The sequence below is a fragment of the Vombatus ursinus genome, unplaced genomic scaffold (assembly GCF_900497805.2).
Source record: "Vombatus ursinus unplaced genomic scaffold, bare-nosed wombat genome assembly UNPS02009062.1, whole genome shotgun sequence".
NCBI lineage: Eukaryota > Metazoa > Chordata > Mammalia > Diprotodontia > Vombatidae > Vombatus > Vombatus ursinus.
Genome location: NW_020948840.1, coordinates 187,781 through 259,869, shown reverse-complemented (window position 1 = coordinate 259,869; position 72,089 = coordinate 187,781). Strand labels below are relative to the sequence as shown.

General features: G+C 38.8%; 1 protein-coding gene across 2 annotated transcripts; it reads left to right on the top strand.

Moving 5' to 3' along the window:
* Positions 1 to 34,039: 34,039 nt before the first annotated feature.
* YWHAQ (tyrosine 3-monooxygenase/tryptophan 5-monooxygenase activation protein theta) lies at positions 34,040 to 68,699 on the top strand. Of its 2 annotated transcripts, none has more exons than XM_027850441.1 (6): positions 34,040 to 34,146; positions 35,165 to 35,590; positions 62,725 to 62,848; positions 63,496 to 63,659; positions 64,205 to 64,300; positions 67,623 to 68,699. In XM_027850441.1, exons 2-6 carry the CDS (start codon positions 35,297 to 35,299, stop codon positions 67,680 to 67,682), a joined length of 738 nt encoding a protein of 245 aa, XP_027706242.1. In that variant the 5' UTR covers positions 34,040 to 34,146; positions 35,165 to 35,296; the 3' UTR covers positions 67,683 to 68,699. The 2 variants fall into 2 exon arrangements, with proteins under 2 accessions (XP_027706242.1, XP_027706243.1); XM_027850442.1 differs by lacking the exon at positions 34,040 to 34,146 and adding an exon at positions 34,650 to 34,738.
* Positions 68,700 to 72,089: the final 3,390 nt, after the last annotated feature.

The following is a 72,089-nucleotide window of genomic DNA, read 5'->3' as shown; positions in this document are numbered from 1 at the left end:
ATGTCAGGTCTTGGATATAGAGCTTAGGGCCCTCTTTTTACCACCAAGAAACAGCGACCAGGAGTTTAGTTAAAACCTAATAATTACATCCTTTAGACTATAATATTTAAGGGAGCGGATAGATACAATTTTAGCATGGTACTCCTTCTCTCTAAGGAAAGTAGAGGAGCCAGCTTCTGGCTCCAACCTCTTCCTTGCCCTACTGGCAGGAATTAAAGTCTCCTTTGGAGAATAGTGGAAGGAGGAGATGCTAGAGATTTATCTATTCTGGCCTTCCTCTATAAGCCACATATGATACCCCCCCTGCTATACATGGGGGGCATATGTTGCATAAATATGTGTATATGCATATAACACATTACATATAATGAGGTGCCATATATGTAGAAATATTTACATAGTATCATCATACATATAAATGCCACCTTATTGCGGATGTGCAAATGAAATATATTTGCAGTTTCATTCCAGTTTGCATTCTATTTATGGATATATCTTACCAGAGATTCAGCTCCTCATTGGCAGGGATTACATCTTAACATTTTCGTATCTCCAATAGCATTTAGTCTTCCGAATTGCTCCTTGGTCCCACCACCCCCACCCTAGCTTCCTGTTACTATCATCAAGACTGAGTTTTTCTGCCAAGCAGGGGCAGGCCCTGAGAAACAACAAGCTAAAAAACAGAAAGGCCACAGAAGAGCAACTCCAAACAGACCTTCAGATCAGGAGGTTTCTGAGAGGCTGCATCTGAAAGAACACAGACTCCCAGATTTATTGGGATGTGCTGGGCAGCAATCTTCTCTAGCATGTGACCACAGGAGGCAAGCAAAGAAGACAAGGGGAGATAGAGAGGCCTCTGCTGTCATGCCCACAATTGCTCAAGAGACTCTCCACCCTCACTTCTTGTCATCATTTCTTAATCTTTCTTCCCTACTACTGACTCACCTACATTCTCTCAGTATCACAGGGTTTAGAGCTGGAAGGGACCTGAGAGAGCATCTAATCTAATTCCTTCATTTTATACTCAGGGAAACTGAAGTCTAGAGAGGAGAAATGATTTGTTCAGTGTCACACAGACATTAAGTAACTCTTCTTTAGAAACAACAACAACAACCATGAAAAACCTCACAGGAGAAGGCACAATCGAGCATTAAGTGAGTACACTAAGTGAAGACCCAGATGTTTGACTCCACAGTGCTTTGAACTCCGCAGGGATTACTCATTTTTTAAAAAATGTTTCACAAAACATGTTTTCAAGGCATGCTACTGTGTGCATGCAAAGTTGAAACACATTATGTTATTCTTTTCTAAATATAAATCAGAAATGCACTAGAAGCCTTTCTAGGTTAATGTCTCATAGTCATTTTCAATGTCCCTATTCTATAGCTAGGTGATGTGATGTAAAGATGGGGCAGGAAAGCCACACTAGCCCCAAGATAGCTATGAAATTCCACCATTATAAATTCATTTCTTTGGCTCTTGGAGACTTTTGGTTTTCAGGAATCCTCTTTTGAAAATACAGGTGTTCCATGTTTAAAAAAAAATGGTTTCACATGCAACTGGGAAATAAATACAGGAAATGGAGTACAGAAATCTATCCTGCTCTACAGGAAAATAGAAGGGGAAGGGGATAAGAGAAGGTGGGGAGAGATAGAAGGGAAGGCAGACTAGGGGAAGAGGTATTCAGAATGCATGCCATCTTAGGGTGGGGGGAGGGGCAAGATGGGATGGAAATTTGGAACTCAAAGTCTTGTGGAAGTAAATGTTGAAAACTAAAAATAAATAAATTTATTAATAAAAAAATAAAAATACAGGTGTTCCTGGGAAGAGGATTGTTCAATCATGTCTAACTTTTAGTGACCCCATTTAGGGTTTTCTTGGCATAGATGCTGGAGTGGTTTGCCATTTCCTTCTCCGGCTCAGTATACAGATGAGGAAACAGGCAAACAGGGTCAAGCAACTTGCCCAGGGTTACATAGCTAGTAAGTGTCAGGTCAGATCTGAACTCAGGAAGATGAATCTTCATGACTCCAGGCCTGGCACTCTATCCGCTGCACCACCTAGCTGCCCTGGGAGGGAAGATTACCTTAAGTATTTACCATCTTATTCTGGCTGATAAGAGAGACATTTGAAAGTTCCTCAGGGATGGGGCCCTGATGGAAGGAGTCTGAAGAGCTCTATAGGAAACAGGGAGGGAGAGAGGGATACTGTAAGGAACCAAATCAAAGTCCCACTTGCTTCTTGCTTAGGGTAGCCCCTAACCAGTTCTAAGCTTATATTCAATAACAAACATCTCTAATAATAATTACTAAAGTAAGTGCCTTGCATAACAGTTTGTTGTTGTTGAGTCATTTTAGTTGGGTCCAACTCTTCATGACCCCATTTGGGGTTTTCTTGGCAAAGATGCTGGAGTAATTTGCCATTTCCTTCTCCAGCTCATTTTATAGCCGAGGAAACTGAGGCAAATAGGGTTAAGTGACTTGCCCAATGTCACATAGTAAGTGTCTGAGGCCCAATTTGAACTTTATCTTCTATGAGATTTGAATTTATCTTCCTGACTCCAGGCCTAGCACTCTATCCACTTTGCTACCTGGCTGCCCCAGCACACAGTAGGCACTTAATAAAGATTGATTGATTGATTGATTGATCCTAGGGTGTTCCTTAGCAAACTTAAGGGTTAAATACTATAGGATAGTAGAATTAAGTGAACTACAAGCTCAATATGAGTCAACAATGTAATATTCAATAAATTCAATCAGAAAAACATTTATTAAGTGCCTATTACATGCCAGCCACTGTGCTAAGTGCTGGGGATACAAAAAGATGCAAAAGATAGTCCCTGGACTCATGGAGCTTACAATCTAATGGAGGAGACAACATGCAAATAAGTACATACAAAGCAAGCTATATACAGAATAAATAGGAAATAATTAACAGAAAGAAGGCATTGGAATTAAGTAGGTTTAGGGAAGGCTTCCTGTAGGAAGTGGGATTTTGTTTGGGACTTAAAGGGAGCCAGGAGGTCAGTAGCTACAGTAGAGAAAGGAGAGCATTCCACACATGAGGGATAGCCAAAGAGAATACCCAGAGCTGAGAAACGGAGTGTTCATATGAAAGACAAAAGAAGCGAATGCAATTTTGAGTTACATTAAGAGAAGTGTAATCACCAGAAAAAAGAAAATGATGGTGCCATTGTCCTCCGCTATGGTCAGAATATATCTAGAATATTATGTTCAGTTCTTTGCTTCATCTCCCAGTTCTGGATTCTATGAGAAATGAGGAGAGAGAGAGAGAGAGAGAGAGAGAATAATGTCTAACTCTAGAGAAGCTAAGTGACTAGTTCAAGGTGGCACAGATAGTTAGTAAATGGGATCTGAACAAAGACCTTCTGGTTCCAAACCCAGTGCCCTTTTCACCACCCCATATATTTCTGGCATTTTGCAAGAAAAGTTTGAGGCAGAAAGAGTAGGATCAAGAAATATTAAGATAACCTGAAGAAAAGGATTCAAGGAGAAGGACCCGAGAAGAAGGAAAAGGAGAAGAGAGTTGGCAAGGCAAGGTAAAAAGAAATGGTAAATGAAACAAATTGGTGGGCAAAACAAATTAGCAGATGGGATTAGTGGGTGGGGCAAGTGTGTGAAACCTCTGAGGTTGATGTGAGTAGTAGAGGGGGTGGGGATTGTGGAACTGTGGAATTACTGTGACTAAAAAATGAAAGTTGGGTGTGGCTGTCATGTTAATAAGAGGTAGTAGGTTGTAAAGACCTTAAGGAGCTACTTAGGAGAAAGATATAAAAACCTACAAATTGTTTTTTAAAAGACTAAAAAGCATGTTGAACAGGGGGAATTTTGTGGCAACTTGAATTGAGTGTTCAGTGTTTGTATTTTTGCTGCAACCAATTGGATGCCATCTATATTCCAAGTGCAAGCTGATCTCTCTTCCAGAAAAGATAGGTGAAAGGACTCGAGGAAAGCTTCTTCATATTCCAGGTAACCATGTGTAATTAAATATTCTTTTTAAAACTATAAATGGGATTCAATGGGGGAGGGAAAGAAGAACATGAAGTAGAGGAGGGAGAATAACTCCTGTTAGGAAGTTCAAGAGTGGAAAAGATCACATAGGATGAAAAAGTGGGGGGGGTGCAAGGAAGGTAAGCACAATTATATAACAGAAACTGAAAAACAAATGACAGGCTCTTCCTAGAGGAGAGAGTTGTATGCTATGAAGAGGAAGCAGTTGTTCATAATATTTGTAAAGCACTTAGTGAAGCCTGGCCCATCCAAGAATGATACCATAGGTCCTTGAAAGACATTCCCAGAAGGTGAGAGATCATGCAAGAGCTGTGGCAGTTGATGATTCCCTGTTCAGGAATACCAAGTCAGTTTTTTGTCAACCTGATAACAACAGAGATATCTATCTTCTTCCCCTGCAAGAATCAAAACAAAACGGATAACATCTGACGACTCATCAAAACAGATGACTATACCCCAATTCTAGTGATTCATGTGGATATAAATGATACTGCAAGAAGCAATCCAGCATATGTTGTCAAAGATTAAAGTCTTGAGGAGGAAGTTGAAGCCCATAGGAGCAAAGGTTAAGTCTTCCTTGCTGATGCCATTTGAAGAAAGCATAGAATGCAGAAGAAGAAGAAAATAATTTGGGATATGAACAGGTAACTAAGAGGGTAGGTAATGGATTAAAATGGGGTTTGGATTTCTAGATCATAGCTTAAAATAGGGATGATAGATTCTTGGTCAAAGATAGAGGGTACCTAACAAAACCAGATAAGAATGGGTTTTTTTTTTTGTTTTTGTTTTTGTTTTATTTTTGGTTTTTTGCCAAATTAAAACAACTTTGAAGTTTCACGTCACACCTGAAAAATTGGCAAAGGATAGTTAATGTTGTAGAAGTTACAGAAAAACAGAAACATTGATGTGCTATTAGCAGAACTATGAGTTGGTCTAAAAACTCTGGAAAGCAATTTGGAATTATTCAAAGGAAAATGACTTAAAATGTTAATGCCCTTTGACTCAGAGATCCCAGAGATTTACCCCCAAGGAGGTCAATGACAGAAAGACCTCCAATCAATCGATCAATCAACAAATATTTATTAAGTACTTATGTCCTAGGTACTATGCTGGGGATACGAAGAAAGTCCTTCAAGGAACTTACATTCTAATGGGGTGAGACCAACTATAAATAGGTAAATAACAACATACTACAGAGTAGCAACAAAGAACTAGAAACAAAGTAGATACTCATTGACTGGATGTTCAAATAGCAGAAATTCAGACATTTAGAAGGAGTTGAACTGACTACTTCCTGAGGAAACTTCCAGCTCTAAAATTATACAATTCTTCCTCTGAAGTCACTTCTTTCTCTGGGTCTTAGTTTCCTCACCTAGAAGACAAGGGATTAGCCTAAGTGATTTCCCACTCTGACATTGTATGTTCAAGAGTCACACCCAATTCTGATATTCTATGAGAAATGCCAATCCTGCTCCCCCTATCCTCACTACTCCCCTAATCTCCCTACTAGGATTCAACATTCAGAGATCATCCTTAGGGAGGGCTCTTCCCAGAATGAAAACTGTTTCCAGTTTAGTTTTGACTAGACCATATATTCAAAGCTGTGCCTAGGGCCCTGAAAATCTAGGCCCATTTTTTAAATGGGGAATGGGGAGAAAGGTATGATTTTTGTCTATGAGTGCTGAAAAACACCTGAGACTCAAACACACACATACTAATGACTCATGAATACCACTTCCACCCAGGGAGAAGGGATTGCCCTTCCCTTAAAGGCTGAGCTTTGGGAACAGCAAAGCAGCAATTATTCTGGTAGTGCTAGTGAAGACACCTCAAGTTTACTCTGAGGCTGCCAGCAGGCAGCAGATTAAAATAGGGAGTCAGAAGAGGTCTAGGGTCCTTTATATTGTAGCTACAGAGTTGATTGTACTGACAGGAAGGAATACAAGAGAACTAAATGACACCTGATTTACCAGAATCACAAAATATAAGAGCTAGAATGGACCTTGCAGATCTTCCAAGATGAGGAAGTTGAGGCCTGGAAAGATGAAGTCACCCATCCAATGTCAATGGCTAGTAAGTATCAGAAACAAAATTTGGACTAAGGTGTTCTGACTCCAAATCTATTCCACTATGGGAAGTGAAGAGGAGAAGAGGAAAGGGACATTTATTAGATGCCTACAATGTGATGGGCCAGGCTCCACTAAGTGCTTTACGAGTATTATCTCAGCTTAGATTCTTATAATCTAGCCACTGCTTATCGATGTTCTTACTCCTTAAGAGTCTGCCCAATATGATGGATGTTCTAATAAACCTTGTCTTTGGCTGAAAGAAGGCTTGGGTCGAATTCTTTTGGGCAGGACCCACGTGTTGTGATTTTGGGGTCCCAGCACCCCTGAACCCCTAAACCGCATCATTTTGGTGGCCCGTACGGGGAAACTGCCTAACCCCAAGTTCTTCTCCAGCAAAGACTGGAAGGTATGTAAGCCTCCCCCCCCTTCTTGCTCTGCAGTTGGGGTTGCTCTCCAAGCACCAAGGCTTGGAGGTGCATTTCGGGCAGTTATGAGGTTGTCTTGCACTCAGCCTGACGCTCTCAGGCTCTCGATCCACTGGGTTGGTTCAAGGCCATGGCCCTGGGTACACCTTCCACAGAATAGAGGACAAGGATGGACACCCTATCCGGAAATATATCTGTGAATTCCCTTGGCACTAGGGAATTGGGAAAAACTGCACTTGCTTTTTGGTTCCCTGAGGCTTACTTACTCCCTTCCCTCTGCACCTCTGAATCCTCCCTCATGGAGGTTACAGGGAAAGTTAGAACAGCTAAAAATATCTTGGCAGATTCTGGAGGTTTTGTGATTGATCATTATTACTCTTTTTTCCCACTTCCTTCACTTGAGTCAAGAGGGTATCTGTTAACCCCCCTCATAGAAGAAAGTTTCACTCTTTACCCCTCACCTTTGATTTCACCCTCCCCCACCTGGGAAAGGAAGGAGGTGGGAGAGGCAGCAGCTACAGCACGGGCCACACTGGCAATGGCCTTGGGCTCTGGGGCAACCTTTGCCTGGAAGCATCACCCAGGTTCAGCACATCCTGCTCAAGGTAATGAAGCTAGCCTCCGACCTTGGGTAAGCATGCTCTTTTAAATTTGTAGTTTTAACTGTTAATGATGAGATGTTGATTCTCTGTGTAAAGTAATTTGGAAATGCATTTAACAAGACTGAAGTCACCTGATTGGTAGTGGGTTTGTTTCACGTTTCAAATTGGTGAGCATTCTGTATCAGTTATGTCAAGCAACTTTTCATAATTTGATTACTGCTAAAATAATTTAGCTACTGTTGGTTATTTTAATGCATAAATTAGCCAAAAAGTTTGTTTGGGTTACGTATGGCTTGCTGAGAATTTGCAAGTGTATAGAAATCTCTAATGATTGGCTTTTTACACCAGGACAAATTTAAGTTTGAGATGTAAATCCTGGAAAAGTTTTTCCTAAGCTGTGATAGTAAAACTTGCTGTTTGAGGTAAAAGCTCATAGGATTTTATTTTGAGTTGTCTGGTGGGTCATAATCCATTGATAATCAATAATCCATCATCTGAGAGAAATGCCACAAGCTACTCAGAGAAGGTGATACTGGTGGGAAGTCAGCATTGGGAAAAACTGAGAGGACAATTTTAGCCTCAGCCTAAGATGGGATCCTCCTGGCTCAGTTTCCCCATTATGTTCCTTTGAAAGGGAATGTTACCCACCTGGCTATTCCTGACTCTGGCTATGAGGTGGATTTGTTACTGCATTGTTGGAAAACTGAATTATCTGAATCCAAACACAGCTAAGGATGTTTTATCCTCTCAGAGTTGGGCCCTAAATCTAGTATCTGGGCCCTGCAGTTTTTTCTGTCAGATTTGTGTCTTCCAGACCATGGGCCATTCACCTACAGTTGGTAGCAAACAGCAAGTACCAGCCAATGTCCCCACATCGTTCCCTGGATGCAGCCTGTGCTTGGTTCCAGTCAACATCCTCTTTGGGACCCTCTTGAGACAGGGACAGCTCTACTCCCCTTGCCAGCAGGAAGCAGTTTCAGAAGCCGAGATCTTCACCCCTTACCCCAAAAGGATTTGGGTTCCTATTTGTTTGAAGGGGGAATGATGGGGTTGGGATCTGGGCCCCAGAAAGGAAAAACCCTAGACTTTCCCATGTGGCCAAATTTCTGGCATTTGCCTGAGGCTATAATCCCATCAAATGGCCTTTCATTGTGGCTATACCCAATCTCCCCTCCATTGTTTCACCTCCCTATAGCCCCTGGCCATTTCCCACCCTTGGTCCCACCTATGCTCCATTTCCCACCTTTGGTAATTCTATTACCTCATGGACTACTTGGCCACTCCTAGATCCCTCCCACAGTCTTTCTGTATATGGGGTCCTGTCTCCATTAAGATGCTCTGATTCTTAGAATCTAGCCAATAGCCCATAGATGCTCAGATTCCTTAAGAGTCTAGCTAATATGGTGAATCTTCAATAAACCTTGATTTTGGCTGCAAAAAAAAAAAACAAAACAAAAACAAAAAAACCCAAGTATTATCTCATTTGATCCTGCACTGACAGAGCAGTGTAATTCCAGTTTTCTGGTATTCCTGAGTGGCTTCCTTGTATGTTTATATATGTGTTCCCACATAGTATGTGTGTGTTTATGTGCATTCTTAAATGAAATGTGTTTACCTTGGGGAAGCCTTTCAGATCTGGCTATGCTACAAGCTGCCTGAGATCTTAGACACAGATAACACTGAAGGACTTGGGGGTGATGACTGTCACAATAGTAGGATCCTTAACAGTTATCTTCTGAACTTTTCTTTTGAGAGGTGACTCTCAACTATGCAGTTGTATCTCTAAAGGAAGTACCATAGCTATTACAAGGGGTCCTTGAGTCCAAATGTGTGACAGCTATTATCAATCTGATTCTTTGCTTCAACAAAATATTTGTGTGAATAAATTCAGTCACAGAGAACAGCTGAAGAAATACATTCCTCTCATTCTTCTCTAAAGAGAGATGGTAGACTATGGGTCCAGAATATCACATTCAATACTATATATGGTTATTCTGTTGGTTAGTTTTATTTAAGTATTTTTCTTTGTTATAAAGGAGAGTTATTTGGAGAAAGAGAATATTGGGAGATGGCATTTATATTAAAAAAAAAATCTAAAGGTATCAATAAAAGTTAAATATTCTGTGTGGCTCAGTACAATAAGCAAATATGTCTTCTGTAGGTTGAATAAGCAGTGCTTCACACATGCTCATTGCCATTTTTGAGGTGTATGTAAATGCTGTTGTGATTAATAAAATACAAATTTATTTTAAAGCCTTACAGAATTCATAGTAACTTCATGTTCTCATGTATTGTTTCATTCAACAGATACTAATAATACAATTACTATCACTTCGGAATTCAAGAAATTTTCTGACATTAAAAAAGGGTCCTTGTACTCCAATAGACTGGTAACCATTGTCCTTGGGTGTGTCTTTGAAACAGGTCTCAGGACCCTGATAGCCCTTTTGAGACATGTTTTCCCCTTCAAGGCTGCCCTTGAAGTTTATTTTGGCCTGATTGGACTTGGATACAAATATGTAGAAGATGGAGAGTCAGGGAGGGAAGGGACACATTGTGATTTGCTCCCTGGGAGACACCTCCCCTAAGGATGGTCCTGTGTACAATACATCTGAGAAACTTGGATCAAGCTCCATTCTATCTTTTAGCTAGTCAAGGATATTTCCAGAACTGACTTCCAGGGCCCCTCCCCCCCCCTTAATGGAAGTATGATAAGTCAGGAAGCTGGTTTCAGAGTCTGCCATCTGTCATCACTGAAGCAATTTACCAGTCAGTGTAACATCATAGGATTTCAAAGCTGGAAGGGGTCCTAGAACTCATTAATCAATATAGTCAAATTCCCTCATCTTAGAGATAATGGAACCAAGGTTCAGAAAGGGTGAGTGACTTGCTCCACAGTGGCAAGTGACAGATCTTCAACTTGAACCAGACCTCCTAACTCCAAACCCTGTGTTCTTTTCAATACATTCTGCTCAAACAGAAAAAGAGAATTAAATATCTTGGAGTCTCCCATCACTCATCCTAGGGAAAGTCAGTGAGCAAAGAAGTTGTGCAGAATTCTAATCTCAAGTCTGAAGTTTTTCAAAGTCTGAGCAAATATTTCCTAAAAAGAAAAAAAAAAGAAAAAAAATCCAGATCCAGCCCTATGTCCCTAATTCTTTTTAAATTTTATTATTGTTATTATTATTATTATTATTATTTACCCAATGCATTGGAAGTCTTCCCTGGAGCAGCAGTGAGAGGCAAGCAGCAGTAACTAAAGAGCATCACAGACTTTTCCAGTCACAAATGGCCAGGGCAGGAAAGTCTGTGAAAGTAGGAGAACCTTCTCTACTGGAGATTTGATTGGCATAGGGAAAGGTACTCTTAATATATTTTGTTTATTTTTTAGTAAATAGTATTTTATCTTTTATACTTACATGTAAAAATAGTTTTCAACATTCATTTTTTATAAGATTTTGAGTTCCAAATTTTTATTCTTCCCTTTCATCCCCTCCCCAACACAGCAAGCAATCTGATATAGGTTATATATGTATAATCATGTTAAACATATTTCTACATTAGTCATGTTGTGAAAAAAGAAACAGAAGAAAAGGGAAAAGCACAAAAAAAATAGTATGAAAATGATATGCTTCGATCTGCCTTCAGACTCCATAGTTCTTTCTCTGGATGTGGTTAGCATTTTCCATCGTGAGTCTTTTGGAATTGTCTTGGATCATTGTATTGCTGAGAAGAGCTAAGTCTATCAAAGTTGATCATTGCACAATGTTGCTGTTACTGTGTACAATATTTTCCTGGTTCTGCTCACTTCACTCAGTATCAGTTCATGTAAGTCTTTCCAGATTTTTCTGAAATGTGCCTGCTCATCATTTCTTATAGCACAATAATATTCTATGACATTCATATACCACAGTTTGTTCAGTCATTCCCCAATTGATGGACATTCTTTCAATTTCCAATTCTTTACCACCACAAAAAGAGCTGCTATAAATATTTTTGTATAAGTGGGTCCTTTTCCCTTTTTTATGATCTCTTTGGGATACAGGCCTAGTAGTGGTATTTCTGGAGCAAAGGGTATGCACAGTTTTATAGCCCTTTGGGCATAGTTCTAAATTGCTCTCCAAAATGGTTGGATCATTTCACAACTCCACCAACAATGCATTAGTGTTCCAATTTTCCCACATCTTCTCCAACATTTATCATTCTCCTTTTCTGTCATATTAGCCAATCTGATAGGTGTGAAATAGTACCTCAGAGTTGTTTTAATTTGCCTTTCTCTAATCAATAGTGATTTAGAGCATTGAAAGGTATTTTTAAAAGGCAAGAGGGCTCTTCTGGACACTTTTGCTCAGGGAATCAAGATTTAAACCTATATCATACATCTAGAGCTAGAAAGTACCCTCGAAGCTAACTGTTCCAACCCTATCATTTTGCAAATGAAGAAACCAAGACTTGAGGAAGTTCAATGACTTTCCATATATTAGTGAGTAGAAGAAGCAGGATCTGGACCCTCTTTCCTCTATATTACACTAGCAACCATTTTCTAGAAGATAAGAAATGTCTCCAACAAGTGATATTGCTTCATTGGGAGGGTGTTTGTTTGGCATTTCTCCTTGGGCATTGATTGGCAGCTTGATCATCTCTGAAGAAAGCTGGAAACTGCACCTTAATCTGGTTTACCACCAGGTTGCTGGGGGTTTGGAGTTTCTATTTTACAATTTATTTTTTTCCAAAACAATGATTCACAGTTCTCCACAGGTGGTTTCTTCCCAAAGAACTGTAGTTACCTAGCTCAGGGTGCCCCAGCCTTTTAGAGAAAAGTTGACTTTTACTTTCTCAAAGCCTTAACGTTAAGTGACAAACCCCAGGATGTGGAGTCAGAGGAACTGGGTTTGAATTCCAGCCCTGACATTTACCCTCTGTGTAACCCTGGACAATGAATGTCTCCTTTCTGGGCCTCAGTTTCCTAATTTGTAAAATTGAGCTAATACCTGCTTCACATAGCTGCTATGTGGAACAAATAAAATAATGTATATAAAGTGTTTTGCAAGCATTCAAGCCTACATAAGTATTGGCTATTACTGTAATAATTTCCCAACTAGTCTTTCTGCATTCACTCTCCCTTTCTAATATATCTTTCATACTACTACCAAATTATCTTCCTGAAACACAAATCTGACTACAAAACTTCTCTGCTCCAAAGTTCTAAGTGGCTCCTCATTTGCTATAAGGTAAGCAATTATCTCTAACCTGACATTTAAGGGCCTCCACAATCTGGTACTAGCCTATCTTTCCAAATTTTCTTCTTCTTCTTTTTTTTTTTTTGAGGCAATTGGGGTCAAGTGACTTGCCCAGGGTCACAAAGCTAGTAAGTGTCCACCTAGCTGCCCCAATTTTCTTCTTTTTAATACCCTTCAAACATTCCATATGCTAGCCAAATTGGACTAGTGTTGTTTTACCCATTTTCTACACCAAACATTCTCAACTCAAAGGACATCCCACATTCCCTAACATTTCCCTCTTCTTTCAGAATTCTTTCTTTCTTTAGGATCATAGGAACATAGATTTATGACCTAGAAGGGCTCTTTTTATACTTATGGAAATTTAGGCTCAAGTAACTTACCCAAGGTCATAATCTATTAAAGGGGTAAGACATGTATACAAATAAACAACCTAAGATGTGTATGTGTTATGTGTGTGGGAAGGACATGTACACAGTGGAGCAAATACAAAACATTTTTGTTGTTCAGTCATGTCCAACTCTTTGTGACTCCATTTAGGGTTTTCTTTGCAAATATACTGGAGTGATTTGCCATTTCTTTCTCCAGCTCATTTTACATACGAGGAAACTGAGGCAAACAGGGTGAAGTGGCTTGCCTAGGATCACACAGCTAGTGGCTGAGGTCAGATTTTAACTCAGGAAGACTCATCTTCCTGACTCCAGGCACTATCCACTGCACCACATAACTGCCCAGTACAAACACAGACAAAGTAAATATCAAGCAGTATGTAAGAGGGATTGTGGGGGGTGAAGGATGGGGGTGGGGAGTGGGCAGGGCCCCAGCAAAAGCAGATAGCCCAGAGGGCTTAAAGACAGAAATATTGAAATGTAAAGAAGAAGGCCTACTGGTGCCCCCTTCATTAGATTTAAGTTCCTTGAAGGCAGGGGCAGTAATTTTCATCTATATGCCCCCAGAACTGAACATTGGATCTTGCTGCAGTGGGCACGTATGCTAATACTGTATCCATTTCCATTGGCAGTTCAGTGCTTGTACTATACAGTCTCAGTGAAAAGAATGAGTGACATCATCCAAGTGGTATTTGCCTGTGAAACATAAGAATATGGGGTAGTGTGAGGAGATAAAGGAATAATTGGCAGGAGAGGAAGTGGATGGGGAGAAAAGTGATGATTCATGTGTCAAGTGGGGGGTAAAGAATTAATTGACCCTCTGAGGTTTCTTCCCAATCTAAGATTCTATGATTCTCTGAAAAAGAAAAAGAAGGGAAAAGAAAGGGTTTTTGTCTGTGGAAAAGGAAAGCATCCTTCTTTTTTTGTCTTCCTTTTTTAATCAATATTTTGTTTGCATTGTAAGAGAAAGCCTGAAGCTGTGGATGCAGCCAGGTGGCTGACTTGAAAAATTCTACAGCTGTATGCTAAAGGAGAAAATTATTCACACATTCAAATGGAAAAACTGGAATAGAAAGTGTACCTGGAATGTTAGATTGACACTGGTCCTATAATCAGTTGACTTGTAAGGGCCTTCCTGGGATATGCTAGTGAATCTGGGTGATTGGCCCAAGACATTTCACTTTGTTTCTGATCCCACCCATGCCTAACAATAGTGATTTTGACTGGGCAGTGACTGGTAGCAGGGAAAGGTGTTACATCTTCTTTGTCCTTCATCACCCATATTATAAGGACAACACTCCTCACGCATCACAGACTATCCTATGAGGCATCTAGGTGATGCAATGGATAAAATTAGGGGCCTGGAGTCAGGAAGACCTGAGTTCAAATCCAGCCTCAAACATTTACTAGCTAGGTGACCTTGAACAAGTCACTTAATATCTGTTTGCCTTGGTTTCTTCTAGTTTAAAATTGGGATAAAATAGCACCTTTTCCCTAAGGTTGTTGTAAGGATAAAATGTGATAATATTTGTAAAGCCCTTAGCAGAGCGCCTGGCACATAATAGGGGTTATATAAATACTTCTTGTTATTATATATCCCTGATTCAGTTACCGATTACAGAGGCCCAAACCACAGATTCATTCAAACATTTGTTAACTGCCTACTGTACACTAGATTCTAGAAGGGCAATTATAATGATAGCTAACTTTTATATACTACTCATAATAGTTAGCATATATATAACACATATCTATATCTTTTTTTTAAGGCAATTGGGGTTAAGTGACTTACCCAGGGTCACACAGCTAGTAAATGTCAAGTGTTTGGTCTGAGGCCAGATTTGAACTCATGTCCTCCTGACTTCAGGGCTGGTGCTCTATCCACTGTGCCACCTAGCTGCCCCTACATATAACTATATCTATAGATCACTTTACATTATCTTATTTAATACTCACACCAACCCTGAGTGGTAGGTGTTATTATTCTCCCCATTTTGTAGATGAAGAAACAGACAAAGAGATTAAGTGATTTGGTCTCTTGGTGTCTAAGGCAGTATTTGAACCTAGGTCTTTCTGATTCCAAGACCAGGACTTTTTTTTGGTCCAAGGGAGGACCAATGATATCACAGGTGATGTCTTAACTTGCTGGTGAATTGGATTTAAGAGAGGCAAAGTTGCACAAAGTCATCAACCTTACTTTCTCTTCCTGAGTCACTGAAGTCCAGTGGCAAGACAAAAGTCAAGACAACTGGTGATGGCCAGGATACAGGTGATGGCTGATTTTGGCATCTTTGATGTCTCACCAAGCTCTCAGTGCTCCTCATCTTCTGCTTCATTTTGTTATGGATAGCAACATGGCTTTTGGAACAAATTATCTGCTCACCCATTCCACTAGTGAAAGTCTTCACATGCTTGGTGTAGCCATCCCCCAATTCACTGACAGGCTGGAGGCCTGTCAGTTACCCTCAACCTGGTTTAGCTCCTCTGCCTCAATAGTTTTATTGGGGTGTGACTACCGCACATGCCACAGCTTCTTGGAGCCACAGGTGAGAGTTAAGTACCAGGTAGACCCCAAAGGTGGATGAGCAGCCTTGGAAATGGCTTGGCAAGTCCTCCCACCAGAGGTTCTAGTCTTCCTGAACACCCCATACACTCCAGGACTGGAGACATTTAGCATGAAGAAGACTCAGGGGTCACATGATAGCTGTCTTAAGTGTCTGAAGGGCTGTCGTGTGCAAGAAGGATTAGATTGGTTCTTTTTGGCTCCCAAGTACAGAACTAGGGACAATGGGTAGGAGTTGAAAAGAAGCAAATATAAGCTTGATGTAAGGAAAAACTTTGCTACTAATTAGAGCTATCACAAAGCTGAATAGGCTGCCTGGGGACGTGGTGGGTTCCTCCTCCTCAGAGGTCTTCATGCAGAGACTGGACAATCATTTGTACCATACATAATAGTGGGGGCTCCTTGCCAGTATGGGTTAGACCAGATGGCCACTGAGGTCTCTTCCAACTCTCAAATTTTATGATTGTATAAGTGGGAAACAAGAATTGGAAAGTTCTATTGAGCTTAGAAGGTTTCATAAATTAATCTGATAATACACTAAACTGTCTGTTTTGAGGCACAGCCCAACAAAGTTCAGAAATCTTCCCCTATGTGACCCAAGATTGATGAATTTTTCTGCCATGGCAGCTCACTTCACATCTGTGTCAGTAGAGAGAGTAATCACACCAATGAAATTATAGATACTTGAAATGTTCATGGGAAAAAGGGGGAGAGAAACCTGTGACTTGGTCATTGTAAGGAACTAAAAAATTCTAAATGTGGAAACTCCCTCCACAAATTCAGACTGATAACTTTTTGATAACTCTTAGAGAGTTACCTATGGGAGCTGAAAGGGTATGTGATTTGGTGCTGGTCATACAGTAGATGTCAGAGAGGAAATTGAACCAAGGTTTTCCCAACTCCAAAGCCAGCCTTCTATGCCGTATGCCAGATGGTCTTTTCAGGTTATGCATAGAACCCTGAGACATCTCCAGTGAAAATGTTCATATGGACTATTTGTGCCCAAACTGTGGTAGAACCTTCTGAGCTTGTGTTGGTCCAATCAGCCACAGTCAGACACATTGTACCTTGACCCCAACATAGTGATGTCATTTTGGTCCTCTTTGAGAATGGAGGACAACAGCCAAGAACGTTGAAGAGAACAGTAGACAACTGACCCTCTGGGGATCCTAACAGTGTAAGTGTGAGTGCAAGTTAAGGAAGTAGCCTCAGATGGGGTGCTACAAATGTAAAGGAAAGAACAATAGTCACTTCCCTTCTTTGGAGTTCAGTTTCCAACTCCATTAAATGGTAATGGGCTAGATGAGTTCTATGGTCCTTTCAAGCCCTTAATCCTATAAACCCCTAGCTGAAGCATGCCAATCACTTTTGCTTATCAACATGTGAGGTTTTATCATTTCCATAAATTTCTCAAGACTTTCATTTCACACTAGGAAGCCCAGGCATGGAGCATGACTTAAACAAATAGACCTAGAGTTCCTGCCATTGCATTATAACAAGTTTACAAATTACCCTTCTGTTCAATTATTCTGTCCCAGGAATTCAAGCAGAGTAGTGCATAGCAATCAGGGTGGAACTAACTTCAGGGCAAGCAAACGGAAAAGGACTCAAGGGCTGGGTTCAAGAACTCCTGTTATGGATAGCAATGATGTTTTCAGAGTCTAGCACCCAAACCAAAATATTCCAGACTCCCCTGGAATCCTTTCTCCCCACTGTGCTACCTTTCCTTTCCCCCTTTCCTCTCCCTGCTCAGATAGCTCTTTGAAGATATTTCCCTTCACTACTATCAAAGCTTGTTCTCAGGAAAACATCAGTAAACTCTTCCTACAAAAAACTCTGAATTTGGAATTTGCAGGCATGGGTTTGAATTCCCAATCCAATACTTGCTGTCATTTGTTAGAGGAACTAGCCTTGTCCAGCTTGACCCAAGAAGGCAGAACTAGAAATAATAGGCGGAAGTTGCCAAGAGGCAGATTTAAACTTTGATGGAAAGAACAACTTCCTAACAATTAGAGTAATCCCAAAGTGAAAAAAGCTTCCTCAGACATTAGTGGTTCCCCAGTCTTCCTCTCCTCTATCACTCCTCCTCCTCCCCCAGCTAAGTCTGTACCACCACTCCTTAAGGATATTGTAGAGGAGATCTTTGATAAGATATGGATTGGGATTGATCAGTAGGCATATGGGGTGTCTGGAAGGACTAGCCCCTCTGGTGTGAGCTCTTTTTTGGGGCTGCTCATCCATCTTGGGTGTCTACCTGGTGTCTTGGGTGTCTACTCAACTCTCACCTGAGGCTCCAAGAATCCATGGCATTCTCAGTGGTCATACCTTGGTAAAACTATCATTGCAGACAGGCTAAATCAGGACTGAAGCTCAGTCCAAAGACTGGGGCTTGTATGGAGACTGGTGAGTTATCTACATAGAAACGATAGTTAAACCAATGAGATTTGATGGGCTTATACAGAAAGAGGGTAGAGGGGGCAGAAAGAGTTTGGAGAACACCCACAGTTATGGTGTGTGATACGGATGATGAGCCAGAAAAAGAAACCAAGAGGGAGCAGTCAGAAAAGTAGGAAGAGAATCAGGAGATATTAGTGTTGCAAAATCTCAGAGAGAAAAGAATATCCAGGAGAAAAAAATGGTTGATGGTGTCAAATGCAGCAGAGAGATCAAGGAAGGATGAAGTCTGAAAAAGGCCAGATTTGGCAATCAAGAGACTTACAACTTTGGAGAGTGCAGTTTCCATTGAGTGGTGAGGTTAGAAGCCATATTGCAAAAGGTTGAGGACTGGATGAAAAGTGAAGGCAGCAAATGTAGACAGCTTCTTTAAGAAGTTGGACTAAGAAAGAGAGGAAAGATACAGAACAATAAGCTTGAGGGGATAGTAAGGTCTAGTGAGAACTTTTTTTTAAGGATGAGGGAGACATGGGAATATTTGAAGATAATAAGGGAGGAACAAGTAAATAGGGAAAGGTTGAAGACTTGGGTAATGGTTGTTGACTAAGGTTATAATCTGCTGCAGAAGGTAGGAGTGAATAGGCCCAAGCTCAAATAAAGAACAGTTGTCCTTGACAAGAAGGGCAACCTCTGTTGGAAGCCTAAAAAAAAGAAGAGAGTGGGAGATCATTGTGCCAAGGGATTGTGAAACAAAGAGAAGGGAGGAGAAAAGGCTGTTTATGCTAAACGGACTCAATTTTCTAGGTTTTCAGCTAAGAAAAAAGGAGCAAGGGGAGCTATGGGAGGACTGAAGAGGGAAGAAAAGGACTAAAATTGTTTCTGTGGGGAATGAAATGGGGAATAAATTAGGGAGGAATAAATGAACTGCCTTACTGCAGTGAGAATCCAGTTGAATTTGGAATACATGAATATATAATGTAGTTAGTCACCACAACTGTGAGATTTCTTCCTACTTCATTCAGAAGCAAGTGAGGAGGAGCAGAGGAGGCAGATGGTAGGCTTAATCTAGGGATGAGCATTCCTTAGGCAACTAGGTGGTGCAGTGGATAGAGCGCTTGGCTTAGAATCAGGAAGACATAAATTCAAATCTGGACTCACTAGCTATGTGACCTTGGGCAAGTCACTTAACTATATTTGCCTCAGCTTCCTCATTTACAAAATGAAGGAAATAGCAAACCACTCCAGCACTTTGCCAAGAAAACCCCAAATGAGATCACAAAGAGCCAAACACAATTCATTGACAATGAGCATTCCTTGCCTTCTCAAACAGATTATATTCTTAATCATTTCTCTTCCCTTCTCCCTCCCCAACAAAAATTTCAACTTCTCTCTATTTACTGGTTTCTTCTGTCTTCAAATATGCTCATGTCTCTCCCATCCCCTTAAAAAAGTCTTCACTAGACCCCACTTTCCCCTCAGACTATTGTCTTGTATCTTTCCTCTCTTTTCTAGCCTGACTTCTTAAAGAAACTGTCTATATTTCCTGCCTCCACTTCTCTTCTCATCCACTCCTCAACATTTTTGCAATATGGCTTCTAACCTCATCATTAACAAGGGGCCAAGGGATTTGAGAACAGAGGAAAAAGGAAAAGGATTCAAAAATAGAGGACAGTGTAAAGTTGAAATTGCTAACTTTAGGGTTGAGATTGGAAAGGGAGGAAAGTAATACTAAGGCAGGGCTGAGAATGTATTAAGGGGGTAAAGAGATAAGAATCTAGATAAAAGTGAAGAATAGGTTTGGGAGGAGTAAAGCATTGGAAGAAGTGGAATGATAGGAGGTTGTGATCCAATGTCAAGAGTTTTTAATCAAGGAAATGAATTATTTATGGGCAATGTCAAGATCTAATATATGCCAATGTGGTTGAGGTGGAATGAAGGAGTAGGTTATGAGATTTAAGAAGGCTGAGAAACTGGGACACTATGGAATTTGAGGGAGCATTGATATGAATAACATGGAAGCCCTCTGGTATAAGGATAAGAGTTGGAAAGGAGAGGAATATAGTGAGCCAGGTTCTGAACTTCTTGGGAAAAGAGGGAGAATGACTTGAATAGGGATCAGTATAGCTATAGATATCTTCTCAGGGCCCTTTTAGCTCCAAGATTCTATGATACCTGTGTGACTTTGAGCAAGTCATTTAACTTCTCCGGGCTTCAGTTTCCTCATTTGTAAAATGAGAATATTGGACTTGATGATCTCTAAGATCACTTCTAGTCTTTTTCATTATCATAGGTGGTACACCTGTCTGGAATGCTCTCCCTCCTCACCTTTGTCTCTTAGAGTCCTCAGCTACCTTCAGAGCTCCACTCTGGTGTCATATCTTCCAAGAAGCCTCTCCTAAACCACAGATCAACAATGCTTTCTCACTCTTGAAATTATTTTGTGTAGACTTATTTGTGTACAAGTTGTAATCCTCAAGTAGACTCTAAACTTCTTGAGGGCAGATATTCAGGTTTTGGTTTGGTCCTCATATTCCTAATTAGCATAGTTTCTTGCATGTAGTAGGTGCTTAATTGTTGCCTATTGAAATGAATTGAATTGTGATCCTATGATAATTTACAATGAAGTTACACATGCCTGATAATAACAGTCCTAAGTCTAAGCTAGGAGGGCAGGGGTGGAGTCAATTTTAAAGGATCATGAAATCTTAAGTCAAAAGAATGAATCCATAATGGTAGAATTTCAGGTGTTAAGGAAGTCTTTAGTGGGAGGAAAACAGGTACCTTTGCAGCTTCTCTAAAATCCTACCACTCTTATGTATAATGTAACCTATCCTGTGTCAGGGTACCAACTGGTGTTTAAAGCTTATGTGGTTACAAAGAGATCAGAGATTTAGACTTAGGGGGACTTCAGAAGTTAAATAGGCCAAAGGTGGTATATTGCCCAAGGTCACATAGATAGTAAATAGTTGAGCTAGGACTTGAATGCCGGTCCTCTAACTCCAAATCCAGTACTCTTCCCATTGTACCACTCTGGAATAGTGTGGGAATTGTGAATAGCTCATCACAAACCCACATCGCTTCTGGACAACATACTTCCTTCTCTTAGATAGACTCCTCATCTGTAAAATCGGGGGAATGGCTCCAGTCATGCCTGATAACCCTTCTAGCTCTAATGAACTAGAAGTCTATCGCTCACTTCCCTCATCTGTAAAGGGAGAAGATTGGACCAAAGTCTCTTCCAGCTCAAAAGTCTATGACTCTATGCTGTTGATATATTATTATATCAAAGAGCCAAGTACTTTCTCTGAGGAGAGGGCTAGCACAGTAAAGAAGATAATGTTGGTGGGCCGGGGGATGAGAAGGCAGCAGCTGCAGCCAATAGCCTCGAGGTATGCACCAGTTTCTGTCCCATCCTGTATGCAGAAGCAATAACTAGGGTGTTCACTGCTGGTGTTTAACACACTATCTATCCTCTGCAGAACCTTACAGGCTTATAGTAGGGAGAGAGAAGGAGACAGGTAGGACCTGATTGCAGCATGGCAATGCCAATGGAATCATCATGTATTCCTAGGTGTCCTTCCCTTTGTTTCTTTTTTTTTCTTTTTTCTTTGGCAATTGGGGTTAAGTGACTTGCCCAAGGTCACACAGCTAGTAAGTGTCAAGTGTCTGGTCTGAGGCAGGATTTGATCTCAGGTCCTCCTGACTTTAGGGCTGGTGCTCTATCCACTGCGCCACCTAGCTGCCCCTTCCCTTTGTTTCTATGGGAACGTTTTGCCTTATACTGTGAATAGTTCCCTGGAAGGCTGGCAAACTGCCTGAGGTCTTGGGCTCAGAGCAGGACCGAGGGTTTTGACTGACAAAACCCTGACAAGTACGTGCAAGGAGGTTACCAAAAACTGTGTCCTTGATAACACTTTCTGAGCCATTTGTTCCTTATCCTTTTGGGTGGATCTGTATCAGAGTTTGAGAGATTTAGGGGATCCTCAGAATCCTGACAGAATATCACTAAGGTGAATTATTATGCTTTCTTTCTTTTATTATTTTTATATTTTATATATTATATTTCTTATTTTACATATTCAAATATTGTTATATTGTATACATATTATATTTCATTATAGTCTTCCACTATTTATTATATTATTATGTAATATGTAAACTCACACTTCCCAAATAGAAAATGGGTGACATTCGTGTCCATGTTTTTGAAAGAAAGTTTTTGAGTATCTGCTTAAATTCATCTCCATTTTTTTACTCTCCTTCTTATAAAAACCCAATAATTAATAGTCACTGATCTCCCTACTTATCAGGCACTTCATTTGCAGTTTAAACAAATTAATTAAATGTAACCTGCATAGACTGCTAAGCAAATTAATTGCATCAACAAGGTCAGTGAAAATGCATAGGGGTGACTCCTGTGGAACAAAGCACAGAAAATTTAATGCTGTGGTGAACATCTGGAAAGTAATCAGGACTCTTCAAAGTGGTATTTTCAAAGCTGGAATAAACAACTATCGAACTATTGACATACTAACAAGGACAGGTTTCCATGGGAACATTTATAAATGTATCTGGTCTTATAAGTGCCAGTTTTGGTTGCTTTTTTTTTTAAATAGTATTAAGTTTGTGCATGCGTAAAGGTCTGATCGACTAATCACAGGTTCTATTGATTTTCTGACTCTTAAAAGACAGCCTTGATTTCTTTGCCCTGTGAAGTACTTCAAGCCCTCCTTCAGTTTCTAATGTATAAGAAATAAACTGCAGAGTGCCATGGGAAAGCAAGTAAACTTTAAAGTGGTGCAAGGAAGAGTGAGATAAGTGCAAAGTAGAGATCCAGGCAGACTGCTATTAGAAATTTGAGGATGGGGACAGCTAGGTGGCATGGTGGATAGAGCAACCAGCCTTGGAGTTGGGAGTACCTGAGTTCAAATCTGACTTCAGACACTTACTAGCTATGGGACCCTGGGCAAGTCACTTAACCCCAATTGCCTCCAAAAAATAAAAAAATAAAATAAAATAAAAATTTGGGACCATTTGCCTTTAAAAAAAAAAACAAAGAAAGAAATTTGAGGATGAAGCGATTAGTATCACTTGTAGGGTGAGGAATTAGGGGAAGCTTCATGAATAAGATGGCTTGAGATTGAGTTTTGAAGAAAAGGAGGGATTTCAACAAGTAGAAATGGGGAAAAGAAGTCCAATCTAGACATGAGGGATGGTATGAACACAAGCACAAAGATAGGGAAGAACAAGACAAGAACAAAGTAGAAAAAGTAGCTCAGTTTGGCTGGAATGTAGAATATGTGAAGGGAATATGTACCTTATAGAGGGGTCTCCAATGTCAAGGCCAGGAAGTGATCATTTATTCCAGAGCTAATAGGAAAAGGCTTATAGTTCTGAGGCAAGATGTGACATGTTCATAGTGTTTGCTTTGACAGGGCTTTGAAAGTTGGATTGAAGAAATAGTAAGACCAACTAGGGGGTTAATGAGAGGTGGTGAGGGCTTGAACTAAGTAGTGACAGCAAAAAAGAGGTGTTGGATACCAGAGATATTATTGTGGAGGCAGAAACTACAGCAGTTGGCAACTAATTGGATGTGGGTGGTAAGGGAGAAGAAAGAATCTAAGATGAATCTAAGGTTATGAGCCTGGGTGACTGGGAGGATGGTAGTGTCATCAGTAAAAAAAAAAAAAAACAAAAAATAAGTCAGGGAAAGTGCTCATAATTTCAGGAGTAGAATGGAAGAGGATTTATGGAATCTTCTCTGAAGGGCTTTAAAAATAAGGTCTATTAAAAGTAAGTAACATGAAAAATATGCCAATTAAAATCTACTTTAAAAGAAACACAAAGGGTATATGGTTATCTGATTGGAGTACTAAGCAGTGACAGAGAACTAAGTGCATTATCTCAGTATTAATTTTTTACATAAAAGCACAAGAAATACAACATCTGCTGCTTTTTGCCCTTGTGATTTCTTCTCAGAATATGCAATGAGCTCAAAGGAATCTTAGAGATCATCTGGTCCAAGCCCTTTAATGTACACATGAGGAAACTGAGGCCCAAAAATTAAAGTGATTTGCTATGGTCACTTTGTGACCATAACATCATTTCTTCATAGAGTGAAGAATCTATAAAATGATAAAATAAAAATAGTCCTTCATAGATATCAGTTCTGGACTTTAATGGAGCTACAAGGGAATGAGCAGTGGTAGATTGGCTGGTGCAGTGAGAGAGGGGAAAGGGGCTACGGAAGGTTTTGAAGAGGGAAAGGAGAACGCTCAGGTCTCTTATGAATCCTTTGCCTGAGATTTTCAGCTCTGATTTTTCTTGTGGGAGTGCAAGGGGCCCAATATTGTAAGAGCCTCAAAGCAAATCTTTTAAAAAAGCAAACCAAAAAAGGAAAAAAAAAAGGGCAGGCTCACAATTTGTCAGGTTCTGTCAACAACTGGCAAGAGCACAAAGGAAGGTCCAGCCAGCTCGGCCTTGACGGTCCAGTAACTCTACCTAACACAGAAACTGCTTTAAAGATCTTGGTAAGATCTTTGATTTCTCCCAGTCACGATCACAAACTGCTCAGAATGATTGCTCTTTTTTTTTTCTTTTTAAATGAAGCTGATCAAAATCTAGTAATGAACAAAAATGACCCAAAGATGTATCACAGATCTTACTCTAATCAGCACCAAAGCATGGAGACCTCATAGCCTTCATTACAGTGTCACTACTAAAATACTTTTGAGCCAAGATGTTCATAGAGTATTGCTTGATAATAACTTTGATATTTACATGCATTTTCTCTGTCCTCAACATGGGAATTCAGTACGGAAAAAAAAAAAAGGAAGAGTCAAATGATGGGGTTAGACTAGATGACATCCATGTTCTATATTCCTGTGAGCCTATATGGAGGTTTTACTTTCTCTTACCAATCAATCAATTACTATTTACCATGTGTCAGAGGGGCAGGTAGGTGTTACAGTGCAAACTCATCTTCCTGAGTTCAAATCTAGCCACAGACACCAGCTGTGGGATCCTGGGCAAGTGACTTCACTCTCTTTGCCTCAGTTTCCTCATCTGTAAAATCAGCTGGAGAAGGAAATGGCAAACCATTCCAGGATTGTTGCCAAGAAAACCCCGAAAGGGGGTCATGAAGAGTCAGATATGACTGAAAAAATGACTGAACCACACTATGTGACAAGTGTTGTGCTGAGTGCTTTACAAATACTGTCTCATTTGATCCTTAGTTCAATTGTATTAGGTGCTGGGGGTATATAGGAAAACAAAAAAAAATCTCTACTCTCAAATAGCTTACATTAGAGGGAAAGGGGAGCAAGGTGGGAACATTCTCTTTGACCTTCTTACTGTCTCATTCATTCTTGATCCTTTGTTTGAGGAACATAGGACTTAAATTAGAAGGGAGTCTTAGTTTTATTGTCTAAAAATTGAGAGACTTGAGCTAGAAGCTGTGACTAAAATGCTGGATTGTGCAGTCAGGAAGACCTGGGTTCAAATGCCTTCTCTGATGCTTACTACATGTGACTTATGGGCTACTTATTAACTTCATCTGTGAAATGAGACAGTTGTACTTGATGGTTTGGTTGTTTGTTGTTGTTGTTTGGTGGCAATCCAGGTTAAGTGACTTGCCCAGGGTCACATAGCTGGTAAGGGTCTGAGGCCAGATTTGAATGCAGGTCCTCCTGACTCTGGGGCCAATGCTCTATCTACTGCGCTCACCTAGCTACCCCACACTTGATGTTTTCTAATGTCCTTTCTAATTTTAAATTTATGAACCTACATGATCTCTAAGACTTGGAAAGGAGAAGCATTTGTTCAGTGTTACAATTAAGAATTAGGATTTGAATCTAGACCTTTTGATTCCAGATCATCAATAATTTTTTTCCAGCTCACTATATTGCACTCCTTTGTCCTAAATATCTGTCCTTCCCTCTATCTCTAATTGGCCTGGGTGTTTTTCTATCCATTTTGCTCCTAGGTCTCCAATGTCTCTTTTTCTCTACCACTTGCTTCTGGATTATTTTTTTCTCTTTCTCATCCGGCCCAAATATATAATAGAAGGTTTTATCCTTGTCATCATTGTTGTTTTATACATTGGGTTAGGTTGTATGTTCCCTGTTCTTAATTTTAAAATCCTATGAGTTAAACATTATTTTTTTCTGTTTCTACTTTTCCTCTACTATGAAGAAATACTCAATTTACCTTTTTCCTCCACTACAGTCCTCCTCCAATGACCCTGGGTTCTCTGAGGCTATATGAGTGGAGCAAAAGCTCTGGCAGATCAATATGTCAAGGATTTGTAAGTTCACTACATTGCAACCCAACTGGTTAATCAAAAGATTAATTGACTTGACAAGAGATAAAAGGTCAGAGGCATAATATGAAGCCAGGTTTTCCTAGCTCCAGGGCCATCTTTCTATCTACTATACCACCTCTTAAACTACTCAAGCTTGGTTCCTGTGACTTATCCAGAAGTTCTTCATTTCTGACCATCACAGTTCCTTACACACGCTTTACACGTAGTAAGGAGTCAACAGATACTTTCTGATTAAAGATCAATGGGTATAGTTTAAGGACCTTAACTTCTCTAGGCCTCATTTTCTTCACCTATAAAACAGGGCAAAGGAAGTAAATGACCTCTGATGTCCCTTCCATTCTAAATCTGTGATCCTTTGAATATTATATTCTTTAGCAATTTACCTCATGTTATTTTGTGAGGGTTTGTACTAATTAAGTCATAATGTTTACTTATATATATTTATTCCAATCTATAGATTTAAAAATACAACTCACCTCCTGGTCATGAGTCCCCCAGATTCATTCAGGTTAAATAGACACATGTTGGCAACTGCTAAGGGAGACATTGCATTTACATAAGACACATCCCTGTCCTCACAAAGCATACCAACAGATACAATACAAACATAGCTAATTGTCATGTGCAACATTACATTATTTGTGCACTATACAGATGCAAAATAAAGATATGGAAGGTGATCCGGAACCTGGTCAGCTGAACCAACTCTCCTGGCTCCTTGCAAATTTGACATGTCTGTACTGTCTAGACTAATTCAGATTGGAGTCAACAATTTGATTTAGTTGAAAAAGCACAGTATATGCAATTAAAAGACTTGTGACCAAGTTTTGGCTTTGCCACTTACTGTCTGGAGAAGTCATTTAACCTTTGGGGTCCTTATTTTCCTCTTGATCTAGAAAATGAAGGAATTGTGCAAGAAGCTCTCAAAAGACCTCTCCCCATCCCCAGTACTGAATCCTGTGATTCATAAGTCAAGGAGACAATAAGGAATAGCAATGTAGTATTTGGGGACAAGCAATGTGTGGAATCAGATGACCTGGGTTAATTATAATGCCTATAAATGACATGCTATAATATATAGCATTTAATAATTTAGGAAGCATGCTCATGGGCATTCTCATTTGCTCCTCACAAGGAGTCAGGAAGAGTAGGCATCATCGTCATCCTAGTTTGTAGATGAACAGTTTAAATGAAGTAGGTCAACACAAGTCTTCTGCCTCCAAGTTCATTGGTATTTACACTATCTCATGATGTCCCAGCTCCACTATTAACTAGCTACATGACCTTGAACAAGTCATTGGCTTTGGGCCTCAGTTTCCTCATTTATAGAATGAGAGAATTGGATTAGATGATGCTTTCCAGGGATAATATCCTATGATTATAAGATGTTTACTCTGAGGTGTATCAGGTACTAACCTCTCATAGGCATTTGTCTAGCCAAAAGCAAGGAAAATTTACTTGTAGATTTCATTTGGTCCTCACAATAACTCTGTGAGTTAAGTACTATTATTATTGCCACAGAGGGTAAGTGACTCACCCAGAGTCACACAAATAGTAAGTATCTGAAGCCAGACTTGAACTCATTTACCTAACTCCAGGCCTATGCTCTATCCACTGTGCCACCTAGCTGCCTATCAAATGAGGCAATATTTGTAAAGCACTTAGCACAGAGCCTGGCACATAGTAGGTACTTAATAAATGTTCCTTAAGGTAATAATTATAAAATGCCTAGTACAGTGCCTGGTATATAATAAGTGCTATATAAATGTTAGCCATGATGATGAGCCTTTATTATGAGTTTATAAGGAAGCCTTTAGTAAGAATTATACAACACAAGTTGGGGATCGGGGGAGGATTATAATCTACATAAGTAGGAGTCCAGTGATGAAGTCCATCTAAGGATAGAAATAAGCAAGTGCCTCTATCAGTTTCCTTATTGGGAGCAGATTTTGAAAGAGGCCAGTGGAGTGGCATGGGGGGGATGTGGGACAGAGAGCCTGAGAAAGACCTAAGAAGGAGGCTAAAGAGAAGGTTAAATAATGAACCCTAGCTTTTTTCATCTATAATGCTAAATTAATTAGGGACTAAGATGAACTAGGAGCTAGAAGAGACCTTAGAGGTTATGCAATCCATTCCCCTTGATTTTTCAGAGGAGGAAGCAGGCCTAGCGAGGGTAAGGGATTTACCTAAGGTCACAAAAGCAGCTAGGTGGGAAGCCAAGACGTGAACCCAGCTCCCTTTGTTCCTAATCGAGTGTACTTTTCCCAAGCAGCCATGCCTAACCCTGATTCTGAGTCCTTTGATTATATTTCTGTACAGGGAGACTTGTGCGTCTACCAGTCTACTTTTGGTTCTGTGATGTATGTTTGTGAGCACGTGTGTATGTACTTAACTCCTTGAGAGAAATGATCTTTAATCACAGGAAATGATCAAATAAAGATGTTGATGATAAGTATATTAGGATTCTGAATGACAACTCTCCTCAGATGTCTGTGCATTAAATGCCAGATGTGAGGAGAGGGAGAATGTTCCCTAACTTGATCCCTGTGGTGGAAAATGAAAAACGTGTGTGCTAGTAATCTCAAAGTAAGCAGAACTCATTCTTTTCTGCAATGTAGATTTAATGTAGCTACTCAGCCACTATGAGCTCCACCAATTATAATAACAAAGTGGGACAGCCTTTATCTCTCACTTACATTTTCACACATCATGCCCTTATATTACCTCCTAGGAGTAGGAGGTAGGAGGGAACTCAGAAAGATATAACAAGAAGACTGAAGGGATTAGAAAATGTCTGTCCTTTTTTTGTTACATATAGCCACTAATCTTCCTCCGAATTATGAATGTGGACTTTGACAATGCTCGGAGTCCATATTACCCTACTGGACTGTGTGCTTCATGAAGGCAAGGACAATGTCATTACTTCCCGTGTCTCCCCCACAGGGCAGCCCAGGCACACAATAAGGGAACAAGTTATATACCATTAAAGATATCAAGCTTTTGGTTTTTTCATCTGTAAAATGAGCTGGAGAAGGAAATGGCAAACCACTCTAGGATCTCTGCCAAGAAAACCCCAAGTGGGGTCATAAAGAGTTGCACACCACTGAACAATCACCTCAAGCAGTTCTTAACTTGGGGTCCATGAACTTGTTTGTTCAAGAAAAATTGTGATAACTATTACATCATAATTGCTTTACAATTCCATGTATTTTATTTCATGCATTTATTATTATTATTATTTTTTTTTTTGCTTTTTGGTGAGGCAATTGGGGTTAAGTTACTTGCCCAGGGTCACACAGCTAGTAAGTGTCTGAGGCCAGATTTGAACTCAGGTCCTCCTGATTCCAAGGCTAGCACTCTATCCACTGCACCACCAAGCTGCCCCTATTTCATGCATTTAAAAATATTATTCTGAGAAGGGTTTCAACAGGTTACCAAATGAGTCTATGTCTCAAAAAAAGGTTAAGGTCCCCTGCTCTAATGCATTTCCTATATCATATTGTATATATTTATCTATGATTGTGTCTTATCTTTTTTGTTAGACTGTAAGCCCATGTTTATCTCACTTTCAGGGTTTCTGCAGAGTCTGTCACTGTGCTTTATACCAAACTGGTGCATAATAAATGTCTGTTGAATAACTGAACTAAAAAAAAAAAAAATCATGTCTTGAAGGACAGGAAAGTAAACGAGCTTACCCAATGCTTTCAAACTACTCATCCTGGACCTTCATAAAAATACCCTCATATTCACCTTTTCCATTATTGTTTTGCACCCTCACAACCCAGTTGAAGAATGGGTGATAAAAGGTATCTCAACCTGGACTAGCCTAAGGTCATAACAAGTTAGCAGAGGCAGAATTAATAATAATAGCAGACATTTATATAGTGCTTTATGGGTTACAAAGTACTTTCACAAACATTTCATGTGCTCCTCACAACATCTGTGGGGTAAATGGAGCAGTTATTATTATGTCCATTTTATAGATAAGAAAACCGAAACAGAGGTTAAATGATAATGCAGGTCTGACCATCAAATGAGATATTTGTAAAGTGCTTGGTACAATGTCTGGCACATAGTAGGCATTTAATAAATGCTTGTCACTTCCCTTTTCCCTTGTTTCCGTCAATGCCACCCCAAATAAACTCCAGTGGCTTCCTATTACCGCCAAGATAAAATATAATTGGCTTGTCTTTGGCTTTTAAAGCCCTTCACAAGTTGGCCCTTTCCTTCCTTCCTTCCCAGTATCCCTTCCCTCTGTGATCTCACTAGATCATTCACCTTCTCCCAGTTCTTTGAACATAGTACTCCAAGTCCTCATTCAGTTCTTTTTCGTGCACTGCCCCCAATGTGAGGAACACACACCCTCCTCACTTCTGCCTCTTGGTTTTTTCCAAGACTCAGCTCAGATGCCACCTTCTGCTAGAGGGCTTTCCCAATTCCTTATCCCCTCCAATCCCTCCGTGCCTTCTGTCAGAAATCATCTCCCATTCAGACTGTGTACAGACACATACGCATGCATGTGTGTGTGTGTGTACAGCAAGTCACGTAAACTCTGTTTGCCTCAGTTTCTTCATCTGTAAAATGGGGATGATAATAGCACCTACCTCCCAGGGTTGTTGTTAAGATCAAATGAGAGGATAATTGTAAAGTGCTTAGCACAGTGCCTGGCACCTAGTAAATGCTACATAAATGTTAGCTAGTGTGTGTGTGTGTGTGTGTGTGTGTGTGTGTGTGTAAAACCTGTATGTATGAAAACCAAGAGGCAGAAGTGAGGAGGAAGTGTTCCTCACACTGAGAGCAGTCCATGAAAAAGAACTGAGTGAGGGAAAACTTGTTTGCATGTTGTCTTCCCCATTAAAATATGAGCCCCTTGAGGGCAAGAACCACATTGTTTTTGGGGGGGTTGCCTTTCTTTTGATCCTAAGGGCCTGGCACATAGTAGGTGCTTAATAAATGCTTGTTAACTGACAAGTAGAGATACTGATAATAATATATGGGTATTCTGAATGAAAAATACTACTCAGATGTTTGTGAATCTTTTTTTTTTTTAAAGCACACTTTAGGCTTAAGTTAGATCCCAAACCGCATAATTATATGACAGAGTTGGGACCTGAGCGGGGCTTCTGCCACCAAATCCTCTGTTCTTTCCATACTACTTTCTAATTTTTCACAGAAAGGCCTCCTGACTTCCAGTCCTATTGCCTTTCCACTATAATACATTGCCTCCCTCTGCTTGAGCAGCAGGCCCTCCATCCCATAAATATCTCTGTGATCCTATGGAGCCAGCACACCCACCCTGAATGCCTCTGGTTCAGCCTCCCAACACTTGCTTAACAACCTCTGACACAAGCCCAGTCTTTCAATGGTTTTCCTAGTTCAATCTGGCTCTTAAGTCAGCCTTGTTGAAATGCACTGGTTACACAGAAAGCGTTTTATCTGACCTATCATGTCCCCTTCCACATGCAAATTCTTTCCACTGGGATTTCTCAGGGTCTTGTTCTTGCCTTGTCCATACAACCATAAACACTTGTGTCTGAAGCCCTGCCCCAGGGATTCCAGGAATAATACCAGGGGCCTTATGTTAGGAAGGTCAGGACATTTTTACACAAAGTCATGCACTCTCTCTGTCTCCAAACTCAGTCTCTATTGCTTGTCTAAACAGAATCAACTCTTTCCTAAATTAAATTCTTGCAACATTTTTGAGCATTTATTCTAGGCAAGGAACTGTGTGCCTTTAAAGGGGTCAGAAAGGTAGTGTGCTGTGCTTATTTCTAGAAGGGCCTTTCAACACATTCCCATCCTTTACTAGATTCAGCCCTTCCATTCTAGAGATTCTCCAAATATGTTGCATTCTGGATTGGGAATTTACAGTTCCTTCCTATTCCTTGGCCTTTAATAACCCACTCATTAGGGAATTCCAGCTATCTAACAAGGGCATTTTCCAGCCCAAGCAACTTGCAAAGCCACCTTGCTATGTAATGTTCCTCATATAGGTGGGTAAGGAAATACTTCTGTGTGTTGTGTTTCTCCATTAGATTGTAAGCTCCTTGAGGGCAGGGACTACCTCTCTTTTTATTATTTGTGTCTCCAGCACTCAGCACCGTGCCTGGAACATAGTAGGTGCTTAATAAATATTTATTGGATTGAATTAACACTGAGAGAATCTTGCTGGCTTTTTTCTTTTCTTTTCTTTTCTTTTGGAAGGGGGAGTTGTGGGGTGGAGAGAGAGGTGTATGTGACGATGTCAAAACCTGTAGGAACCTCAAAGGTCATCCATTCCAACCCTCTCATTTTAAACAGATGAAGACACTGAGGCTCAGAGGGGAAATGACTTGTCCAAGGTCACACACAGGTGGTTAATAGCAGTGAGAATTTAAGTCCAAGTTCTTTAATTCTGAGTCTCCTGCTCTTTCCACTATCCATAGAAGGTGATCAGAGGTAGAAACAGAGAGAGGGAGAAGGAAGGGAAGAGTGCAGGTGTAGTCTCTGAAATTCCATCTCAAAAACACTGACTGGAGAATAAAGTAGATAACCTGGGTTGTAGTCATGGCTATTTCTCTGAGTGTCAGTTTCCTACTTTGCAAAATGAAGGGTGGATAAAGCAATCTCTAAGATCCTTTCTAACTCAAAATCCTATGATTGGCAAAGCCCTGCTCATGTGTGACACCAGGTCATAAGATTTAGAGCTGAAAGGAACCTTTGATTTGAAACCTTTCTAGATCTCCAACTGCTAGTGCCCTTCCTTTCAAACTCCCCTGTACTTATTTTCTTAATGTCGGTGAATGTTCTTATTTCCCTATTAGAATGGAAATGCCCTGGGAAGAGAGATTGCTTCCTTCTTTGTATCCCTGGTACTTAGGGAGTGCCTGGGCACATAGTAGTAGGCTTTGAAAAGATGCTTATTGACTGACTGAAGGGACCTTGGGGATTAGCTATTCCAACCTTCCTTATTTTACCAGTGAAGAAACCAAGACTCAAGGAGACAAGTGACTGGCCAAAGGTCACACAGATTGTTGTTCTTTCGTTTCAGCCGTGTCTGACCCCATTTGGGGTTTTCTTGGCAAAAGATACTGGAATGATTTGCTCTTTCCTTCTCCAGATCATTTTACAGATAAGTAACTGAGACAAACAGGGTTAAGTGACTAGCCCAGGGTCATACAGTTAGTAAGTGTTTGAGGCCAGATGATTTTTATTATTCCATCTTCAGAGACGAGAATGTGTGCGGGACCAAAGACGGGGATTCTTCTCTAGCTTGGGGAGGGAGCATTGAACTTTTCAAAGCTACAGTTTATCCTATAAAACCGTCTCTTAAGCCATTTTACTCCGGTTTTCCGGTAACTAATTGCCTTTATAATAGGGATGTGATTATTTCTAATTCGCAGCCCTAATCGCATTCTGACGTGGGGTGGATGGGCTGGGGGTAGAGTGGATTTAGCAGCACCGAGCTCCGGTAGCCTTTGTCAAGATTAAGGAAGGGTGGGCGGAAAGGAGCTTTGGCGACAAAGCCACCGATTATGTCATCTCATCCCAAATGCACAGCAGAAGTCAAGCCGCAGCCGCCCCAAGGCCATCTAGAGCTGCAGTGGGGCCCCACGATCCAATGCAGCAACTGCAGCAGCACACGTTAGTCGCCCCAGGTAGAAGTCCCGAGAGCCTCACTCGGTCTCGTGCCGCACCCAGGCCGGCTGAGAGAAAGGAGGGGGTGGGGGGGTTGTAACTGTATCGCCATGGCAACAGTGACGTGATTTTACCCTGGATCTAATTGGAGGAAACCCCGTGGCCGAAGCCGCAGCCTACCGGCCAACCAAACTTGCGGGGCCTGACCCACCCTCCTTCCCTCCACTCCTTCCCCACCCTATCCCACCCCGCCCACTCCCCCTTCCATCCCCCCCGCCTCCTTCCGCGCGCTCCAGCCCCATTGGTCAGCAGCTTGAAGGGAGGCGGAACGGGCAGCGGAATGGCCGCGCCGCATTGGGCCGCCGCGGGCAGTGGGTTTGTCTCCGCCGCCGCCCGCCTCTCAGCGCTTGGGGGTAGGGTGAGACGGGGAGGCTCCTTCGCCAAAGCCTAAAGCGGATCAAAGTAGGGGCGACCGGAGGCGGTGAAGGTGAAGGTGAGAACTGGGGGGCGAGAGTGGTCGCCCACTGCTGGGCCCTCCGCCGGGGCTTCCTCCGTGGGGAGGGGTGGCCCGGGGCTGGCGGGGAGGTTAGGGAGTATCCTCTGGGTCTCCTCGGCCGGGGAGGGGAGGTAGCGGGTGGGGGTGGGGTGCGGCACTAACCGCCACCGCATCCATTTTGTGCTTCCTGGAAGGGAGCCGAGGCTGAGACTAGCTCGGGGCCGGGACCGGCGGTAGTGGGGTGGGGGCCCCCGAGGGGTCGGCGTGACCGGCCTTTTCCCGCCTCCCCGCGGGCGGAGCGGCCTGGCCCAGCCTTGGTGTCAGGGAAAGTGGCCGCCGCCCCGGTCTCGTCCCGGTTCGCCCGCCCGCCCGCACGAGCGTCCTTCCCCGCCCCCTCCCTCGGCCCGCCCTTTCCTCCTCCCGTTGCCGCCTTCTGCTCACCCCCCAGCCTCGAATTCAACCCTTGCAGCATTTGTTCGGGCACCAAGTTCGGCTAGGGGGATACAAAGGCGGTCTCTGCTCTCGGGGAGTCCCCCCTTCCTCCCGGTCTCGTTCTCCCCGCGTTTGCTTTTCGGGGGTAGCCCGTCCGGTAGGTCCTGGGAGATCACCCCTTCCTTACGCCCAAGAAGGGCGGGGCCGGAGCTTGGGAGGTGTCGGGGGTTTCCCGTCACAGGGGGCCCCCCTCCCCCATAGCTCGGAGCGGTCTGGGTCACCCCCCCATCCCTCCGGCCCCTCCTCCCTAGGTGCTCAGGCGGTGGGTGTGGCCGGGGTGGGCTGGGGAGGGCGGCGCTTCGGTTACCGGCCCGAGGAGGGGGCTGGGAAAGCGCTACGGAGACAAAAGGCGGCCGCAGCAGCCCCAGGTTGGGTGCCCGAGGTGCTGGGCGGGGTGGAGGGCGGTTGGTCTGACACGGTTGCCTCCTCTTCCCTCACCTCCCGCTCCCCTATTCGTTGCCTCTCCTCTATCTCCACCCTCCTTTCTTTTCCCTTCTCCCCTCCGGCCCCCTCCACCTTTTAGGCTTTCGAGGACTCTCCCTGATCTGGGCTGATTCTCTCCTGCCCCACCCTCGGTGCTGCTTCTCCCTCTCCCCGGAGCCCTGTTGCTTCCGCCGCCGCCACTGCCCCCACTCCCACCCGGAACCCGTCCACTATGGAGAAGACCGAGATGATCCAGAAGGCCAAGCTGGCCGAGCAGGCCGAGCGCTATGACGACATGGCCACCTGCATGAAGGCGGTGACCGAGCAGGGAGCTGAGCTCTCCAACGAGGAGCGCAACCTGCTCTCGGTGGCCTACAAGAACGTAGTCGGGGGGCGAAGGTCAGCCTGGAGGGTCATTTCCAGCATTGAGCAGAAAACTGACACCAGTGACAAGAAGATGCAGCTGGTCAAGGACTACCGGGAGAAAGTGGAGTGTGAACTAAGATCCATCTGCACCACGGTCCTGGTGAGTCCTGGCTCCCCTCCTTAAAGGGGGTGGGGGGAGGGGAGAAGAGGGATGGTTGGAAGCCAAGGGTGAGCCCTTTCTGTACTACTTTGCTAGAATACTCGTCTGATCATCTTGCCTGATTTCCCATTCCTGAAATGAGAAATATAGGTACCCTTCTGAAGGGAAAGTGGAAACCTTCATTATTTGACCCCGAACAAAGTTCTTTAGCTGGTGGATTTGGAATTTTTGCTAGGTGGCTCATTTCTGGTTCCGTAATACATTTCAGTACTTAAGACTCAAATTGCTTTTTAACGAGCAAATATTTTTACAATATACTTTCCGTTTGTGGAAAAGATTTTAAGAACTGTCAGGAATTCCTTTTTAAATATGTAAATGACTTGCTGGTTTGGTAAGAATCTAAACCAAATACATGCACACTAAAAAATAAAAGCAGAATTTGTCTTGAAGGGAAGGAATAACTTTGGCACAATTTGCAAATTCTAAAATACACTTCACAATTTGCAAACATAGAATACAAACGCTGGCTTTTTTTGGGGGGAGAAGTTGACTGTTCTATAGCACAAAAAGAATTGTGATGTAGAATTTTTCTATTTAATACTAAAAAAACTTGTCACAAGTTTAATTTCCAAACTGTACACTTTTAAAAGTATCTAAAGTTTTGCTATTGATGCATTTTAAGAATATATATGTATATATATATTTAAAGTGTATGAAACTTAATTTCGAGGTTCAACAAACCTGGAAAAAGCACATTTAATGGTGTGGAAGCAAAGCAACTAATCATTTTATTTTGGGCAGTATCAGTTCTAGGAGTTTACTAACATTTTCCTGCATTCGCCTTAGTTTAACTGTGATCTGCTAAAATGGAATCATTCCTGGCAAGCAGTAAGTAAGGGAAGTTTTCCAAGCTTTTAAACTGTTCTGTCTTAGTAAGGGTGGATATGTTGGGTGGAGTGGGTGACTACTGTGATTCAGCCTTGTTACTGACAGATAACATTTTTAGCTTTGTCATTGCATGTACAAAATTTTACTCTTGATCAGTAAGGTATGTTTTTAAGTTAATGTAATATCACCTATTAAAAAGTTCTTAATTTTTAGCTTATGTCATCTATTGCATTAGTGTTCTTAAAGCTTTTGTGAAATGCAGTTTTTATTTCAGCAGTAGAAAATTTTTTAAATTTTTGAAAAATAGTGTTTTTTTCCCTCAGATGTCTGCTGATTTGTGAGGCTAAATCTATAGGCTATTTATTTGTATTTTTTACACATTTGATTTTGTGTTTTAATGCTTTTGGTTTATGTTTTTTCATTACCTTAACCAATATTTAATACATTTACTTTTTCTAAGCAAAGATGTGGGTGCATCCATTAATGCTTTTTGAAAGTAGGTGTGGGCATCAACTGAATACTTTAAGAACTTTCTGTCAGCTCTGATGTGTGACAATAGCACTGGTTTTGGACTTAGAAGATTGAGATTCACGTCTTAGCTCTTCAGTTTGCTAAGCTATGTGACCTTCATCAAATCACTTCACCTTGCTTGTCCTCCAGTTCCTAATCTATAAAATGAAGGTGTTGAACTAAATGATTAATCCCTGGCATTTTAAATTATTGTTGAGGTTCTTTCTACCTCTAATAAACTACAGAGACTATTTTTGAGGCTATGGCACATTTCTGCTGCTTTCTTAAAATGATCTTTCTTACTCAGAACGTTGAGACAATAGCTATGCTCTTGAGGAAATTTTCTGAGATAGGCCTATGTCCTGTGTAGCTCTTGAAATTTTGATACTTAGAGTTGTGAGGAAGTGGCTGAACCAAAGAGAAAATGGTACAGTGGGTAGAATACTGAACTTAGAAGCAGAAGCCTTGGGTTTGAGTGGCACCTGAGAGTTAATAAAGCGCACTTTAGATAAATCGTTTTGCTTTTGTAAGCCTCCGTTTCTTTATCTGTAAATTGAGGATGATGTTTGCATGACCTGTCTCACAAGATTGTTTTGAGGGAAAACTCTGGATCCGATATGAATATATGATTTAACTTTTTTGAGGGGTGGTGATCAAGAGTAATTTGAATGGGGATGTGCATATATTCCTCACTTAGGCTTGTTGATGAATTAGTGTGATTTGAGATGACCTTTGAAAGAGAGGCAAGGGTCTTTAATTAGCTTTGTAGTGTAATATTTTTATGTACTCAGTCCTGGGGAGAAGGCCTGAAGTTGAAGAAGAAGATTACATACCAAGGAAATCTAGAGAATTTGACACTGAGAGACCAAAAAAGTATATAATGAGTTATGGTAGCTAAGCTTATGAGGTTATTAGTGACTTGTGAACTGGCTAAGATATGTATAGGGGAATATGGATATGTTTTATGCAGTAGTTTAGAAGTAACTTGTAGTGTCTATGAGCTGATTGATGAAAAGTAAACCAGTAAAGTAATCCAGATGTTAGTAATTTGGCTAGGATGTGGGAGAAGTGACATTAAGATGGTTCCATGATTCTAAGGAAGGTGAAATGGAAGATCCTTTAGGTATGATCTAGAAGATGATCATGGTGTTTATTATAGTGTTGAGGGAAGTCTTCAGTATCTATAAAATGAGATGACTGAATTGGATCATAGAATGATCAAGAATTGGGAGGACCTTAAAGAACAGTTTCCTCATCTGAAAAATGAGGGGCTATACAAGTTAATCTGAATCTTTGGATCCTCTCTTAAGGTCTAAGGTCTAATCTCAATACGGCATTCACTTTAGCCTTTCCCTAATCTACTTTTATTCCAGTTTCCCAAATCTGGTCATTCTAAAGCTTCTCTTCTCAAACCTCCCATATTATTCTCTCCCTCTTAACTGAAGGCCTCTGAAAAACTCATACTTTACTGAGAAAATAAAAGCTATTTCCTTTTAGCTCTCTTTTATCCTATTCTGCAACTCAAAACTCATTGACTTTACGCCTATGTTCTCCTTTATTCCAGTCTTTGAAAAGATATCTCTTCTCACCAAGGCCAACCCCAACCCCTCTACACTCATACCCCAGTCCTATCCCTTCCCTGGGCATATTTATCTTTAAATCATCCTCTTTTATATTCAGAATCAGTTGAATTCATCCAGTACCTGGAGTGTACTCTTTTCTCACTTCTACCCCTTAGAATCCCTAGCTTCCTTCAAGGTTTAGCTCAAGTTTCACCTTCTACATGAAGCCTTTCTGTATCCTTCCCCCTTTCCAAGTCACTAGTTCTTAGTGCCTTCTACCCAAAATTATCTTCTATCTGTTTTGTATATGTTCTGTATATACCTCTACCTCTGTATATACCATACAACTAACTGGCTAGATTGTAAACTCCTCTAGGGCAATAACTTTATACTTTTGTCTGTATCTTAATGCCTGGCATGGTGCCTGCACTAATACGGTGCTTAATGTAAATGCTTGTTGATTGCCTACCAGCATGCCTAGGTCTCCCCCTTTCTTGAATCTTCACTTGACTATAGCATGTTAATCTTAAGCTGCAATCCTATATCTTTCCTCTCTTTGACGAGCCAACTCCTAGAGAAAGCTGTCTATTCTTATTGTCCCTACTTGTCCCTTTTCAACTCCTTGCATTATAGCTTCCAACTTCACCCAAATGAAGTGACTCTCTTCAAGGCTACCAGTGATTCCTTAATAGACAAATCCAACCCTTCTTGACTTCTCTTGACCTTAGTAACTACCCTCTTTCCTCTTAGATAATCTCTCCTGGACACTCCTCAGTCTTCTTTGTTGGATAAGCAAGTCTTAGCCCCTGGCTGTGGGTAAACCTTGAGACTGTCTTAGATCCCTCTATATCATCTCATTAGTTCCCCTGGGTTAATTATCTCTATTGAGATGGCTCCCACATCTATGCATCTAACTCGTGTCCCATACTCTTCCTACATTTGTTGTTGTTCTGACATTTCAGTGGTGTTCAGCTTTGCATGACCCCATTTGGGGTTTTCTTGGCAAAGATACTGGCATGGTTTGCCATTTCATTCTCCAGCTCATTTTACAGATGAGGAAACTGAGGCAAACTGGATTAGGTAACTTCAGGGTCACTAGTAAAGTATCTGAGACTGGATTTGAATTCATGAAGATGAATTCCAAGCAGTGTGCTATTTCCTGTGCCACCTACGTTCCCTCTTTCCTGCATTACCAGCTGCCTATTAGAACTTGGCTATTTCCCTTCAAGGTACCAGCATTCTTTTACCAGTCATCCAGATTTACAACCTCAGAGTAAACCTGTACTCCTCACTGTTCCCTCACCTCACATATAAAATCAGTTGCCAAGTTTCATTTGATTCCGTGGCTACAGCATCTCTCTTATCTGTTCCCTTATCTCAAGTCACGTATCCATCACCCTAGTTTGGACTCTTATCACTTCACTTACAATATTGCAATAGCCTCCCAATTGGTCTCCTTGCATCTAGTTTTTCCTTTTTGTGTTACATCTTCCACACATGACAAAGTTATATTCTTAAAACACACCCGACCGTGTCACTGCCCTGCTCAGAAAGCTCCAGTGACACCCCCATTGTCTCTAGAATAAAATACAAATTCCTCTGGCATGTGAGCCCTTCACAGTCTGGCTCTGCCTACCTTTCTAGGCTTATCTCACTCTTCTTTACACACTTTGTGGTCCAGCCATAATGACCTATTCGCTGTTATTCACAGATGATATTCTGTCTTTTCACCTCTGGTTCTTAGAAAGAAGCTTCTTTCAGAGCTCTGCTCAAGTGCCACCTCCTACATTAGGCCTTTCCTGATCCCCCTCCAATTACTCTGTATTTCTTTTATTTTGTTTGTGTGTGTGTGTGTGTGTGTACACACACACATGTTGTTTTCCCCATTGAATGTAAAACCTTTAAAAGCTGCAATTGACTAATACGTAATAGATAATAAGTACTTTTTTATTTGCGGTCTTGGTCCTTATCTATGGTCTATCCAACATTTTTTTATTGTTTGATTGGATAAGATCAGTTGGTAAAATGGCAAATAAAATTGCCAGAATTAAATTAAAAAGAGTCAGTTTGAGGGGTGTGGTAAAGAGATGAGAGGATCTTGAGTTTGTTTGATAAGGATAAATGAGAAATATCAAAAGGTTTGGAGACAAGATTGTCATCCACATTCTGGAAATGCAGAACCCTGCAGTTGGGTGCTTCTCCTAAAATTCCTTTAAGTGGTGACTTGGAACCAGAATCCTTAGAGTCTTTATCTTCTAAAATATATTGTCTGTACCCTGTTTTGCGGAAGCTGTTTCATTCTGAGTAGATTTAATTCGTTGTGATTGGAATTCATTCTGATTTTCAGTACATTCAATACATTATGGTTTAATGAAAAATCAGTAGGTATGATAAATTATTTTCATGTGGTTCATGTTGTCCAAGTTTAACAAGCAATTTTTATAGACAAACATTAAAATACAACCATATAAAATAGTTTAAAGGTTATTTTAAACTTGCTAATTCACAGACCTCTGCTTTTAAAAATATGATTTTGTTGACTTAAAATAACTTCAATTTAATAGGATACTTGAAGAAGGTTAATTTGGTTCAATCAGAATCCCAAATCAACTATAATCTTGAAATAAAACCAATCTATCATTCTTGAAGATTCGTGGATTTCAATATGGTCTGTCAGTTTTGTGTCTTAAAAGTACATTTTGTTAAGGATAACACACATGAAGAACTTTACCTCCAGAATTTTGGCGGAAAGGGATACTGACTGGTGGGGTTGACTACAATATTCTAAGACTATAGTTTGTACAAAGCACAACAATAGTAGATAAAAGCCACTTGATCATTTGTTGTTTTAGATTTTTAAGCTCCTTGGAGCTAGATTTCATTCTTTGTCATCCTAAGATAGATTGATATTACCCTTTATAGGCATGTGAAGTGTCAATTGGTTGTTATAATCAAAGTGGACAGCATTCATTTATACTGAATGGCTTTCATTGTCTGCTGGATCTTTGCTGGCATCTTAGCCTTTTGTGTTTTTTTTTAATAGAAATTCTTTAATCAGTATTATTTCTGTTCTATCACTTATCCTTGCTGTACAAATTAAAGAAAAACGTCATTTCAGCATACTGTCCTTTGTCTTTTTTGTTTCTTTGTTTTGTTTGTTTTTTAACTAGTCACAGGTTGACCAAAAGTACAACTGTTGGACCAGGTGTCTGTCTGACTAAGAATTCATTAGTAGTTTAAATTTGTAGATTGTCAGGAAGGTCATGAAGATACAAAAGAACACATAATCCGAGTAGTGAAAAAATGTAGCTATGCCGGAACCAATTCCATTGTGTGGAAATCATTGTATGTCTGTCTTAGACCCCTAAATAAAGAAGTTTTACTATAACAAGAACTAGAAAAGCCTCATTGTAGTGTGTTTTCACCTAGAAGATAGCACTAGAGCATAGATCCCCTCCTATGAAGGTATTATAGTGAATGTACTATGTACTTGTGACTGTCGCTGGCTTGTACTTCTGTTGAGAAAATTGTTTAGTCAGGATTTGTAGTTGGTCACATTAATTCTTCTTTAAAATTAACATAAAAGGGGTGTGACGTGCTTGAGCTCTCCCCCAAACCCCTCCAAATACCTGTTAAAAAAAGCTCTGAATAAAATTACTATAAAGTGTCAGTGGGACATAGTGGATTGAGGGTGGATCTTAGGAGTCAGGAAAAACTGAATTCAGGTCCTGTCTCTGCTACTAATGTTTTAGTCAATTTCATCCTGCTTCCAAATCTCTAAACCAGACAATGGGTAATGGAGAAGTTTCGGACTTTTATTAGGTCCACCCCCCTCCCCCCAAAAAAGATAGCATGATGGCAAATATCTGCACTCAGTGCTGATTTTTCAAAAGAGCCAAATTCTTTAGACAAAAAAGGTGGTAAAGTCTGAGTCTGTGGCTGTACAACATTCCTTTCTTGGCTGTGAATCTTAAAGGGGTTAGATAATAGATTTGAGAACAAAATGAAGTTTCTGCAGTTTTAATCAGAATTTCTATAGCTAAGTTCTGTACTGGCCGTCTTTACTGAATGCTTTAATAAGGACATAGGATGCAGTGTTTCTTGGCACCTCCTTTACTATGTGTAAATGACCCTGGATTTTAAAAAGCTGTATCATTAGGGCTCAAGCTGTGGCAGGTCCTACCAGACATCTGTTTGAGAGTCAGCCTAGATAAGTTTTAAAGGGCCTTGTCACCAAAAAATTTGCAGCCTATTACCATGTCATCATTCTGCCTGTACTCTAGCACCAGCTTTCACTTGGGAACTCAGTTTCCCTCTCCTGGGACTCTGGGCTATAATTGATGAGCATTAACCTTATTTTGAACAGACCCAGACCTACCACTTCCCCTTCTGAAACACTCCTCCCTTGCTACCACTTCTTCTGTTAGTTTAGGGGGAGTACAGTGCTCCTTGAGGACAAAGGTTCTCTTGCTTATATTTCCTCCTGTCCCCAGCACTTGATACAGTGCCTGTCATAAGTACTTAATAAATTGCTTTATATTCATTCAGTTTGATGGCAGTCCTGTTGCAAACTTTTTTTGTTCGCATATTTTTATCACTATAAGGCTATCTTGATCTTTACTGTTAAGAGAGTATCGCTGCTGAATGCCATGGATCTGTTGATATCTTTTGAAATCTATGATGTAACATTAATTAGATTTGTAGATCACTGTGAATTAAATACCACTTGGTATGGAAGTGTCTTTTGAGAGGGTGTACATTTTGTACTGCTATAAGACACACCTTGAACTGCTGCAAATACTCTGGAGTAAAAACTAATGGTTGTCCAAGCTTGAAGTCATTATATGAAAACGTGATGGAACGTTATTGCTACCAACTAAGGAATGATTACCTCATAGGCCACATTGAAGGCATAGACAAAAGCCTGCATCTTATAGAACTCATTCTTTTCCACTGATGTCATCGTGGATGCAGTGTGTTAGGTCGCTTCTGTCGATAATCATGCTCATTCCTGTTTTGTGGCACACAGTGCTACCTTCCTAACAAGTTACTATGGTAATGGGTAAGCACAAAACAGTTTCTTCCTGTGCAGATGCTATTCCATATTAAAGAAGAAGATATTTCCTTTTGTTTCTTACTAGTCTAGGGTTATAGGGTGGGGAAATTATGTTGATATGGCTGGGGAGGGGGAAAGGTTAACCAAAGGAGATGGGTGAATAAGAATCCCTCTTAGTCCCTATTTTTCAAGGAACTGGTAAGGACAAAAATATGTTTGTTTTCTCATTGTATAGGATTATCCCAGTTTCCTTCCTGCTCCTAACTCTTAAGTACAGTGAATCATCACTTTAATTGATAATATGGATGAAAGGTATATGTGTATAGTCTTTTGATGCTGAAGGATTGTAGATAGGAGAAATTCTTAGAGAATAAAGTTGGTCAGCATTGGTCAAAGTATTGTGTAAGACAGTACTGTTAAACTCAAATAGAAATGGATCCCTGCAGGCTGCATATTGACTTAGAATACCACAAATCAACATTGTCTATATTGTATTGTATTTTTTTATTTATTTTGTTTAAAACATTTTCCAATTACATTTTTATCAGGGCCACCTAGAGTTTGACACCTCTGGTGTAGGGGGCTTTTTTTTTTTCTGGTTATATTTACAGATAAAATATCTTCCTCAGTTTAGTTACATTCATTTCTCATTTTCTGTCCAAGTAAGTAGTTTTCCATGTTCCTTTTGTCACCTGGATCTTTCCTGTAGTTGGGTTTATTCAAGATGTGTGGTACTATTCAGAAATATTTCTTAATTGAGCACTATGTTCAAGGTAATTGTGTTAAGAGTAGTACAAAGATAAAAACAACCATCCTTAACCTCAAGAAGCTTACATTTTACTGGAGGAAGGGGTCTTATATTGATTAATATATACTCTCTAGGATTGACTTAATAGTTCATTTTCACTTCAACAGCATGAGATGGTTTCTATTTTTCATGATAGCTTTCCAAATAAGCTTCCATTAGCTTTTCTATAGATTTCACTTTGTACCTAAAAATAGGGAAATAATACTGCAAGCAAAGGAACCAGAGGACTTTCTATAGTTTGATTTAGTATTTAATATAATTTTATTCTAAAGTCTTAGAATATTTTTAAATAGCAGCCTAATTTCTGTAATCTGGAAAACTGTTCTACCTCAATCCCTTATCCAGAAATGGTGACCTGATTCACTTTCTATTTCTACTTTTCTCAAGTAGATTTATAGGTGGATGGGGTTTTTGTTTGCATGTTTTTGTTTTTTGCCCAAAGTCACTTAAAAAGGTTATCTACTTGGTTATGTATGTGCTAATGGGGCCTGCATCAATGAAGAGAATGTCCACAATGATGAAATCACAGATCCTTGAAGAACTGAAATATATTACTCACCAAAGTTGGTGGCCTGATGAAAGCGCTCCTTTTTTTCATCTACAACCTTAGTAAATGAGTAAGTTTGTAGATTTAGAGCTAGAAGGAACTTAGAAGATGTCTGGTCCAACTGCTGCTTTATAGAAAGGGAAAACTGAGGGCCAGGGAGGTTAAGTGATTTGCCCAAGGTCACAGAGATGGCAAAACTAGGATTTGGCCCCATGTCCTCTAACCTTCAGTCCAGTGTTCTTTCCGTTGTATATCACAGCCTCCTATCCTAGTTAATGCCAATTATAACTAGTTTACCAGATGTCCTGAACTGTGGCATAGTACTGTTTCCATATTTTTCTGTGGGAACAAATTTTCCAGATACTTTTCTCATGTAGTGTCTCTTTTGATTCTGGCTGGCTAGTGTTGGAAAAGTTCTGCTAATTATCTCTAACCTGCATTTCTTGACTATTTGAAGTCAGGTGGCAGAAACTATGCTTAGTACTTGGTGCTTAGTCATGATTAAGACACCTGAAATGTTCATAAAATTAATATGGGCCTGTTGATAATGCCAAGAAAATTTACTTCAGTGGATGTTAGAAGAGTTCTGGAGATAGATCTTCACAGAGACAATTTTAAAATGGATTGTAGAAAAATAAGTTATAAAGGATTAGAAAGAAAAATCAGGGCTTATAGTAGTGTTATAAAAATATTCTGGAGTGTGGTCTTGACATTTGGGGAGGGACACGGAGGGGAACACAGTTAGCAGTGTCAAATTTTTTAAAAACTATTGACCATTGGAATGGTGGTATGGCTGTTTGAGGCCAAAGCAAAGTATTTTTAGAGCTTCACTGCCCTGTGTACACAGAACAGATTCAAGGTGAAGGAAGTGGTGTGAAAAGTAGGTGATGAAGATGTTCAGTAGTAGTGGTGACATCATAATTTATCACTGATGTATCTCAAAGGAAACTTTAATTACAGTAAACTGTTATATTTTGTATCTGGTAAAATGCATTCATTTTTGATTCTCTGATTATTTAATTCTTAATGTTGAGTTAACTATCACAATATAATCCAATTTGTGCATTATAAAGAATGGTGGTTTTTTGAAAGTTTGAATAATTCATAGGACATGGTAGTAAAGAGTAAATAAGGCCTTTTCTTACATTTAATGGTACCTGCATTTCTCTGACTAAAAGGTGAAAGAAGTGGAATGAATGTTCTTGATACAAATACCTGAAAACTTCCAGTACCTCATTTATCTTTCTGAGAAGTGGGTAGCTTATCAAAATGTGTGCAAGGACTTGCCTGGAAAAAAAGCTTGTTTCAGTCATCAGAGGTGCTTCCTCCTGCACTCTCTGTAGATCTTAAGCATCATATTAAGCCACAGGCTTAATAGTATTATATAGTATTTCAGCACCTGTTAATATTTAAGTGTATGCAACTAATTGAATACTTTCCCATACAGTAGTATCCATTTCTGGTCTACTACAAACTAAGAATTTCACCTCCCTGTAGTTCCCTACAATGTACACTGTTAACAGTTTTAGCCAAACCAAACTATTTGGAATTCCTTGCCCTTCCACTGTCTCCACTTAGCAACCTACTTGCCCTTTAAAGTTCAGATCAGATGGCAACTTATTTATGAAAACTTGTCTGTTTTTTTCTCCTAACCTCTGATCCAACCACATGATTCCTGATAGTCTGCCTATCGTATGATTTTTCATATTTTTTCAGAATATTTCATATTCTGCCTTGTATTATGGCTTTATTTGTCTTATACCCTTACTAGATTCATTCATTAGGGATTTATTTGATGCAAGAAACCCTTGTGCGAGGAACATCATTAATAATTAGGTAGTGATTAGTTAGATATTAGAAAGGTCTCTGACACTTAACTAGCTTTTCTTATCCCTAAGCAAGCCACTTCACCTATTCACTCTCTTAAGTTATAAATGTAGGCCTGCCCTGCTATTGACCTGTATTGGTATTGCCCTGCAAGAACATTTTTAGGTACTGTCAGAGACACTACTAATAAGACCTGAGTTACAATAAATTTTTTGGAGTTTGTGGTCTAATAAAGAACTTGAAGGATGTACACAATTAACAAGTTGAAATGTGAAATTGTGAAAAAGTACAGGATGCTGTGTGAGTTCAGAGGGAGGACAGAGATTTTCTCATTTGGTAGATTTGTAAACTCCTTCACTACAGAGACTGTGTCTTATTCATCTTTGCTTCCTTCCTAGTGCTTTGAACATGACAGACATTCAAATATTAAATTGGTGAGAGTTTAGCACTTGTGAGAAGATACATTAAGATCTCCAGTTAATGGACTATATGTCCATGCATAAAAATCCCCAAGCACAATGGAGAGTACTTTGCCTATTCAGTCCTAAAATTAAAATAGAAAATAATTTGTGCCATTGGCATATTTTAATAAAGTGACTTTATTAAATTAGGTTTACTTAGGCTTATTTCAAACTTGGTAGCACCTGCCAGAGCCTGTATTTGACTGGCATCATTTTTGTGAACCTTGGGCCACTTGCGCATCATGATGATGCATCAGAGAAGGATTTTATTTTATTCTTCAAACTCAGTTTTATGAGTAGTGCGTGCTTAATTAGTATTCTACTGTTCCAGAGTAACCTAAGTGATTAGTCAATTTCACTTCTTCATGACAGTTGCGAAAGAGGTTTATGATGAACAGGACTGTGCTAGGCATATAAATAATTCAATTTTTAAACTTTTTTTTTTTTTTTTTTTGAGGAGAGGGGAAACTATGGAATGTGCGTACATGCATTTTAAGAGTTCCTACTTCTGGAGAACATTGTACACAGTAATAACCACATTATGCAATGACTGACTTCAATATACTTAGATCTTTTTAACAATGCAAGGATATGGGACATCTCCAAGAGACTCGTGGTGGAAAGTGTTATCTACATCCAGAGAGGGATATATGGAATCTGGGTGCAGATTGAAGCATATTTGCTCTTTTTTTTTCCTTCTGTTTTGTTTTGTTTCTTTCTTGTGGTTCCTCCTCTTTCTTCTAATTCTTCTTTATGGCAAGACTAATGTGAAAATGTGTTTTAATAGGAATGTATGTGTAGAGCCTAAATCAGATTGCGTGATGTCTTAGGGAGGAGGAAAGGGAGGGAGGGGGAGAAAATTGGGAACTCAAAAGCTTATGGAGGAGCAGCTAGGTGGTGAAGTGGAAAAAGCTGCGGCCTTAGACTCAGGAGGACTTGAGTGCAAATGCGGCCTCAGACACTTGATACTTAGTAGCTGTGTGACCTTGGGCAAGTCACTTAACCCCAGTTGCCTCACACACAAAAAAAAGCTTATGGAAGTGAATGTTGAAAACTAAAAATAAGTAAATTTTTTTTAAAAAAGAATAGGAAAGGGGGAAAAAAGAGTTCCTGGTTATGGAATCTTGAATTGGAAGGAGTCCCAGGAGTTATTTAATACAACACATAGATTCCTTCCCTAATTATATTTTAATTTTCCTCTCTTGATTTATACACATACACACACACACTAAATTTTTTTTTTTAACTGGACCTGTGATTCCACTGGTATAGGTAATTACCTGGTTTGCAAATTAGAATCCTGTTGAGTTGCCTTGGGCACTGAGAGGTTAGTGAGTTGCCCAGGCTCACATCCAGATTATGTCAGAGGTAGAATTTGTACCAAGGCCTTCCTGACCTGGAGACTGGTATCTGTCAGCTAGGCCACATTGCTTCTACTGGTGGGACTACTTAAGTTGATGAGAACTAGAAAAAACCCCGGGAGTCAGTTTCTGACAAAAATACTAGCTGTGTGACCCTGGCAGATTACTTATACCTCTGCCACCCCACAGAGCTCTTTTTAGACTGCAGGTTGCAGAACAGCCTGGTTTCCACTGTGGGGGTTCCCTGTATCAATCACATGTATAGAACAATAAAAGGAACAAAAACACCAAACTAAAACCTATTTCAGCTATTGATACATACTTAGCATGACTGTCAATACCACTGATATACCATTTACCAGGTATCCTCAATGGTTGAGGGAAATAGGGCCATGAATTTAATCTAAAAGAAATTTGGGCTCTATAGGAAAGAAGAGGGGGGGATCCATTAAACCAGTCTTTCCATATGGATTGACCTTTTTTATGAGACTACCCACAAACTGGGTGAGTCCTCAAATGCTCTATAGTTGTTTTTTATTGAGTCTTTTTCTATAATAAAATAGTATTTGTTTTTCTTCTATTCTTAGTCATCTGGATAGAACAAGTATAGGTTCTTAAGCTTGTCGTTTTGTTGCAGATAGAGTGAAAATTCTTCCTTAAACAATTATATCTGGACAATCAGCACCCTGATAATTAGATGTTAATTTTCTTTCTATAATCGCAATGCTTCTTTAGACTTAAAAAATAGGTAATCATGTTACACACTTGTAGGACACATTTCTTTCCTTGTAAGCATAGGACTATTGTCTTTCCACACAACATATCTTAGAGTCCTTAGCCTAAGTGCCACCTTCTCCCAAAAGAGGCTTTCCTGATTCTCTCTCCCCACAATTATTTTGTATTTGCCGTTGTTAGATTTATATTCACTTGTGTTCACCTTATTTCCCTCAGTAGGCTGTAAACAACTTGAGGTCAAGAATGGTTTCATTTTTGTCTGTTTTTCTAGTGCCAGGCATGTAATAGTTGCTCAATAAATGCTTATAGATTAATTATTCTTAGTCATTTTCTTAGGGTAGATCAAAACATGACCCATATATACTAGGGCTAGTAAAGCAGTGTTGACCTATTTTTAATTCTTATAACATCCTTACTATGACTTCAGGATGTCTGTCCAATTTAAGATTACTCATGACTAAACCAAGATTGTGACTTCCTGTGCAGCTTTTTTTTCCTTTTAAGGAAAATGAGCATTTTCATTTCCTCGCCAGTTTTTCTCCTTTGCTTTGCAGTAACTAGGTACTCATTTCAGAATTCTTGAATGACTGAAAGAGCTTTTGGATGCTAATGTACCAGTTATAAATTAATTCATTATTTGGCCATCACATTTATTCTTTGGAACTAGTTTATTTTTTAATACTGGCAGACAATTTTTTGGAGTCTCAAGATTGTTTTTGACATGCACCAATACATTTTGAAAGACTATTAGAAACACTTGTAGATGTTTATATTTAGCTGTCCTCTGGATCCTGAATTTCTTTGATCACAAAGTATAGGTCCTTCGCCCTGACTCTGCCATCTCATTTTCACAGAAATGCTACAGAGATGATATGGATATAATAAGAGCTGGAAGCTGTTTTTTAGGACGCTGTTCATTATAAAGCAGAGAAGAGGCTCTTCCAGGAAAAGGGTTGTGAGCTGGTACTAGGTTAAGGGGCCAGGCACTGTAACTGTCAGTGGCAACTTCAGATTCATTGCCTACCTGTTTTGTGTAAAATGGGACACCAGCTCTATCCCTTGTATAATACTCTAGTTTTGTTTTGTTTTTTTTAACATTGCCCCTTCCTTCTCCTCCCTCTCCCCTCAAACCAACAATAGCACAGCAGCTTGTGTACAGTTTGTGGTGGGAAACCATCTTGTGACATGACTTTTAGCTGGAGTGGCAAGACATGGGAAATATTTTGTCAGAAAATGTTTCCTGTTGAAAAATTGGGGTGGAGGGAGCCCACCATGGCCAAGGTGAGGCCGCCCCGTTTCACATGAAGAAACGAGACACTATAGCAATTGCAATTGCCACAGGAATTCAGTGCTCTCCAGGGAACTGTTACTTAATGATGATACTATTAGAATTATTGGAATAGTTAAAGTTTCCTTCAAATATATTTGCTTTGTTTTAACCATTTTTTGATCAAAAGCTTTGTAAAATATATAACAGGTATCCTTGCCGTCTTAAGCAAAGAATGTTCCCTAAAAATAAAACCGTTTCTTGATGGCTTTGGGGTCTGTGAAAGAACTGAGCCTAATTGTGGTTACCTTCCTTCCTGAGAATTCCAGCTTCTCTCAGTGTGCTTTGTCTTTGGGCACAGGAATTTCATTGCAGTTCTAAATTTAACTGATTTAAACCCAAAGTTGAAACACTATAATATGCCTGCTAACTTTATTGGTCCCTGAACCTGTTTGGCTTTCTTCCAGAGACATCTCTGGTCTAATCCCTGAATTATATTCCTTCACTAATATTACTATTACTAGGAAGTTGATTACTTCATTTGGAAATCTACTCCCCTCTCTTCTACCCCCTCAAAATGTATTTTCTAATACTTACTCACAAGTGCATTCCAAAAATTCGGAAATGGTTAAAGTAATTAGTGCATGTAAGAGATAACTATGCCCATTAGTTTTCTCATCTGATCTTTAAAAGTTCCCCAATTTAGCTATGCTATATGATCTTCTCAAGGCTAAGAATCCACCCTGTCGTAGCTCCCTGAAAAGAGGGGCTTCTGTGCGTCAGTATTGATTTGAGATCCTCCCCCCTGTGCATTCTGAACCTAATTTGCCTGTTCGATGATCCCATGCACACACCCAAACATTCTCTAGATTGACAAACTTTGTGTGCTCCTCCCCTGTTACTGCATCACAAAATCTCACATACAATCAGTCATATTGGGGTCTTGATCTTTTTTTGTCTTGTGAAGCCTGTGGACCTCTTCTCATAATAAATGCATAAAATAAAATACATAACATTACCAAGGAAACTATATTGAAATACACTTAACAAAAAGGATCCTAGATCATCTTGTCCATCCTTCTCCATTTTACAGTTGAATTTGAGGCCCAGAGAGGGTAAGTGACCTGCCTAGGATCACACAGGCAGTAATCTCAAATATAACAGACCATCACCCTGAAGGAACAAGTATACTTAAAAATAAGTCCAAAATGTTTCAAGGTCATCATTATTAATATAATTTCTACTGCTATACCCTGTGGAACAGAGATGGGGGGGGGCAGATATTAAGATTTAGGGCTACTGACTCTGTAGCCTCTCACTGCTGTGCTTTTTTTTAATTGCTTCATCTGCTTTTTGTAGTTGTCTTTCTTGCTTCTTACTATCAATGTATCTATAAGTACCAAAACTTTTTTGATCTTTTAATTTGCTGTGGTTTTGGAAGTAAGATCACCAAGTTTTGTAAGAATTGGGTGTAAAGTAATATTCCTGAGGCAGGACTCTCTTGAGTAAAGTAAAGAATTTATTAATACATGGACTTGTATGGTATGTCTTGGCTACTCAGACCTCTTCCATTTAAATGAGGATTCTGGGTATTTGGATCCCACATTCAGAATGTTACTAAATTTCATATATCCTGAGTATTTTCCATAATTATTTATTTTTCATGCCCAGTTTCTAGCATTTCTGGAACTTTCCGTCTTTGCTATTAGTAGTAGTGATGAGGTGGTACTTTTGAGCTTCTTATTCTACCAGGATTTTCCTCCTGTCCTAATAGCTCTGTTCTATTTAGGCTTGTGGTCTGTTTCCCTTAGGTTTGGCTTCAGAGCTCTCTCTTTCAGCCAACTTTTCCATTTCCTAAAGAGCGTGATTTTTAACAGCACTTAACAACTATAAGTTCAGGTGATCTGTTTTAAAAGAGTTCTTTGTTGGGGCAGCTAGGTGGCACAGTGGGTAGAGCTCTGGCCTTGGAGTCAAGAAGACCTGAATTCAAATCCAGCCTCAAACGCTTGACATGTACTAGCTGTGTGACCCTGGGCAAGTCACTTAACCCCTAATGCCTCACCACTACCACCACCCCCAAAAAAGAAGAAGAAGAGTTCTTTGGTTTGTTTGTTTTTTGGTGAGGCAATTGAGGTTAAGTGACTTGCCCAGGGTCACACAGCTAATAAATGTCAAGTGTCTGGTCTGAGACCGGATTTGAACTCAGGTCCTCCTGACTCCTGGGCCAGTGTTCTGTCAGTTGCACCACCTAGCTTACCCCCTCCCTGCTCCCCCGCTCCCCAGTTCTTTGGTTATTGAAATGCCTTTGTGTACCTGTATATTCTTTAATGCAAACATCATGACACAATCCTAGTAGTAAAAAGAGAGTGTTCAAGTTTCACTTACTGCCTGTGTAATCCTTGGCAAGTCTCTTCTGAGCCAGTTTTCTCATCTACATTATCAGCTTCAGTATTGAGAAAAAATATTTTGTAAACCTTTAAATTATTAGAGTAGCTTTTAGTAATATAAGTATGTGGCTAAATGACCTTTTGTTCTAAGTAGCTGTCAGTCTTCTGTTACCCAGTGCCAGTGATTAAGATGCCATATTCAGGGTTGGCTAACTGATAGCTGAGTTTTACATCTTAAGTAAACTGAAGCACAAAGAGGTTAAGTGACTTGCCCCAGAGTCACAGTTAGTAAATGTTTTGAAACTGCATTTGAACTCAGGGCTTCCTGACTCCCAACCCAGTGCATTATCCACTAACTGCCTTTTACAAATTCTCTAACTGTTTTAGACCCTGTGAGCTATGTTCTCATCCCCCAGAGTCATCTTAAGTATAAAGTTTTAATTTTCCCAAATTTCTTTTACTGTCTGATCTTAAACTAAGAAACTTACAAAACTACAGTCTCTTTAAGCATCAGTTCAATATAATTAGTTTGTTTCTATGTTGTGGTTGGTATAGCATGTTGATACTGCTCTGTGGTTGGGTATATAAAATATATTCTGTGAATGATAAATAGTGTATTTAAATAGTTTACATTTCTTTTTTTTAATATTATTAATGACCATATAAAAAAGTTTCCAAAATTCAAACTTGGGAAAACTCTAGAGGTATTCACCTCGTGGCCATTATATTGGCAAAGATGTTAAAAGATGGGAAACTGTTAGTGAGACTGGGGAAGCAGGCATGCTAATCAATTTAGATAGAGTGAAATGAAATAAACAGAACCAGGACATCATTCTCAATGACTAACTGTATTTGAAAAGGAAAGTAAACCAATAGTGAAAAACCAATAGGGGTCCTGGGAAACAGATAATGAAACCTATTTCCCTCCTCACTCCTGAGTAGTGAAGTTTCTATGAGATCATAATTTTGTATACATCATCAAATATGGTCACTGGTGTTCTTGCTTAATTGTTTTCCTTTGTTACAAGGAAGGATTCAATCTGGAGGAGAGAAATTTTGCCCCTGCATGAACAACTGTGGTGTTATTACAAAGGCCTCACTCAATAAAACGTCTTTTTAAAGTTGGAATTATGCAATAGAAGTTATAAGAATCATTTATAATCTTTGATCCAGCAATCCTACTACTAGGTTTATACAACCCAAGGAGATTGTTGAAAAGAAGAAAAGATGACAGTATTTTTATTTTTAAGAGGAAAGAAAACCATAGCAGCACTTACAACAAAAGGTTAAAAAGTTGTACCCAATGATTGATGCATGTGAACAAACTGTGAGATGTAAATGCAATTTTGTGCTGTAACAGATAAAGGAAGAATTCAACAAAATATCTGAAAATGTATTAAACAGTGATGCAGATGCAAAGTGAAGAGAAGTGCTTTCCCTCTGAGATTTTCCATCTGCTCTATCTAGAATGTAGTTAGTTATTTCTCTGTTGTCTCCTGCATTAGAATATGAGTCCCTCCAGGTACAGGACAGCTTTTTGTCTATTTGTATTCCCACCACTTAACACTTTGTTAACCTTGTTAACAAACTAATTATATTAACACCACATTGTAAGTATATAAATAAATGCTTGTTGACAGAAAAACAGAACCAGAACAGTATACTCAATACCTATCTTCAAATAAAGACAACCCATATTTAATTGACGTGTACTTTTAATAATTGCAGAAATTGATGGGTGTTGAAAATGTGTTATCACTTGAAGGCTTAAGAACTTAATATACAATGGCAAAGTGGCATGATCACTTGTTTTGAACTCCAAAGACTTGGGTTGTATTCTTAGGTCTTCCATTTATTGGCTCTAACTTTAGGCAAGTCACTTCATTGTACTGGACCTGTGTTTCCTTATCTATAAAATCAGATAAGTTTGGCTAATTATTTTCATGGGCCCTTCCTGCTCCATATCTATGATTCTATAACTTCAAATGACAAATCATAATAAGCACTAACATTCAAAACTCACAAAAAAAAAAATGTTTACAAATTGTACCAATTATGAATGTAACAAAAAAGTCCTATATTCCCCTTTAAGATTTACATTTTGAAATATTTCTCTTCAATGGATGCCTAATTAACTAACCAGTTTAAATTCCTTCCTGATTTAAATATCAATCAAGATGTTCAATTTATTAGGCTTAAATATTGAAATTGGGCACTTTTAAAAAAAATATTAGGTTGTTGGGTTATCTTTGGTGGCACCCCTCAGGGCTCAAAATCCATCTCAACCCTTTTGCCTGTTTACTGGTTCTTGTAGCTTGAATAAGGGTAAGGTGAGTCATTGTGATACAGTAGAACAGGTTTTGGCTAGGGAGTCAACCCGGGTGCTACTCTTAGCTTTTGTCATTAATTGGCTGTTTTACTTCAAGGTCATTTAACCTCTGTGGGTCTTAGATTTCCCAGCTGTAAAATAAGAGATGTAAGTTAAATTATATGTAAGCTTCTAGCTTTTTTTTTTTAATGGTTTGGGGGTAGGAGACTTTATAAGTAATCTGGGGTGTTTTTTATCATCAACATCAACCCTACCCCAAAGTTTTCCTGGCTATGCTGCCACAGGATCTTTTCATTTTTGTGAATTATTTTGCAGGGAAAATAGAGGTAGAGTAGGACCACCAAGGGGATCACAAGGCATTTGACTTGAATAAAATAGTTGTCTTCTTTAATTTGAGTGGTCCCATCTCTTGACTGCTTGACAAATTTTTTTGAGGAAATTCAGCCCTAGTTTTAGCCTCCTGTGTCACCTACCTCCAAGAGTTTGGAGCTTAGAAAATTTCTTTTCTAAGGAATTTTTCTAGGCTCTGTGGTCCACTAGAGACAGTCTAGACACTTCAAGTAAAGTAAGCTTTAACTACCAAGGGAAATACCATGAATTTTTCTGAGCCTATAGCCAAGTACCTTGAAATGGAGCATTTATTCCAATATAGTCAATTTAATTTTGCATTCTCCCAAACTCCATTTTGAAAAAAGAAAATCTTTTATTGAAAACTTCTTAATGTTGCCTTCATGGAGTTAGCATAGGAAAGGATATAATCAAAATAGTGTTCATCCTATAGAACCACCACTACTCTGAAACAGGTAAACGATTCCTTATAACAGATGACCTTCTGACTAGCCTCCAATCCCAATTTGATATTTTTACAAATGTAGTATATGGCAAACATTTGCTTTTCAGAAAACACTTTACCAGTCAGTAAATAGCATATCCCTTTTATACATTGTAAAATAAGCTTTCGTTTAACAAGATTTAGATTAGTAGAGTAACAATTTTGGTATCTTCGTGAGTTTTTTTAATGGAATTCTGTATATGAGAAGGTATACAGTTTTTTTCCCTATCTCAATAGGAGAAGAAGGGAAGAGAACTTTTTTTTCCTTCCAAAATTGAGCACCACTGACAGAAAAAAGTCAGGTATTTAAATAAGTTTTCATTTTAAGGAGAATATACAAGATGTTGAATTTATTGTGATAACAAAGATATTTTTTGCTTTGTTAACCTTGTTATATGCAGGGACTAAAGCTGTTGATATTCAAAAGTGGTTTTCTAAAATCATATCTCTTAATATTGGCGTCCACATGGGTGTTTTGCAGGCGATAACTTTTGTTTTGTTTTGTTTTGTTTTGGTGGGGCAAGCGGGGTTAAATGACTTATCCAGAGTGTCAAGTGTCTGAGGCCATATTTGAACTCAGGTCCATCTGACTCCAGGGCCAGTGCTCTAACTGCGCCACCTAGCTGCCCCAGTAACTTCACTTTTGTTGGCTCTTCCTGCCCTACCTAGTGAGGTCCCCTTATGAGAAAGAATTTTTTTTTAAAGAAGAAGAGAAAAGGTTTTTAGCAAAATCGATCAACACAAATGTATCACTGCCGTGTAGGCATAATACTACCCCAGCCTCTGCAAAAGAGCAGAGGAAAGTGTCTTTATGTTTGGGGCCCAGCATGATCTATAAAATTTTGCTGCATTTACTTTCCATTATTTTGTGATAGCTGTTCTTTGATTTACATTGTTGTGGTTGTTTTGTATATTGTTTACCTGACTCTCCTTATTTCACCAACAAGTATTTATTAAACACCACTAGCTTAATGTAAATCAACAGATACAGTGGTTAGAGGCAGATTCAGACCTAGTCTTTCCTAACTGTTTTAAACTAAATGTCTTTTCACTATACCGAGCTCTGTTCCCTAGTTTCTTCCATTACCCACTCCCTCATCACCATAGGTAAAATCTAAATGTAACCTTTATGAAATGAGGGATGGAATTTGCCCTCAGAACAAAGAGCCACTTAGACATAGAGCTGGTAAACAAAATAATGGATGGTTGAGCCTTTATTGGAGACTCAGCAGAATGTTTCTCAAAAATGAAAATGTCTTTTTGACACTTAAATAAATGTAAGGTATTTGTGTCAGTTAAAAAAAAATTAGTTCCGCAGATAGAATTAGTGTTGGAGGGTTTGCTCTCTGATGTGGTAACTTGCCTTATTTCCTTCCTTAAAGAACTCTAAAAAGGTAAAATGTTCCCAGTAGAGTTTAACAGTAACTTTGAAGGCTTATGAAAGAAGGCTCTCCCCCTTACCCTTTCTCTTTAGATATGATCTGTCCTAGTTGATGTGCTCTGTTCAGCATCATATGTAACCAAAAGAAATCTCTTAAAGAAAAGATTGAGGAACCCTCCATTTGTCCTCTGAGCCGTAAAACATTAGTGAAATGTATTGGCTGAAGAAGTTTTCAAGGAAGAGCTACTGTGTAGTTTATAAGAATGTGCTATATTTGAAATTTGGGGGATATGGACCCATATGCCAAATTTTTGACTAAGTCTAGGGAAGGCCTGTGGCAAATAAAAATGCCAAATCAGATACTCTTTGTACAGGCTTTTAATTGACTCTTTTATCTGGAGGGTTTTTCTTAATCAAGGAGTTACTTGCCCACTTTATATATGACATGTTTTTTAATAATTTTTAAAAGCTTAATTCTGAGGTTATAGAACTGAAGTAGCTATATCCTATGTAACTACTATTACCTGCTACCACACTTTGATCACATTAGTGAGCCATTAAGTAGAACGCATAATTGTTTTTGTGGTTTTCTTTAATTGGGCTAGTATGTAAATCTCTGCTGTTGATAGCATATAGAGAGACAGAAGAATTATTCTGTACCTGTTGTTTCCTTCACAGAGAGCTAGTGGCATCTGACAAAGAACCATGATACCTGGCTGAAACTCCAGGATGGAAGTAATGCACAAGTCACTTTATAAAAGTCCAACACTGTAAATCGTACGTAACAGCTATATGCAAACTAGTAGTGAAAGTTAATATTTTTAGAAGGAAAATCTTTATTTGGCACTTTGTGGCCTAGTAGTTACTAACGAAGTAGCTATTGCACATATCATTAGAACCTACAGAAGGCAGAGGAATAAGCAGTAGCATAGATCCCCCAGAAGTATAAAATGATTGGGGGGTAGGGGAAGGAAGAGCAAAAATATTATATATCTTCTTTTTCTATGCCAGTCTAAGATATTATTTCTCATCTTTTAATCCCCACAATCACCGCCTCCTTCCTCCTAACATGGTACCTTAAAAGTATAAAGCTGTAAAACAAATTCCTGATCAAAAGCTTTTTTGAAATATGTGAGCATGTGTGTGCACACCTGTATTTAGTGGTGAGCATTTTTGCAGGGAAGTCTACTTGATAAAATCTTTTCTGGCTGTCATTTATGTTGGCTAATAAGAATATGAAAGAAGTTCTGAAACAAAACTGAAAATTAAGTTATAGTGTTAATCTCTAACTCTAGGCTAATTGTCATCATTGATTAGTGAAAGTAAAACTATAGAAGAGAAAAATTAAAAATTGAATTTGTGAAAATAATTTGGATTATGGAAAAGATGAATTATTTTCCAAATGACTAAGACTGTGTTGATAATATACAGTGCTAGAAATTATTCCTTAACACTTTTGTCCAGTGGACATTGTTAATTTTATAATAAACCAAACTCATAGATCATAAGATAATAGTTCTAATACTGTAATTATTGTGTGGTAACTACCAAATGAGAACTCTGAAGTTGCTGACATTTCCCCCTAGTGGCTGGGTTTGGCTTTTCATGGTCCCTGATGTCATCTAACCCTGCCCACGCAGTTAACTTCTGGTGATTTAATATTTCAGCTTAATTTTTTTATCCAGGTTTCAGCTGGTAGAATCTTTTAGAGGGACATTCCCATTTCAGTATATACATCTGCTGATGCTTTCTTGAGTTCTTCTGTTTAAATGTTTTGAATTTTTTTTCATGGAGTTCTAAAAATAAGCGTTAAGTATGTGTGTATCTAATAATTTTCTTCCAATTAATTTGAATGTTATCCTTTTTGAAGAAGCAAAGGACAATAGTATCAACTAACTACATGAAATAAAGTAAAAGAAAAAAAACCAAACACTTAAGTTTTAACCTTCAACACCGAATTTCTTTGTTTTGATAATTTAACAATTTGATTAACAATGAATCCAAAGTGCTTTATTTATTTATTTATTTATTTGCTTGTAGGCAGTTGGGGTTAAGTGACTTGCCCAGGGTCACACAGCTGGTAGTGTCAAGTGTTTGGTCTGAGATCAGATTTGAACTCAGGTCTTCCTGACTTCCGCGCAGGTGTTCTATCCACTGCGCCACCTAGCTGCCCCAAAAGTGCTTAATTTATGACATCTGACATTTTAAGGGTGTGTTCTTTCCAAGTAGTAGATCACATGATAATACGTTCATATCAGGCTTTATACCTTTTAAACAGTGTTTAAACATTTTGCCTGCTAGCTGTTATTAAGGCAGTAATGCAAAAACAAGTTTAATCAACTTTATGCAAAATACTGTGAATTTATAATTTTATTTTGTTTTTTATTGTTTACACAAAATAAAATGATTCATTGATAGTTTTTGTTGAGTCTCACAAGAACTGGTATTTAATTGAATTATTCTCAAGATGTAATGCAGGTTAAAGCATACATATCAAAATCCAACTTTAGATTTACATCTGTAATGGTTGCTCTCACCTTTAATCTTCTGCAATTCATAAATGAAAAGAATATATTTTTATGTTACCAACTGGGTTGAAACATTGCCTAGAGTTTGACCATAATATAGCCAGGAATTTCAGGTGGTTACGCTGTGTTGGTCTACTAGTTCATATGTGCTAGCTAATTTAGGTATTTTAAAACTTTTTTTTGCCAGAAAATATCAGAATATGCAGGCTTCTTTAGCTAAATGGGCTTGTAATAATATACATTTGATTCTAGATTATCACATGATTAGTGCTTGTCAGGTGTTGCATTATAATTCCTGATTTAAAAACAGCAGCACAAGTTTCTGCTTTAGTGGTTTCCAACAAACAGATCTACTAAAGTTACATTATTATGAGAGTACTCAAAGCTTTATCACTACTTAGTATGTTGGTATCTCTAGTGAACCAAGGTAACTTAAGATTTATAAAGCCCTTCATAGGTGCCAAAGATACTGATGGTATCATAGAAGTAAGTTTTTCAGTTTTCAGTTAGTACTGCAATATTAAAATGTCATGAATTCAGATTATGAAGAGGTAACACTAATTTTTTAAATAATTACAGGCTTGTTATTTTGAAGTATTTTACCTTGAAAGATTAGGATTCAGGCGATTAGAACCTGGTCATGGTTTTTCAGTGAGCTTGCTTCAAGACTTTTTGGCAAATCATTTAACCCCTTAGCTTGTTTCCTCATCTTATCAAAGAAATTCATTGTATTGACTGCCTTAGCACATTGGATGTTCAGAGATGGAAATTCCCTCTACCAGTTTAAGGCACTCATGTTTGTAATTTAGTGGATCTGTTCTCAAAGTCTGCATAGAACCTCTTTTAGGGGATTCATGAGATCAAAACTATTTTCATAATAATAGTGAGAAGTTTTAAATTTCTCTTATGGTACATATAAATAGATATAATCCGCATAAGCAAAAGCTCTTTGAGGGGTCCTTAAGAGTGTAAAGAGATCATGAGACCAAAAAGTTTTACAGCAGCCAACTTAGTAGATAAATCTGAGTTGCTGAAGCACAGAAAAGTGAAATAATTTACCCAGTTACAAAGCTAGTAAGTCTCACGTAGGAGTTGAACCCAGGTCTTTTTAACTGAAAAGAAGGCATTCTATCTGCTTTTTAGGTTGACACTTTTTTTATGAGACTCAAATGATATCATTTGTATAGCTTTGTACTTTTAACTATTACAAATTTATGGTATTAAGTTTGTGGGATAGAAGTTGTTAGTAAGCAAGTTTCTTGCTTACTGAGGATTATTTATAATTAGTATATGATTTCTCTAACTCTTGAATGTTTGAGCAATTTTTAAGTAATTAAAATATTTCCTTTTCTCTTCACTATTATACATATATCTTCTTTGTATGTATAAGCCCTTTTATAAATAAATGCCAAATTAACGGTAGTGGAATAATGAATTTTTATTATGTTCTTAACCTGAGTTGTACTCCATAAATGTCTATTGCATCTGACTACTGTAGGTCAAATTCTGGCACAGTCCCAAAGAGCTAATTATTTTTGTCTTTCTCTTTGAAATCTTGTCAAGAAACTTTATTTTTATAAAGTTTATCATGTGGGAATTGTCCTGTTCTTTACTATTTCTAGAATTTGCAAGTTTGTGGATGAGTTACAATAGCATATTTCTGGAACTCATTTGTTTCTGCTTGATTGTGTGTTAGTGGCTCTCTTTGATATAATTATTGAAGACATGGAAGAGTGGGGTAGAAATCTACAAATGCATAGGTACACTTTTTTAGTGTCTACAACAAGAGAGGGTAATATGAAACTACCATAATCTTAAAACATATTGGAATAGCCTTTGGTACTACTCAGTCATCATGTCTAACACTTCAGAGGTAACTCTTAAGTTGTACCTAGAAGTCTTGTCAGCCTGGATCTGGACTTTAATTACTAGTTAAGGCCAAGAGTAGTAGCTTTGTCTCTCCAGAGACTGCTGCAAGTTTACTTTTCTCGTCAGAATTCATGATAAGAGTACAAAGCAATTCGCTTGAGTAGCACTTTGTATCAATTTTGATCTGGTTATCCTGTGCAGACCCTAGCTGTGATATACCATTGTTTTTACTATCTCTCTTGCTTAGAGCATTACTCAACTTCAAATACTTTTGACTTTAAGGATGATTAAATTTTTTTAAAGGCTTTGTCTAGAGACTTTGGAGTTTCATTTGTATGGTTTTTTTAACCAACCCTTCCCCTCCTCCACCCCCTCAAAAAAAAAAAGAGGGGCATCTCTTGCTATTTCATAGAATGTGTTAACTTTCTGTACTTTCCTACCTATTTTCCTCTGTTCTGGATCTATCAGGAGGGTGTTTTGAACTAAATTAATAATTCTAACTTCCAGATAGTGTAATATGTTATAATGTTGACTTTGGAACCAGATGATGTTTGCCACAGGCAAATTAGTACAAAGATTACCAGGAGAATAAAGTTAAAGTAAAAGCAAAAGCAAGCTGATCCCTGCCTTCCAAAGATTTGCTGTATAGTGATTGGTGTAATATCACTGTTCAGTTAAGAAGTAAAATATACAGCACACAGAAACATGTATCATCATAAATTTTTGCATTCAAATAAATAACCTGTAGTGATATCTAGCTATATTGGTATGACATTTTTCTTTCAGGAATTGTTGGATAAGTTTTTAATAGCCAATGCGACTAATCCAGAGAGCAAAGTCTTCTATCTGAAAATGAAGGGAGACTACTTCCGGTACCTTGCTGAAGTAGCATGTGGCGATGACCGAAAACGTAAGCATGCTTGGTTTGAGATGTCCTTGATCCTCTTAAAGCAACTTGCAGTTAGTTAGAACTGGGACTTGTAGGGAATATTCAGGCAAAGATCTAGACTCTGCAGTGCCCCAATTAATGGGGAAGGATCAGGTGAGAAAGGCACAAAATGTGTAGTGATGGATTATGGAGTCTGTGAGGAAAAAATAACGAACTTTCTCTTCCTTCTCCTTCTGAATACTGCAAGTTCGAGCATCATAGGTCAGGCATCATATTCTTTCCACCATACAGATTACAGGGTTTGTTTCATACCCTGTAGCTAACCTTGTGATGAACCTTTAAATGGCCCTTTCTAAAACTGAAGACCTGTAGGACCCAAGAGGATCATTGTAATTTAAATCTTAATTTTTTTTTCTACCTTTCATGAAGCTAAACCAAACAAGGACCAAGCTGATCTTCATATATAATAAATGCTAATTGGATTAATTTTTATTATTTCTACTATATTGTTGAATAAAGATTATAGTTTTAAATGAAAACTAGAATAGTATATCTACTAAGAGAAAGGTTCCTTCCACCAAAATTTTAAAAGCTTATGTGTCAGAAGATGCTAAATAACCTGGGTAGGAATTTTCAGTCTTTTACTTTTTTTTCCTCCCCCTTTACAGAAACAATAGATAATTCCCAAGGAGCTTATCAAGAAGCATTTGACATCAGCAAGAAAGAGATGCAACCTACACATCCAATTCGCCTGGGGCTAGCTCTTAACTTTTCTGTATTTTACTACGAGATACTTAATAACCCAGAGCTTGCCTGCACATTGGCTAAAACGGTAAGGTGTTTATTCAGAAATTGTTGACATGTTGAAACGTTCATAAAAGTTAATTTCAGATGTTTTGTAGAAATGCTTTAATGGCTTTCACTTCCTTCCATTTTCTCTTCCCCTTATCTCTGAAAGAAATTGTTTTTCTAGATTTGCATTTTAAAATCTTGAAGTAATTTCTCTAATACTTTTGTTTTATTAGTAAGTTGTCTCCTGAGTAAGAGGAAGTTGACTGGTCATTAGTGACTGAAATGGTTCACATTGGTCCAAAATGGGCTAATAAAGTGATATAATGTAGTATAACCTCTAGAAGTAATAAGAAATACTTGTTTCTGAATTGTAGAAGAAACAGTATAGTTATAGAACTACAAGTCAAACTCAATGAGTTCAGTATTGGTCATAGTCTCAAAGAATAGTCTTAACTTTCATATACATTAGCAGTATTTTAAAATAAAGACATCTATGAAATTTACAGCTTATCTTGCTTATCTTCATAAGTACAAATGTTTACTGACTATGTTTTTTTAGTTTACTGACTATATGTTTTTTATCAGGCTTTTGATGAGGCTATTGCAGAACTTGATACACTGAACGAAGACTCCTACAAAGACAGTACCCTTATCATGCAGTTGCTTAGAGACAACCTAACAGTAAGTTGTTTTTTTATGTTGCTTACCTTCCATATCCAAAATAAAAATATTAAGAAAAACTTGATCCCTTTCATAGTTTTGGAGGCTGATATAGGTAGGTAGGTTAGCTTTGGGGGAAAATGGTAGAACTAGAATATAAGCAACTAACTGGGGTGGGAGGAGTGAACTGAATCTTGAGTATTGCATATTTTACTTCAGTTTAAATAGAAGTAAAGTTATCTCCCTCCTACAAGAATTTATTCTAGGGTAAGATTATTGAAATTCTTTCCTCAGTGATATCTCTGGGTTGGTGTTAAAGATACCTCTAAACTTGATAAATATTAACTAATTACTAATTTTAGGATCTTGTCTGTAACATTGCTATAGGGGGCTATATTCTCATGGTATTGAGCACTTGAGGAACAATGTGGTATAGTACATAGAGAGCTGGGACCTTGTTTCATAAGGTCTGCCTCTGGTACATATTGGCTCTGTGACCATGGGCAAGTTGGTTAACTTTTCAACCCCCATACAACTCTCTCAAGACTATATCTGAGTTGCAGAGAGGATGAAGGCTTGTATCAATAGAGGGAGTTCCTTCATCTGAGAGTTCTTTATACCAGTGAAATCATAGGTCTAGTCCTTATCCTCCATATAATTTTGTCTATATTCTTCTAGGCTGACTTTGAAACAAAGAGAATGGGAACTTGTTAGCAAGACAGAAAATTATTCAGTTATGGAGGGGGAAGGGGTTGGAAGAGGTAGAGTGTAAATTGAGAACATAGGGGATTTTACAATTAAGGTTGCAGTTTTATACATCAGTGTTCCGGGTCAAAGTATAAATAATATAAATTATAGGATGTTTATGTGGTTTTGAAGGGACAATCTAATAAAATATAGGTAGATCTTCCAGCCTTGATGAAATTGATTATACAGTTATTTTTGATTAAATAAGAACATGCAATTGGGGTATAAGCTAATGTTGCTGCTAAATTGTTTCTACTCCTTTTCCCACTTAAACCAAAACCTCCTCTTGTTTTTCTGTGTGTCACTTTTCAAATCTGTCCCTTGCTAATTAGAAGCAAAGTATGAAGGTGACAGATAGTTGGAGATGAAAGTTATCTTGGAGTCTTATAGATCCTGTAATAAATGATATGCTTAAAAACATTTGACATACCATCTCAAGCTTTATATAGCTAGTTAACTTCAGTAATAGAAGATTCTTTATCTTAAAACTTTAAAATTAACTTTTGATATGTGGTATTTAAAACCTAGAGAATAACCTAGAAATAAAGTATAGAACCAATTTGTTTTGTGTGACCCAAAGCCTAAGATTGGAGAAATTTTTTCAGGCTCTGAGTAATCGCACATGATTACAATACATTAAGTAACAGTACTTGAGTAAAATAACATTTGTCACATTTCATCAATAAGCCTGTTCAATTTGATAAAGTGGGAAGGATAAGCAGGGAAATTGGCAATATAGTCATTATTCTCCAAATATTAGAGATAGCTATAATTATTTAGGAAGGAAGTGCCAGCAGAGAGAAAATCTGTCAAAAGCTGTTACAAGGTAAAAATGAAGTTAGTGAAGATTATTATTCCTAATAAACATAACCGCTACATCCTTAATGTGCCCTGGGTCAGAATACAGTCTTTTTTTGTTTGTTTGTCAAATTGAAACACCAGTAAACATTTTCATAAACAAAAAAGCAAAGAGAATTGTATAAAAAACTTTGATTCTTAGTCTAAAGTGTAAATTTAATATGGAGTACTAAACTGCCCTGATTATTTATGTTCCCTTTTTAAATTTTTTTCTGCTTTCTTCTGATTCTTTAAAAATGCTTTTCATTGATATTCTTGTCTTTTTGCTTGTTTCACTATCTTTTATTTTTGTTATTCCCCATCTCCCTAGCACCCCTTCTCCCCCCCCAAAAAAACCCTCCTTTGTAACAATTAAGTATTATCAGGCAGAACACATCCACACATTGGCTATGTCTGAAAATGCATGTCTCATTCTATACCTCTATCTAGTCCATCACCTCTCTGCCAAGAGGTGGGAAAAAATGTGATTTATCAACATTAACACGTACATGTGTGCACATACACGTATAAGTGCTTTGCACATAGTTCTTCATAAATGTTAATTGCATTGAATGGTAATAGTCATTTGGTAAACTGATTAACTCTTTAAGTGTTTGCCCTAATGCTGGTGGTTCTGGGGAATACAGAGGTAAGTATAAGACTTGGTTTTTCCCTTTAGGGGGCTAATTAATTAGTCAGTTTGAGGAGACAGTTACATGAAACAATGATGTTACATAAAAAAGAAATGATTAAATTATGCTACAAAGTGTGAAGAGAAAACAGCCCAGGACTGAGCCTTGGAAAATTTCTATGACTAAAAGAGCAAGAGAAAGGGAAACAGAAGAACTACGATAGTGTAGACCTATAAATGTTTTAAAGATGATGGACCCTACCTATGTGTGTTTTGAAGGTAGTTGGGTAGAAGCCCTCAGAATTGGGGAAAGCTTGCTTTATAGTGAACTAGCTCTGTTATAGTGAACTCTTCTGTTCCTCCCAACTTACTGTAGTGGTTAACATGTCCCCAAGACATATCCAGAGCTTACAAGAGATATTTAGGTGCATCGCATAAAACAACTATGAAATCTAAGTTATATTTTTTTAAAAAATATATTTAATGTTAGTTAGAAACATCTTACAGATGATCATCATCCCTCTTCCTGGCACTCCCATGTAAGGATCTGTTCTGTATAGTCATCCTTGATATAATGGTCATTAAGTTTTCACTTGGTCATGTCAAGAGGCAAGGAGCTCACTACTTTGTTCTTATGTAAAAGAGAATTTTTTTTTTTTCACTGTGCCCCCACTGCTGATTTTAGTTCTCTGGCACAGCACAAAACAAGACTACATCCTCTTGTATATAACACAACAGCTCTTCAACTGTTTGAACACAGCTGTAACACTAGTGGCTAGTTTTAGCATTTTAAAATTTTCTGTTTACCCTAATTAAATTTTCTTCACGTAATTATTTCTAAAGCAAAAGGATCAAGTTGGTTAACTGGATAAGAATATTAAGTTTCAAAGGATACCATATTCTGTGATTGCATGTTTTATAGTTGAGCATAACTTTTAAGCCAAAAGATTAATACTTTTTAGATGTTCGCATAGTACCATACAAGGAAGTTTATATTAAAATCATTTAAGAACATGTTTAGTGAGATAACTTATCACCAAATCTATAATATTTATTTGGATAAGAGACTTGGCATGATAATTGAATGTATCTAGAAATAACAACCACATGTGGTTTTTTTCTTTCTAGTTATGGACATCAGACAGTGCAGGAGAAGAATGTGATGCTGCAGAAGGTGCAGAAAATTAAAATTCATACAGGGTATCATCTTCCTCTCTCTCAAGAAACCTTTTTACACGTCTCCATTCCTTATAGCTCCACTTGGATTTCCTATAGCAAAGAAAACCCATCCATGTGTATGGAAATCAATCGTTTATAGTCTTTTCACACTGCAGCTTTGGGAAAACTCCATTCCTTGATTTGTGTTTGTCCTGGCCTTCCTGGTGTGCGGTTACTGCTGTAGAAAAGTATTAATAGCTTCATTTCATATAAACATAAGTAACTTCCAAAACACTTATGAGGACTAAAGTGTATCTGGTATTTAAAAATCTGAACCAGTTCTGCAAGTGACTGTGTTTTGTATTACAGTGAAGATATGAAAATGTAGTTAAATACAACTCAAGTGTTTTACATAGCTTCCCCCCACCTACCCCCTATATTACCACCTTATTTTTCCAGTGTTTTCCTTTCAGCAAACAACTTTCACATGCTCTTCTTATATATTCCTTTTAAGGAGAAATCTGGAAGTATTGGGTCAAATGGAAACAAGTTTGGCATTTTAGAGTTAGGGATCACAAATTGAAATATGCCTACTGTAAAATACGTCCTGTGACAGCACGAAGTTTTCTTACTCTCCAGTGGCTGCTGTTTCATTTGACAGTTTCCCTGTCTCAATAAAAGTTCACTCACACTCCTGCCTTTGTAGTTCTGGTGTCCGCTTTACTATGTAATAGAAGTAGCATGTAACTACCAGAATACAAGTGTTACTTTTTGGCAAATTAAAGTGCATGTCATTTCTTAATACACTAGAATGGGGGAAACCATTGGAAATACACGAGTCCAGGCCTAACATTTTTAGTACTTTTCCATGCAGATTTGTGCACATGTGAGAGGGTGTCACGTTTGTCCAGTGATCGTTACTTAGAAAGTTTGGACCACTATTGTGTGTTGCTAATCATTGATTGTAGTCCCAAAAAAGCCTTGTGAAAATGTTATGCCCTATGTAACAGCAAAGTAACATAAAATAAAATTACATTTTATAAACCATTTACTCTTGCTTTGTAAGAATTGCATACCATTCTTTTAAAGGCCAAATGAATTATCTGGCAGAGTACTTTCATCTTTTTCATCTTTAGAGCTCATTGACCCCAGAATATTGCTTTGTCTGCACAAACTGCAACCCATTTATCTACATTTGGTGACACTTGGCTAGTGGAGGACTATCTGTCTTTGTGGAACTGACAAAAGTTATAGCTTTAGAATTCTGCAACATGAGATTTGAAAGGATATGAGTTTTTTTTTTTTTTTCTCCCTCTATCTCCTTCCCCCAACCCCCTTACTGTCTCCAGTGCTTAGCACAGTATCCTGGCACGTAGGTGATTCTTAATAAATGCTTGTTGACTTTTTCTGGGAAACATGTTTAAATACAAATTATATCTGATTCTTTCAACTGATCCTCCTGGCGTGATTCTGAAGCCTTTCACTAACCTTTTTATGGGGCCTGGAACTGAAGAAAACACTCTGAATATGGTTTGAATATTTTTTATAGGAACCTCTGTTCTCAGTGCCTAGTTAATGGGGGGGGGGATGGGATGTAGATATTTATTCAATATTAAGTCCAGTACTCTAGTACAGAAAATTATAGTAGATTCTAGGTGAAAGGTATACATTTCAGAAGTGGCTAGACTACTACTCAGGTATAATACACTGGTGATTCATTCTTATATGAATTGGAACTGGATAGCCACTGGAATCCCTACTCTAAAATTCTGTGATTCTGTAACTAGGATTGTTGGGGGTGGGGGTGTTACATTCTAATTCTTAAGACTTACCTGATTTTTTTTTTTTTTTGTTACTAATTTCAAATTAATTTTCTAAAACAGATTAGGATTTTGCAGTTAGTCCCACAGCTAATCTGTCAGCATTTGTTTGTTTCTTTAATTTTGGGACCTGGAACTCATGATTTGTAGTAAATAGCAATTTTGGTGTCACTGGATACTGCCAAAAGGAGAAATGGGACTTCTCATATTTCATTATTAAATTGTTAAGGATAATTTATAAACCTGTTGTCTGTCTCCTCAGCAATTTGCTTAAGAGTAAAAAAGGTTAGTACTTGCTTAAGAGAAGTCCAGTACTGGACTTTATTCTTAATGACCTGAATCATATTTTTAAAAGTCTCATTTTTCTAAACAGCTATATTCCAGTGTTATTATTTATGAATGATTTTGTCATAAAGATGATCTTTCTGGTAGCAAAGCATTCCTAGGTTAGATTTGAAATTTGGGCCAGTATGGAACTGATTATTTTAAGTCCCTAATATATTTTCATTTTAAATTTGCAAAGCATTTTTAGGGTGTTTTAGAAGAGATTCTTTTGGGGGTACAGGTTGGATTAGGTCCTTAACCTTTTTTGTGTCATGTACTCCTTCACAGAAAAAATGTTTTTAAATGCATAAAATATATAAGATGACAAAGAAAACCAAGTATATTAATATGATGTGTTTTTTTCCCCCTATCCAAGACCTCTGAACCCTTGGACCAGATAGTCACAGAAATTTTGTCCAACTGTGAAATATGGCAGTGTTTCAGTACAATTTTCTAAGATTACTAAGTACAGAATTTAAATTTAATCTATCTTGAATAATCTCAAATTTCATATACGTGTGTATGTGTGTGTGTAATACTATTTCCCATATAACGGTATTTACAGTAGAGTTTAGCCAAAATGATTATGACATCAGATCTGGAGCTGAAGGAAACTTTAGATGATCTCGTTTAATACCTCTTTTTTTAGATTTAGGGGACATGAGTGAACAGTCTTCAATTCAGAATCTTGAAGACCTGCACCTGATTATTGCCTCAAACACTCAAAGGAATGTGCTCCTGAACAAGTAATTTAAGTTCTCTGATCCTCAGTTTCTCTAATCTATCATTGATGAGAGAACAGTCCCAGAGCTAGTGCATTAATAGGTTCATGGGATCTTAGGGTTTAGAATTGGCAGGCTATCTTAGGTTTATCACTTAGTCCATGGATGGGGAACCTGTGGCCTCGTCACACGTCCGACCCTCTAGGTCTTCAAGTACAGCCCTTGAGTCCAAGTTTTACAGAACAAATCCTTTTATTGAGGGCATTTGTTCTGTGAAGTTTGGATTCAGTCAACATCTTGACTAGGCACTTGAGAACCTAGAGGGTACCGTGTGGCCTCAAGTCCACAGGTTCCCCATTCCTGATAGCCCAAACTTACATAAATAAGGAAACAGATGTAGAGAGACCTTGTGATTTCACCAAGATAAAGACAGGTAGCAGTGCTGGGGTTGTAACCAAAATCTAACTTTAAATCCAGTGCCCTTTTCACTACATATTCGCAGGAATGTGATGGTATATGTACTTTGATGGATGTTTAGTAACTGTGGAGTAGATGGTATATGCAGTGTGACTCCTGTCTATGTCCTTCCATAAGTCCTCCAGAAACAAGTTCACTTAGTGTTTTCAAGGCCTGCTGCCAAGTCTCTTGACACTGAGCAGAACATGTGGAACACCACTTTAGTTCTTGGCATACTGTGCCATTAAAAGATAAGAGCCTTTGTTTTGGAGAGAAATTTAAGGTTGTATCCTACCCTCCAATTCAGATTTCCATCAATTTCTTTCAGAGTTCTGAAATGATGAACTTAAATTGCTCTTAAGTTTTCCGTAACGTTGCTTGTAGTCAGGGCGATAGACATTCTTCATCCACTTGGTTTTTTCTGTGTGGATAATTAGTATAAACTCTAAGTGAATATAGCTCTCACTTAAGAGACTGCAGTGTTTGAAAACCTGATACAGTCAGCACAGTGAAATTCAGCTCAGTTTACAGCATTGGGATATACTCCTTCTACACCCCGCCACCCCCCCCAAAAATCATAGGTGACCGATTCAAGATATTCAAAGCAGGCTTTATACATCCTGAATCAGAGATGAACGATCCCTGTCCTTCAATTTCAGCTTAGGTCAGGAGGTGGGTAGCAGCTTCATCATTGGTCCTATAATCTTGGTTGGTCATCATGTTGATCAGAGTTCTCAAGTCTGTAAATTGTCCTGGTTCTGTTTACTTCATTCTGCATCAGTTCATACAATAAGTAATTGTTGATAACAAAGGGAACTGAATTGAAAGATGCTTAAGTGAGACAAATATTGAGTCTTTAGGAGTCAAACCTAGTTTGTTCTGAAAAAGTTACTTCAAAGATGTCTTCCTTTCTAAGAATGACGAAAGTAGGAACAGCTCTGTTTGAACCAGCTCTGTTCAAAGTCAGAAATGGGCATTTTGAGAGCTTATGAAAAGCAAACGGAAATGTAGAGTTTCTACCATGACCCTTTTCTGCGCAGCTGTGTCCTATATTCTACCAAGGAGGGAACATTTGAAGGGCTGCACCTCCTTTCAATGGGCTAGATTTCAGACAG

What these genes read in the sequence shown, in the direction of transcription:
- YWHAQ (XM_027850441.1), top strand. Translation starts at nt 35,297, where the DNA reads ATGGAGAAGACCGAGATGATCCAGAAGGCCAAGCTGGCCGAGCAGGCC. An exon ending in ATGTGGCGATGACCGAAAAC is followed by an intron (nt 62,849 to 63,495) that starts GTAAGCATGCTT and finishes CCCCCTTTACAG; the next exon opens with AAACAATAGATAATTCCCAA. An exon ending in CCTGCACATTGGCTAAAACG is followed by an intron (nt 63,660 to 64,204) that starts GTAAGGTGTTTA and finishes GTTTTTTATCAG; the next exon opens with GCTTTTGATGAGGCTATTGC.